The sequence below is a fragment of the Juglans regia genome, chromosome 11 (assembly GCF_001411555.2).
Source record: "Juglans regia cultivar Chandler chromosome 11, Walnut 2.0, whole genome shotgun sequence".
NCBI classification, from domain to species: Eukaryota; Viridiplantae; Streptophyta; class Magnoliopsida; order Fagales; family Juglandaceae; genus Juglans; species Juglans regia.
The window spans coordinates 8,804,523-8,876,611 of record NC_049911.1 but is presented as its reverse complement, the minus strand read 5'-3'; the positions used below and the strand labels follow the sequence as shown (position 1 = coordinate 8,876,611).

The 72,089-nt window shown below is 33.5% G+C and overlaps 3 protein-coding genes and 2 pseudogenes across 9 annotated transcripts; 4 read left to right on the top strand and 1 right to left on the bottom strand.

Annotated features, from left to right (window-relative positions):
* Positions 1 to 20,618: 20,618 nt before the first annotated feature.
* Positions 20,619 to 27,592, bottom strand: LOC108992051 (UPF0183 protein At3g51130). 2 transcript variants are annotated; one of them, XM_018966501.2, is made up of 15 exons: positions 27,349 to 27,592; positions 26,733 to 26,815; positions 26,428 to 26,502; positions 25,020 to 25,087; positions 24,843 to 24,948; positions 24,684 to 24,744; positions 24,413 to 24,579; positions 24,080 to 24,142; positions 23,469 to 23,516; positions 22,635 to 22,748; positions 22,440 to 22,539; positions 22,284 to 22,357; positions 21,485 to 21,589; positions 21,222 to 21,281; positions 20,619 to 20,877 (listed from the first exon to the last, which is right to left on the bottom strand). In XM_018966501.2, the coding sequence occupies exons 1-14, from the start codon at positions 27,443 to 27,445 to the stop codon at positions 21,234 to 21,236; spliced, it is 1,209 nt and encodes a 402-aa protein (XP_018822046.1). In that variant the 5' UTR covers positions 27,446 to 27,592; the 3' UTR covers positions 20,619 to 20,877; positions 21,222 to 21,233. The 2 variants fall into 2 exon arrangements, with proteins under 2 accessions (XP_018822046.1, XP_018822045.1); XM_018966500.2 differs by having other exon boundaries at positions 21,222 to 21,284; positions 27,349 to 27,568.
* Positions 27,593 to 36,571: 8,979 nt separating this feature from the next.
* Positions 36,572 to 37,485, top strand: LOC108992017 (annotated as a pseudogene).
* An 862-nt stretch (positions 37,486 to 38,347) lies between these two features.
* LOC108992019 (transmembrane and coiled-coil domain-containing protein 4) lies at positions 38,348 to 47,154 on the top strand. 2 transcript variants are annotated; one of them, XM_018966451.2, is made up of 15 exons: positions 38,348 to 38,763; positions 39,686 to 39,767; positions 40,113 to 40,604; positions 41,033 to 41,204; positions 41,308 to 41,460; positions 43,500 to 43,597; positions 43,801 to 43,892; positions 44,860 to 44,930; positions 45,025 to 45,160; positions 45,351 to 45,410; positions 45,495 to 45,577; positions 45,656 to 45,732; positions 45,827 to 45,897; positions 46,443 to 46,500; positions 46,621 to 47,154. In XM_018966451.2, exons 1-15 carry the CDS (start codon positions 38,534 to 38,536, stop codon positions 46,741 to 46,743), a joined length of 1,998 nt encoding a protein of 665 aa, XP_018821996.1. In that variant the 5' UTR covers positions 38,348 to 38,533; the 3' UTR covers positions 46,744 to 47,154. The 2 variants fall into 2 exon arrangements, with proteins under 2 accessions (XP_018821996.1, XP_035538767.1); XM_035682874.1 differs by lacking the exon at positions 38,348 to 38,763 and adding an exon at positions 39,521 to 39,584.
* A 722-nt stretch (positions 47,155 to 47,876) lies between these two features.
* Positions 47,877 to 52,845, top strand: LOC108992007 (annotated as a pseudogene).
* Positions 52,846 to 61,808: 8,963 nt separating this feature from the next.
* On the top strand, positions 61,809 to 69,816 carry LOC108992020 (protein FMP32, mitochondrial-like). 5 transcript variants are annotated; one of them, XM_035682820.1, is made up of 11 exons: positions 61,809 to 62,122; positions 63,573 to 63,797; positions 64,043 to 64,214; positions 64,392 to 64,505; positions 64,717 to 65,006; positions 65,551 to 65,682; positions 65,856 to 65,915; positions 67,061 to 67,137; positions 69,300 to 69,356; positions 69,462 to 69,528; positions 69,627 to 69,816. In XM_035682820.1, the coding sequence occupies exons 5-11, from the start codon at positions 64,800 to 64,802 to the stop codon at positions 69,744 to 69,746; spliced, it is 720 nt and encodes a 239-aa protein (XP_035538713.1). In that variant the 5' UTR covers positions 61,809 to 62,122; positions 63,573 to 63,797; positions 64,043 to 64,214; positions 64,392 to 64,505; positions 64,717 to 64,799; the 3' UTR covers positions 69,747 to 69,816. The 5 variants fall into 5 exon arrangements, with proteins under 5 accessions (XP_035538713.1, XP_018821998.1, XP_018821999.1 ...); XM_018966453.2 differs by having other exon boundaries at positions 64,040 to 64,214; XM_018966454.2 differs by lacking the exon at positions 63,573 to 63,797.
* The last annotated feature ends 2,273 nt before the right edge of the window (positions 69,817 to 72,089 follow it).

Here is a 72,089-nt window from a genome sequence, read left to right as displayed (position 1 = left end):
TTTTACATTTTATTAAATTTGTACTTTTGTTGTTCTTTCATATTTATCTTTGGAATATTAATAGCTTTACTATCTTATTACTATCTATTTAATATTTTTTTTTATATTTGATTTTTTTTATCTTTGAGTAATGCTACACAACCTCCACACACCATATTTTTTTAAAATTTAAAATTTTTTAATATTTTTTTTGAGTTTATTCTTGTTAAACTAATTTAATTTTTCTCCAAGATCTCCACACACTATATTTTTTTAAATTTTAAAATTTTTTAATATTTTTTTTTGAGTTTATTCTTGTTAAACTAATTTAATTTTTCTATTCATTATTCATATATTAAATATTTGATAAAAGAAAAAAAAATTAAAATTAAAAAATATGTGATGTGTGGAGATTATGTAAATAGTAGAAGGTTATGTAGATTTCTCTTTGAGAAATTATACTCTTAGGCCGGTTCCCTTTACCAACACCACACTACATTTTATTGAATTTGTACTTTTGTTGTTCTTTCATATTTATCTTTGGAATATTGATAGCGTTACTATCTTACTATTACTTATTTACTATTTTTTTTATATTTGATTTTTTTTAATCTTTGAGTAATACTACACAATCTCTCAACCTCCACATATCATATTTTTTAAAAATTTAAAATTTTTTAATTTTTTTTTAGTTTATTCTTTTTAAACTAATTTAATTTTTCTATTAATTATTCATATATTAAATATTTGATAAAAGAAAAAAATAATAAAAATTAAAAAATATGTAGTATGTAGAGATTATATAAATAGTAAGAGGTTGTGTAGATTTTTCTTTTATCTTTCTACTGCAGGAGTAAAAGAATAACACTAGAAACCGACAAACCAATTGGTTCAATCCAATGACCGGTTTAGTCAATTTTGGTTCTCTGGATCAAAATTTAAGAAAATCAGTTGAGTCCAAATTTTTATATTTTGGGGACTGAATTGGAGCAATTTGAATCAAATCACATATGCACATATATTAATTTTTTTATATGTAATATATTATGCATATTATAAAATTAATAATTATAATATGAAACCATAATCATATTATTATGCTTCGTTGATATAAACTTACTCTTATATATGAATGTTAATATTAAGTTATTAACATGTTATTATTTGTTCTTCCATATTAAGTTATATACTTACATATACAATATGATATAAGTATAACATATATATAAGTAAATATTTATACATTTTGAAATGACTTACATATGAAATTAGGTACTAAGTTATATACTAGTTGTAGTGTAAGGTGCAAGGCACGTGTTGATGTCGTGTTTCACGGGCCTGGACAACTTCACACCCTCGTATACGATGTAAATTATTTGAAGCCCCAGCAGTGTTTCAGTACGGTTGTACGGTAGCGGCTCGTATATCTATGGCGATGAATGGAATATAAATACTGTGAAAGTAAAAAAAGATGACACAAGATTTACGTAGTTTGGCAATATGTCTACGTCCACGGGATTTGGGGAGGGAAGTCTCCAATATAATATATATATATGTTTACAATCACTCATAAATCCTCATATATCACTATGTAGAAAAGGTTGGAGCTCTTCTTGTTGAGGACGATATCTTCCTTGAGGGGTTGCTTGAAGAAGAAGATCTGATTAAGGGAGAGCTCGGTCCCTTTTTTAGAGTAGAAGTTGCTCATTAGTCTATTTATTTTCATCTGGCTGTATACTTTATATAAGTACGCATTTGTTGCGTGTGTCAGCTTCCTTCCTTAGCCTACTTTCTTTATGGCTTGCTCTGATGCTCCATGCCATGATATGACTTTATCCCATTAGTGTGTCTGACTTGCTCTCCTTGATCCTTTCCTATCTCCCTCTAACATTCACAGCCCCTATATCCCTATTGTCATCTCTTTTGTCCCTAATGATATCTTGATGGGCTAGGCCCAATTTATAGGCCTATGTATTTTTCCCCAACATAAGCCCGCTAATTTTTAGCACCATTTTGGAGCTAGAAATTATAAAGAAAATTTATTGTGTTCCTATTTCCTCAGCTTCTTTTTTCGGTCTTATTTCCTTAGCTTTTCGCTCCTATTTCCTCAATATATTTTCGCTCCTATATCCTCAATATCTTTTTTTCCACTCCTATTTCCTCAGCTTCATATTGCTCCTATTTCCTCAGCTTTTTGCTCATATTTCCTCAATATCTTTTTGCTCCTATATCCTCAATATCTTTTTTTCCATTCCTATTTCCTCAGCTTCATATCGCTCCTATTTCCTCAGCTTTTCTCTCATATTTCCTCAATATATTTTTGCTCCTATATCCTCAATATCTTTTTTTCCGCTCCTATTTCCTCAGCTTCATATCGCTCATATTTCTTTAGCTTTCGCACCTATTTCCTCAATATCTTTTTTTCGCTCTTATTTCCTCAGATTCATATCGCTCCTATTTCCTCAGCTTTTTTTTTCCTGCTCCTATTTCCTCAATTTTTTTTTATATGAGTATGCGTATGTTGTGAGCGCCCGAATGGTGCGAAAGATGGACTCGACCGCGTAATAGCGCAAGCGCGGAGCTCGAATGGTGCGGAAGTGTACTTGACCACGTAATAGCGCAAGCACAGAGCTCGAATGGTGTGGGAGTGTACTCGACCACGTAATAGCGCGAGCACGGAGCTGAAATGGTGCGGAAGTGAGTCGACCGCGTAATAGCGTGAGCGATGAGCTCGAATGGTGCGGGAGTGTACTCGACCACGTAATTGTGCGAGTGCGGAGCTCGCGAGAGTCTAATGACTCATTTTTCTTATGATGGAGATTCTATTTGATGGAGATTCTGTTTGATGGAGATTTTTGCACAAAACTCGGCAAGTCATTTAGACTGCGTTGAGAATAGTTGTTAGCAGGTCAGAGCTCATAGCTTGGTTCCTGTACTCTATACTTTGTGGATTGGCCCTTATATGTTGGCAGAGCCCGAGGGCCCTACTCCCTCACCAACGCGTTCCGTTTTCTTTTTGCACGAAACTTGGTGAGTCATTTAGACTACATTAAAAATAGTTGTTAGCAGGTCAGAGCTCATGACTCGGTTCATGTGCTTTATACTTCTATGGATTGGCACTTATAGGTTGGTAGAGCCCGAGGGCCATGCTTCCTCACCAACGCGTTCCGTTTTCTATTTACACGAAGCTCGGCGAGTCATTTAGACTGCGTTGAGAATAGCTATTAGCAGGTCAGAGCTCATGGCTTGGTTCATGTGCTTTATACTTCGTGGATTAGCACTTATAGGTTGGCAGAGCCCGAGGGCCCTTCTCCCTCACCAACGCGTTCCTTTTTCTTTTTGCACAAAGCTCTGCGAGTCATTTAGACTACGTTGAGAATAAATGTTAGCAGGTTAGAACTCATGGCTAGGTTCCTGTGCTTTATACTTTGTGGCGATCTAGAGACCGGGCTTGTTTCTAGTAGGTCGGGCGGTTCTTGACCTTTCGCTCCCGGCAGTTTGTTTCAATGATAGAGATAACTTTGTTAGTATAAACATAATGAATTTCTTGAGTAACGAACCTGGAATTGTTGATTAGTCAAGGAGTATCTATACTTGCCTGCGCAGCAGTGCAGAGCAGAATAGCACAGCAGAGTAGAGCAGAACAATCGAGCCGAGTAGGAAAACCAAACAGGAAATCAGAACCGAGCAGGAAAATCGAGCCGAGCCAGAAAATCGAGCCGAGCAGGAAACCAAGCTGAGAAGAAAGGCCGAGTCGAGAAGAAATGCCAATTCGAGCAGAACAATAAAGTCTCATTCAAATTTGTGCAATATTATCAATTTTGTTTGCGTGACTGGTTTGGTCTACCATGGGCTTCTTGTGCATGGTAGATGTTGCCGTGTTGATGGTTTTCGAGTATGTGCTCCATGTGCAATGGTTTCCGAGCTGAGGAGATCCGAGTAGGTGTTTTACGTACAAGTGAGTTTCCGAGTTAAAGGATCCGTGCATTGAAGTTTATGCTCCCATGCAGTGATCTCCAAACAATAGTTTTCCATGAGGGTGACTTCCGAGCATGAATAGGCTAGATCTTTCTTTCTAGAGTTGGTGGTTTCCGTTTGTTTAACGCTTCTGTGATGGTAGTTTCAGAGCTGTAGTTTTTTGAGCTTGTGCTTCCCGTACATTGCGAACATCATGCATGTTTTTATGTGCAAGTGAAGCCTTATCCCTTGAAGTAGCTTCCCGTGTAGTGGCTTCTTAACTAAGGGACTCTGTGCAGAGATTTACCGAGCTGAGGAGTCCGTGTATGTAGTTTACCGAGTAGTGTTTTCCTATGCTGAGTTTCATGGGAGTTTCATTGCCTCCATGCATGTATTTTACCAAGCTGAAGGACCCCGTGTAGGTGGCTTTCCGAGCGGGGGGAAGCTCGTGCAGGTGCTTCACCGAGTTGAAGGATCCGTGCATATAGTCACCAATGTATGTAGTTTACCGAGCACAGAGGTTTTCCGTGCGTGTTGTTGCCTTTGTGCATGTATATTACCTAGCTGAAGGACTCGTGCTTTGTTGTTGCCATGAGCTATGGGAGTGGTAGAGGTCGGGCCTCGTGCTCGCGCACAGTGCACAGTGCACAGGGACCATGCATGCGGACGTGCATGCTCATGCACTGTGCACTTAAGTGCACAGTGCTTTATCCGAATATTGTGCAGCTAAGTATTTGGGTGCTACTGTGCACTTAAGTGCACAGTATTCACTTGTAATGTCCGAGCAGGTGATTTCTACGCATTCGGTATTTACTGGGCATTTTAATCTTTGCACAGTTCATTCTATGCAATGGAGCTCGAATCTCCGACTGGGCGTGTAAAGATGTACTTGCCCCTTTTTATAAATGTAAAAATTCAAAAAAGCTGAGAATACTTATCAGGAGGAAGCTTCATTCTTTATTCGAAATTTATTCAGTGCATTGGAAAATCATTCTTCTTCCACCTTTATTGTGTCATTCTTCTGTGTTATCATAGGTTGTTCGTCAGCTCTTCCTTCCATCGTTTCAGTTTGTTCTTCTTCACATCGCGAACTCTGAGAGTGTGTCGTTGCCGGCCTACGAAGGACATGCGGATTATGGGACAACAGAGATCCCACAGATGGCGCCACTGTTGATGTCGTATTTCGCGGGCATGGGCAACTTCACACCCCCGGTATACGATGTGAATTATTTGGAGCCCCCAACAGTGTTCCAGTGCGGCTGTACCGTGGCAGCTCGTACAACCATGACGGTGAATGGAAAATAAGTATTGTGAAAGTAAAAAAAGATGACACAAGATTTACGTGGTTCGGCAATATGCCTACGTCACGGGATTTGGGGAGGGAAGTCTCCAATATAATATATATATATATATGTTTACAATCACTCATAGATCCTCATATCTCACTGTGTAGAGAAGGTTGGAGCTCTTCCTGTTGAGGGCGATATCTTCCTTGAGAGGTTGCTTGAATAAGAAGATCTGATTAAGGGAGAACTCGGTCCCTTTTTTAGAGTAGAAGTCGCTCATTAGTCTATTTATTTTCATATGGCTATATACTTTATATAAGTACGCATTTGTTGCGTGTGTCAGCTTCCTTCCTTGGCTTACTTTCTTTATAGCCTACTCTAATGCTCCCTGCTATGATATGACTTTATCCCATTAGCATGTTTGACTTGCTCTCCTTGATCATTTCTTACGTCCCTATGACAGTCACAGCCCCTATATCCCTCTTGTCCCCTCTTTTGTCCCTAGTGATATCTTGATGGGCTGGGCTCAATTTATGGGTCTGTGTATTTTTCCCCCCAACAGCACGTTTTCCTAGTTGGAGAAAAAATATTGTGGAAATAATATATTTAAGCAATAAGCAAAATGTGATTGGAAATAGGCTAATGTAGAGGAGGATAAAAACTTGACATATACAAGTATCTAATGGAGTGATTAATATGATGCATAAAGAGATTGTAATGATAGGGTAAAGATCCAAAATAATTACATTCTATTTGGGAAGTACTAAGCAAAAGACATAGGTCAAAACAGATCATGTTGGTATTTTTTTTAATAAATAGAGTTTTTTGTAACGTTTTTTTTTTTTTTTAGTGCTATTACAGTAGCATTAGAAATTGAGAAGGGTCATTAACGTGGTTTTATTCCTAATCCGTTAATAGCTTTAATGGTTCAAGGGTTAATGTATGTTACAGAGTTAGCTATGGTTTTTAAAGAAAAAATTGTGTTTGACCATTGCGGGGTTGAAACGTTTTTTATCATTAGTTTTGTCGCTTTATTTCTTATCCGTTCTGTCCCTCTGGGCTCATGCTTTAATTGCTAAGCTGTTTTATTTATATTAATTTGGGTGTCTTTATTCTTATGATTGCCCAGTTTCAAATCTTTTGTTTAACATCTACCTTCCTTTTTAAATTGAATAGAGGTTGGCGTACATGGTGTGGTGTTGGATGCAGAGTGATATTGTTATTTTTCTCTATCAGACCAAATATTGTGTTTTCTTTGAATATAAAAAAGAAAAGACGAAGTATGTATATATTTTTTTGAGAGATTTTTCAGATAATAGAAATGTCTTCTTTGAGAGGAGTTGTGAACTCAACCACTTGTGTAGAGTTGGTTCGGGTTATACGACGATCAATTGGGCTATTGTATCATGGAAAAATCAAGTCAAGAAGATTTTTGCTGCACAGGTTAATTTAAGACTTTGTACACCAAAGAGAGCTTGAATCTCCTTAAAGAGAGCGAGATTTTCGTGCCTCAGTCCAAATTGGTTTCGTTTGAATATTAATTTCATTGTAATTTTTATTATATTATTGTGTATTTCACCAACAGATCATAGTTGGACATAAGTCTAGTAAAAAAAGCAACACATAGGATTTGAAATTATAATTTTTATCCTAAAAACAGCACATAACAAGTAAATATTTTATAGGACCATCAAAGTGACTGTTACTTAGTTTGGGGGATGCATGCATTCAAGTATTATGTTGTGTTTCATCTACACTATGAATGGAAAAGATGCTGAATTTTTTGTGGCGTTGTTGCCTCTATTAATCTATGTATACAATAAATTGAATGATCCATTCTTTTTTGGAAGTTTGGGCTATCATATCTTGCAAATAGGGCAGATGCTCCTATATGGAATGAATTTGGAGTCTTTGCATCATCAATATAAAAAAAAAATAAGATTAGTACAAAAAATAGGAAGCATGCTAAATAAATATAAATGGTGCAATTTGGCGGTTGCTCTTAGTTTCATTTAGATGCAAATATAGGTTGATTACACTTAAATACAGCTTTCTTATGTTTGGTTGGAAAATTTATGCAATTGAAATGTATAAAAGTAAACTGTAATCATAGTAATTGATTATCTAGGAAAGAACTTAATGAGACTTTATAATATTTTTCTTTAATTACATTTGTAATTACGGTAGATTGTTATTGTTTCATCAGTACCGGTTTTTTAGGGGAATCAAAAAAGACAAAAGAAGTTATGATTTGAAGAATACTTATAATGCAAGAAATTAGATTGAGAATGCAAGATGTGTTGAATTTCAAGAGAAAAGCTTGTAACTGCTTGACTTATTTATTCAGATGTGTTAACAAGTTCTTTTTCACTAAAAAATCAATTGGAAATGCTTATTGCATTTTCTACAAAATTTAAAGTTATATTGTAGTAGAAAAATAGGGAAAGCCTAGAAGATTTCTCTTATCCCCAAAGAGATCAAGGAGATAAATGATAAAGATTTGAATAAAATAATGGAGGAAAGCTATAAGGTTGGTTCTAATTAATTTACATTTAATGGGGTTGATTATAAGAACAAAAGATCAGTTTGAATGAATTCTTTCATAACTTGTATTAACAAAATTACAATGCAAAATTGTAAATGCTCTAAAGGGAATGAATGAGTTTAAGAAAGAAAAAAAATATGTAAGCATCCGTTTAGATCATTTAGTTATTTTTATTGTTTAATTGTTATTTGAAATTGTGAAATAATTTCTCTAATTGAATTTTAGTTTTTATAAGCATTCTTGAAAAATGTAAAAAAATTAAAACCATCCTCATAGCATTCATCCATTATTATATCAAAATCTTCCTTATTTATCTGCTCTTTTTTGGAGAGAATATGAACATTCTAGGCATTTTTTGTTTTGCTATTACAATATATCTTTTTTTTGTAGATAATGTAATAAAATTTTCAAATCATAGAACTTTTAACTTTTTTTTAGAGAATTTATCTGAGCAATCAAATAAAATAAGAAATAGTAACAAGTAGTTGCATGAATGAAATCCACCATATGGTAGCTTTCCATTCTGTCTTGCCAAGAAATGCTTATGTATGGGATTTATTGGAGGCTTTTTAAGTATTGTGAAAGAACTTCTTAATGGCCTAAAAGAATAACTTTCTTAAGAACTCATATTTAAGAAACTTTTTTTTTAGGTGTTCCTTATTATTTGATTTTGTTTTGAATTTGTTGAATAATTTGTTGATGAATGAATGTTCAGTCCCGACAACAAACATAACGGGGAATTAAAAAAAGGGAAAAGAAGTTATGATTTGAAAAATACTTATAATGCAAGAAACTACATTGAGAAAGCTAGATGGGTTGAAATACTTTAAGAGAAAATTTTGCAACTGCTCGACTTTTTTATTCCGATGTGTTGACAGGTTCTTTTTCATTAAATAGAAGTTTTACAATTTGAAATGCTTATTGCATTCTTTGCAAAAATTCAAAGTTATATATTTGTAACAAAACAGAGAAAGCCTAGAAGATTCATTTGTCTCCAAAGATAAGGAGATAAATGAGAAATATTTGAATAAAATAATGGACGAACGTTATAAGGATGTTTCTGATTTATTTACAATTATTAGGGTTGATTATAAGAATAAAATATCGTCTTCGAATAAGTTATTTCATAATCTATATTAATAAAATTACAATGCACAATTTTAAATTCTCTAAAGGGAAAGAATGAGTTTAAGAAAGAAAAAAATTTGCAAGCATCTGTTTAATTATGATTGTTTAATTGTTAGTCGAAGGTGTGAAAGAATTTTTCTCAAGTTTTTGTTCCTATAAGCACTTTTTATAAATGTAAAAAAAACTAAAACCATCATCATAGCGTTCTTCTATTATTTTATCTAAACTTTTCTCATTTATCTGCTCTTCTTTTGGGACAAGAGAAACATCCTGCGCATTTTTTGTTTTACTATTGCAATATATTCTTTTTTTGTAGATAACGCAGTAAATTTTTCAAATCATAGAACCTTTAATTTTTTATGAGAAAGAATTTACCTGAGTTATCAAATAAAATAAAAAAATATGGACAAGTAGTTGTATAAATGAAATCCACCATTTGGTAGCTTTCCATTGTATATTGCCAAGAAATGCTTATATATGAGATTTATTGGTGGCTTTTTAAGCATTATGAAAGAACTACCTTATATCCTAAAAGAATAACTTTTCTTAAGAATTCATATTTAAAAAAAAAAAAAATTAGTATTCCTTATTATCATTTTTTTTTTTTTTGAATTTGTTGAGGTATGAATGTTAAGTCTTGACAACAAATACAATCACATCATTAAAAACAAGAAATGTTGATACCATAGAATTCGACCATTATGAAAATTTTGTTGGAGCTATTGGTTAAAACTCATTTATTTTCGTTGTTTGTGTTTTCTTAACATCACATATGTGCATATTCAATTTTTAATAATCAGTATCATAGATTCTAGATTTTTTTTTTTTTTTGTACGAAAAGTCAAATATATTTATAATAGGACGAATTTGTTTATTTGGATGTTAAATCATTCAAAATGAAATTTTTGTTGGCACAGTATGATGAACTTATATGTAATAATTTTGATAAGTAATACACTGTATCATTTAAAAATGAGTGGCACAAGGGTTGGGAAGAGGGAAAACATTTTGTTATTGATAATTTGAGGTATGTTTCATGAATGTGAAATTTTCGTTAAGCCTATTAACCTGAATTGTTTTACATAGCAAGAGTCAATAGAAGTTATAAAATAGTTTTCATCATCCAAGCAATCTATTGAAACTAAAGACAAACTAATGGTTTTTATCAAGGCCTTGAGAATAAAATATAAAAGATTTGGTTAGAATTGATTAATATTATAAATGTAGACCAAACTCTTTTTCTACATAGAAGAACAATCAAAATTTTTTCTTAATTACTGCATATGATTTGCACATAATACTTATCATCACTTATGATATACACATACATTTGATATTTTTTTATACGAAATAAAGTTTGGATTAATTACACTTTGGCCCTTCAAACTTTCACTCAATTCATAATTTATCTCCAAAACTACTAATTGCATCAAAGTGGTCCCTCGAACTTTCAAAATTTCTCAATCCCCCTTCCGTCTACCAACAACTTTAAATATAATAAAAATTCACTGCATGTGCTGCTCATGTGCATAACATTCATTGTAAAGATGTAATTTCATATAATTTATTATCATTGACCATATAAAATATAAAATAATATATGCTATCAATTAATAATAAATCATAAATTATTAAATAATTTTTTATTAATTTATATATGCTTAATGAATATCGAATAATTTCATTGTGTACATAGATTATTCATACTTACTTGCAATTTAGGTATAAAATAATTTTGTATATGGTAAATAATTAATAATTTATTATTAATTGATAACATATATTATTTTATATTTTATATGGTCAATGATAGTAAATTAGATGAAAATTATATCTTTATAGTGAACTTTCGTTAGATTTAACGTTGCTGGTAGACGGAAGGGAGATTGGAAAGTTTCAAAAGTTCGATGGTCCACTTTGATGTAATTAGTAGTTTCAGAGGCACATAATGAATTGCGTGAAAGTTCGATGGAGTAAAGTGTAATTAACCCATAAAGTTCCTATTTTGAGATTGGTTTGTTGATCAGCTAATGCTTTTCTTGAAAAGAACAGTAAAAATGATGTTTATGACCGTTTGTAAATTATAACAAATTTATGCCTAGATATTGAGACTTTTTTTATTTTGTATGTCAAGAGAGTTATGTAAAAGTAAATTAACATTTTTATCAAGTTTAGTGATAGGATTGTACAAGTCAAAATGGTTTTATGAGCCATCCCAAAAGTTTTTGTTAGATGAGATAATTACCTCGTCAATATGGTCCATAAAGTCGATTGCTATGAAGTCTAAAGCTTCATCTGTAATCGAGCCAAACATAACTGCCGCTAGCTATCCTGTACCATCAACTACGTCCATATGTGCTCAACAACTATAAGCAATGAAAGTAGAGTTATGAATTGAAATAAACATAAAGCATATATTAAGTTTTGATTTGAGTGACCTTAGTTTAAAATCTAAACATAGGACACATACCGCGGTTGTAAATTGCTCATCTGCTTACAATGAAAACAAATGAATGCTTCGTTGTGTTCATATCCTATTCTTTTGTTGCATCCAGTGTAAAACATGTAATAGAAGATTTGGTGCAAGTCAATTATAATTATTTTTACTTTTATCCAGAATTTTGGTTTCTATGTCATATTTAGCACATATATTTGTGTAAAGTAGTTATAAATATTTGAAAATTAGAAATAATTTTGATTTAGTTATAACAAATTGTATGAATTATGTTTTAATGTTTGTACATAGAGAGTGAGAATTTATTCCCAAAAATTATAATCATGTAGAAAAATTATAGAGATTAAAATACTGAAGTTTATGTTGAAAAGTACAATAAATCATGATTGAGATAGTAAATACATGTTAATATATTTGAATAGACCATTGAATGTACAAATTATATATTGAAAATTACTAAAAATAAATATGAATTATCACTTTTCCAATGGTGTTGCACCAGGAATCAAATGATTGATCGTAAATATGCTTATTGGACGAGATGAAAGAGACAGTCCTATGTTGATATAATATGTGAAAAAGATTAAAAAGATATAATATAAAACAAATGATAACGTTTTTATTTGGTAAAAATACCATTGTAAGAACCAATTTTGAGACGTGTTTAAAAAATGAATGGTTTTGCTCTAATAATTTCAGAATTTTTTACTCATTCAACATGCATGAACTGACCTCATATTGTTAGACATATGAGTTTGAGGCTACAAGATTTAAATAAGAGCATGCAGAGGTTTAATGTGTAAATAATATGAGAAATAGTTAAATTTGAAGGTACATAATGATATAAAAAACGTTTAAAAAGTTTCTTTTACATCTAGTCAATATCATATATTTCCTGAATTGTTGTTGGTCTATAAACTAAGTTTATGTCTCGAGGTGGCTTGATGTGAATTGCAACTGCTAAGAGGTTTAATCAATTGTATTTAAGTATTTATTTTTTGTAGTAAATAAAAATATGAAAACAAGCTAAAAATATTGAAGAGTAATTACCTATCTCCACAATTGTGTCTTTATGAGCGTCAAGTTCACTAAAGGGGATAACATTATATTCTTGCGGCTTTAATGGTTCTTCTCCATATTGGAGTAATATCCTTAATCGATGCATAGATAGTAAGCATCTTGGAGGCTAGTCATGTATAAGGAATCCAAACATATTTGTACATACAGTTTATTTTCTATGAAATTTGTTCAATAAATGAAATAATAGTATTAAAAATATATATAACAAAAAAATGAAACAACATTATATTTTTTTTTTATCATGATTAATGGAATAGAGAATTATAAGTCATACAATGAAATTATATTTCCTATTTAAGTTAATGATGAATATGCTAATGTTTACAATTAGTTATAGACAATATTTTTTGTTTAACATTCTTCAGATTCGTCATTTGATATTGGATTGATTAGAATTTTTATTGAAGCATCAATCTTTGCTCATGACAATGTTACATATAAATTGTTCATGACAAAATACAAGCTGAGTCAAATAGATACTAACAAAATCTAATGCTTGTGCTTATGATTTATTTATTTTCGTTGCGAAACTTAGTTTTACAATGAATTGCATTCGCTTGAATGAGAAAACATTGTTTTCATCAATACTTGGTAAGAATTAATTATTGGTATAAAAACTTTCTCACTGTGATTTCCAACTGCAATTTCTGCATTGATGACGTTGCGATCAAAGTTGCGACAAATAAGACGTGTTTCATTGCACAAGCCTTTTGAAAGATTGATGTTCCTAACTAACATGATGTGATAATTTTTTTTAAATAACAATTCATGGGTGGAAGCCTATTTGGTATCAAAGTGTTTAAGAAATCTTTCATAGTATCTTGTTCAGATTGATTTATTGTTTTATTAAAACTATAATATTGTGTAACTTCACCAGGAAATCTCTGAATAAGTATAGCATTTATTTCATCGAATAATTGTTCTTTGGTGTTAATATAGCTCGATTCATTATTTATGACAAGTTTTCTGAATAGTTGTGAATATCTTCAAGGACGACATCCATCAAATTATTGGAATAAACATCTCGTTAGGAAATTTTATCTTTTCTTCAACTATGATTGGCGCATTTCCATTGCTTAGTTTGAGCAAATAATTTGAAAAAATTGAATCTAATCTTACTCACATATTTTCAGTTAACTAAATATTATTTAGTGTGATCCATAGGTATGAGAAAACTAAACTAGCATCAATTTGTTCTTGTCTTGAACTTTTACAAACCACAGGCAGAACTTGATGGAAATCTCCGCCAAACACAATAACTTTGTCACCGAATATTAATTCTGAATTGTTTGATATCTCGCAATATTTTATCCAATGCTTATATAATTCTTTCCTTGACATAGGTACTTCTTCTCATATGATTAATCTTGCAAGACATCAAACTCGCAAGACCACCTTCTTTACTAACACTCATGCAACATTTTTATCGAGATCCAACGGAATATTAAAAAGTGAATGTGTTGTCCGACCTCCAGGCAAAATAGGTGCAGCAACACCAGATGATACAGTTGCAAACTCAATTAATTATTTTGATCACACTGTAACAATGAATGTTTTATATAAGTATGTTTTTCCTGTACCACCCGAGCCATCAATAAAAAATGCAGTAAGTTAATTTGAGAATACATTTTTCAAATTTGAATCGTATGCATTTTGTTGTTGATGATTAAAGTTGGTAAGGCCAAGAGATCTTCGTCAGGAATAATGGTTGCTAATTTATCATTGATTTTCTTAAATTCAATTTAGTCATCATCAAGAGAAACATCATTATCTATCAAATGAAATGTGTTTATATATTTCCCCACAGATTCAAATGTGAAAGAAATACTTCGTAAAACTTTTGTTCTGATATATGTTAAGTTTATATAATCTCGTTGAAAATCCATCAACATATCTTGCTCAAATTGGTCCCAAAGTTTCATTGGATTTGTTGGGTTACAATAAACAATGATTGTTGCAAATAACTGCCTCAAACTGTGTGGCATTTGGTACACGGATGTTTCTTCTAAGCAATCTTTCAAACTACTATCACTTTCTAACAGATCATGCAAGGTAGCTGTCTCACGAAATGTTGGTGTTATTACACCAGTAATTGTTTTGAAATGATCAAATAATAAACGTCCTCTTATATGATTTAATAGTGTCCGCAGATAATATATTTCTCCTTCAAATAAGCCTGCTGCAACAATTCAAGTTATGACTCTTTTTTGTATAACAAGTTTCGTGCGCTTTCATTTGTTTCGTTTGTTGAACAGAATTATGTTAACATCGATTTTATAGACAAATAAGAAGTTACAACATTGGTCAGATCTATATGTGGATGAAAAGCTACCAAATGTTAATCTTCAAGATGTAGATGCAGACTATACACAGATGGATACATTTCATTCAAAATAAAATCATATATTCTTCATATGGCTTCAGGTGAAGCAATTCATTGAGCCGATTGGAACTGTTAGATTTCATCTACCACTTGAATAGTTTATTTAAAAATTAAATTAAAAACAACACAATCATGACCTTTGTAGATGTACTTATAAAGATATTTGATAGCTTTGATAATAGAACAAATCTCTACATTGATGTGAGAATCAAATTTTTACAATAAGATATGGATTATATGGAACAACCCAACAATTATTCAAGTCTTTGCCCCTGACTTTTGTAATAATTTCATCATCACGGCATCTATGCTATGGAAAACAATCAGCTCCAACAATTGTATTAGATGTAAAGTTTTTTTATACTAGTTTTTACAACAACCATTTTTTCATACATACATTGATTAGATTTAATATTCCACATAGATCGTGCATTATATGTTTCACAACTACTCTGTATAATTGAGAGTTTTCATTTTTATCAACAATTTATGCAGACACAATCTCATCAAAAGTTTTGGGAGCATAAACTTTTCAGTCTCTTTGTAATATAATCAAGAAATGAACATGTGGTAATCTTATTTTTTTATGCTCAATTACATAAACATAGGCTGATACTTTATCAAAGATTTATCGCTTAAGTAATTAATCTTTCAGTTCTTTTAATTTTGCTCTAAAAATACGTGCAATTAAATTAGGCTGATTTTGTGCTTCTTCTTGTGACCTCAATTTATCTAAGATTTCTTTCCAACTTGAATTACATGTCAAGAAGATATCAGATTTTTCAAAATGTCAAACTAAAGTCATTGCTTCCATATATTTTTTTTCATCTCTCTTGGGCTCCAATAAAAGATAACGGTAAAATAATATGCTTGCCAATTTTGAAACCATCAGTTTGTCCAACTGAAATATTATCAATTATTCATTTATATATATTAGATCAATTATCTTGTTGTTTATTATAAAAGTAATCCAATCTAGAAGTTTCAATCTTGACATATATATCAACAATAAATTGTTGTAACAAACAGTCAGATAGTAGTAGAATAGACTTGTCATTTTTTCTAATTTGTAACTTGTAACAGTAATATTCACAGTATGAAACAATTAGTTCCTTTTTTTTTTAAACTGTAAAAAGTTAAAGACAATAAATTAAGAAGCTGCAAATTCAAAAGTTGAACAATCCAGGATCAGAACATGAATACTTATTATAACCTTGTTGCTCTCTCCTAAGTAACTCATATGCTGATATTGATTGTTGCGGGTTAATTGATGGTTTTGTTCCAGTTTGTGATAATGTTGTTCCCTTTTTTACTCTTTGTATGCCTTGATGCCACAACGAAACACACAACGAACAAAAGCAACTGGCACAACTACGAACGGAAACTCCTCTTCAGTACCTCACCTCCAAAATCCCTCTGACAGATGGCCAAGAATAAAAAACCAACAACTCTGAGCTCGAACCCTCCCATCAACCGAAAAATATATCTCCTTATCCTAACAACACATCACACCAGCACACTACAGAAATCAAAAGAAAGCATGAAATAATCCATTACAAACGAACAAAAAAAAATAAAAACTGAACTCATACTCGATCAGAAACCAACTAAATCGAAAAGACCAAAAAATATACAACAGCCAGCCAAATAGGGGCAAAAACATAAACATGTGAATAAAACAAAGCCAATCATAAGGACAAAATGGGAAAATGAAAAATACAGAGGGACAAAATTGGAAACCAAAATTTGGAGAAAAAATATTGTTCATCAACGAATAGGCTTTTTTATAATAGAATAGATATATATATATATATATATGTATATATGTATGTAACACCCTGAAAGAAATTTAATGGAAAGAATCTCTTTGGACTCTAGGTGTGCCATGAAAACTTAGGAGGATTTCATCAATCGAACAATCGGTTTGGTTTTAATTTGTTAGTACAGTCGAATTATGATCTGTTAAGGGGACGGATTGCCTTTTGTATTTTTTTGAAGCACTTAGGACCATAATTAGATGAAATAGATTGCACCACTAAACTCGTATGAATTTTTAAGAATTTATGGTATAATAAAAAATTTTGAAATTTTCGAGTGACAGATGGGCCAATCAAAGAGTACCACATGGCACCTAGCGCACCATATCACCAAACAACTATCACATCGTCATGTAGGATGTCCAAATCAATCTAGGATCATTAGGAAATCTCATTGGACACATGGCACCATCACCACCCTCCATATGGAACTCATTTAACCCATGTCAAGTGAAGTACACTTGTGTAAGGAGGTTAAGTGAAAGTCAAGCTAGCTGCATGCTCTCTTACAAGGCCATGCCTCTCTTACACTCACCATACTTTTTCAACCACCCATGCACTCTCTTGGTTAGCTTTCAAAAGAGGGTTTGAGACCCCAAACCCAATAAGAAAACCGAAACCCCAAATGTCAAGACTCTAGCCCACTCGATTGTAACCATTTTGCTCTCTCTTGACTTTAAGCTAGTCCTACAAGCAACCATAGCACTCCAAGTACTTATCTTATACCCACATCCACTCTCTTACATTATGGTACCTTCTATTGACTAACTCCAATTGATTTGTAGCTCGAAACCCTAACTAAGCCCCAACAAAACCCTAAATGAGTGTAATCAGGTGTTAGAGTTTTTACTTCAATTGAATGGCCTCCCGCACTTGGCTCCTTTTACAAGCAAGACACTCTTGATTGACCACCCTAATGACCAATCTTGTACCCTTATTTCAGCCCAAATAGTATACTTAAGCTCAAGCTACATCCCTTATTTCCACCACTACAAACAATTGGCTAACACTTGGCCCAATCCAACTAGGTTTTGTCCAAGCTTGCAAGCAAGCTCTCCCATCAAGCATGACCTTCCATAACCTCCTCAAGTCATCCTTTTCTCTTATCCTATAGTCCCTCATGCCACTTCTCTTCACTTACACACATAGGGCTTTCTTACTTTAGCATTTTGGAGAGCAACCCGAGTGAGAAAATTGAGGGAGAATGTGCTAGGTTTCTCTTAAATACTTAAAGCTTGTAAGTCTGATTTTTAACTCCATAACTTCTATTTTATGATACCTTAAGTCTTGATCTTGTTAGTGGTGTGTTAGTTTATTTTTCCTCATAGTTTTGATGGTTGAATATTGATGGCATGGAAGTGATGTTCTCAGTTAGCATGCCTTGGAAATTTTATATAAAGGATCTGTTGATCTTAGGTATTTCGGTTCTATAATGTCGGTATTTTGTTGGAAATTCAAATCTTTTAGTTGACTAATAGTACAAGAGGTTTTATTAGAAAAGTTTGCATGCTCCATTAGGGTGATGAAACCGAAACGTTTAAGCATGAAATCCTTTGTTTAAGTTTATTCTTTGAACTCTAGAATCTTTGATTAGATTCTATGAACCCTTGCTAATGAAAGTTGAATCTATGATTTGAGTTAAATTTTGAGCCTTGTAATTAGGATTTTTTTAACTCTAGAATCTTGGATCAATGATTAGATCCTATGAACCCTTGCTAATGAAAGTTGAATCTATGATTTGAGTTAAATTTTGAGCCTTGTAATTAGGGTTTTAGGTTGAGTTTTGATGAACATGCAAGGATTTATGGTTTGATGCAAGTTTTGAAGATTTATGCTTTAATGTTGAAATATGTTATGATATGTTATGATATGTTGTAAAATGGTGCTAAGACCTAACTAGGAAATGTATATGAAGTGTGTGAATGATTTAGTTCTTGAAAACTTGCTACCAAAGGATCTAATCAATATAGCCGAAAACAAAGCATGAAAGAATCGGTTTAGGGTATAGGGCATAAAAATTATGATATTTCTTTCTTATGACAAGTATATGACCATGATGATTGTATGAATGGTGTCTTAATGTATTACTAAATTATGATTTTAATGTTGGTCATATGTCAAATTCAGATAATAGCATAAATATGAGGGCCAAAAATCAAATCAAGTGTAAAATTAGGATTAGAAGTTTCGGCCATGGTAGGGTTCTCATATTAGAGTATATATGATCAAATGTGTAAAACTGTATTTATAAAAAGAATATATATATATTAATTTATTATACCAAAAATGCATTTATCCTTTATATGTGTGTGTGTATCAAAGTAAATTTATATTAATAACTTAATATTAATGTTTCTGTTTAAAATTAAAATTTTATGTTATATTAATTTCTATTATAAGATTAAAATTTATATGTTCTATCCAATGCTATAAGATTAATTTTATGTTATAAGATTAATAGACTTGAATAATAAAATTATAATTTCATATTATATTAATTAGCAATTTAGCATGTAATATATATAATATAATATAAAAAATTATAAATATATACCGGTTCGGTTCGGTTTAAACCGATTTTTAAAATATGAAAACCAATATTGCACCGGTTTAGAACCGGTTTTGGTTCTTAAGAACTTGTACCACACCGGACCGAACCCAGTCCAATTCAGTTCAACCGGTTTTCTGGTTTCTTTTACATTCCTAAGCACAAGAATAAGAATGAATGAAATATATTTATGAAAGCAAGCATGTCATGAACTATGAAAAGCTCTATTGTTATTAAGTTATATTTTTGCATGAGCAAGTCCGTATCTGTCATGCATACATGTCATATTAATTAGCGTGCATGCTTGATATACTATTAGTAGCCTAGAGTCAACTTGTTGAGATTGAAAAATCTCACCGTGATAACCTCAACTACCATTCCTTCAGAATGATAGAAGTCGTGTCATGAAACAATGGAGCATATCACCATAGATTTGATAAGGTAGAGTAGATCGAGGACGAGTATAGAAGAGCTACTGGAGATGATTCTCCAATTCTTTAATGGTATCTTGACACTAATAGCCACGATGTGTGAGCAATTTGGCTTATAGTTTAGATTTCCTTATGTTTGTAATGAATAAGCTATTACTCTTTTACAATGTTTAATTTTGTCTTGAAAACTTGTTGGACAAATGATGATTTTTTATGTGTATGAATGAAACGAAAAGTTGTTTTGAGATTTAGCATTATAGTACAATGTATGTTATAAAAAGAAAAAAAATATGTTGTGTTTACTATATATTGTTAACTGTTATGAACAATGATATATAACTTTATGTTACATGTCCCAATACTTCAATCTCCGTCAAATCCCAAGCGAAGTTTGAAGGCATCACATATATACACATATTGTAGTGATTTGGTACATACGACATAATATTTATCAAACCTAACATATGTAGTAAATAGTACATATATAATAAGTGGTAAAGTAGTTGCAAAATAGTTGTAAGGCTATCATTTTCTTATTATATAACTCTTATTATTTATAATTATAACTTATATGCATGTTTTAGGCTTTTAACCCTTAGGAATTTTGTTATGTGCATTTTTTAATAGGTGTTTTTATGCATTATTATATACATATTTTAATTAGACTAATTAGTGTATTTTGACTAATTATTTTTTAGAAATTATTTAATTATATGCCTGGACTTTTGAGCTAAAAATAATATTTAGGGCCTAAAATCCATATTTGGGTTAAAGAAAATTAATCAATTTCTCAATTTATCTCATCTCATCTAATTATTGCAGCTTTCTCAAATCCTCACATAAAATAAAATAAACAATTCAACTTTTTCAAATTTCAAAATAAAAATAATATTAAAAAAATATATTCTAACAATATTTTATTTAATTTTTTAACTTTCATCTCAACTTAAACGAGACAATCACCCCTATAAAACCAAATCCTACCGAAAAACATCAAGAATACCGAATGTAACATTCTCCAAAACAAGAACTAGCAACTAGAATGACATGACATGATTTTGGAGAAACAAAATGCATGCATCTTTTAATAATTACAAAGACATACAAGTCAATCGTCATCGTAATATCAAACAATGATGATAAACAGGTTTCTATTATCTGTACATATTTATACATGACTGTACAATTTTCAGTGTCCGTGACGTGGTGACGTTTACAAAGAGAATCACTTACTCCCTGTGATAGTGCCAGCATCCAGTTCGGACAACCTAAAAATATAAAATCAAATATGAAACAGGGGTCAGAAAGTGCAATAACCAACAGTCTTTCTGCGAAGGTTTATGTTAAAGCAAGATAAGTGTCACAATGCAGACACGTGTACTCCACATCATGATAAAAGCGGTGAAATATTTCAGGAAAATGGTCCTCTAGAAATGGTTCCAATGGGAGGAATATGATGGTGATTAAATGAAGAACCAAACTTCCCATATGAATTTTTGTTGATGAAATCTCATTGATGACAATCTCGAAAATTATATAGAAAGTTTGCAGGGGCTGAATGTGCGCAAAGATAAACAACATCAATGAGGAAGAGGAGGAAGGATCAACCCACCATATTTTATAATTATGACTGGAAAAGAGTTACAGTCGCAATATAGCCATTCTTCATCACCTGCTAGTATCAAGGAACTACTTATTATTAGCGGTCCCTTTAACCACCATAGGGTGGCTTAAACTACACAATAATAATGGCAGATGCACCAGAAGTCTAACTTTTCTTTATTTTTATTCTAATTTTTATTTTTATTTTTGAGAGCAGGGAGGGTGTTCAAAGATTGGAAGCAAAATGGAGGGATAAAATCGTGGTTAACTCACCTCAAAGGCAACATTTTGATAACCATATACCAATGTAGATCCGAAAGGATTGCTTGTAGAGCCTTGTGTTTGGATGGCAGCTCGCCCACAGTCGCCAAGGATTTCCTAGAAGTGAGAATCTTTGGTTACTACCTCAACACCAATTATAAAGGAGATGGACAATAAAAGCCAACAGTAACTAGGATACAACAGGGTGCCTATTCTCTTTCTTTATTAATTTCTTGGGCCACGCAGGAACCATTAACCTGAAAAACTTATAATTTGCCCCTCCCGCAAACTAATCCATGTAGCTGAGAAATGAAAAATCTAGAAAATGCATACAAATTGCAATGTATGAATCTGATAAAGAGCAGTCTAAAACAAGGAATGAAATTCCAACCACCCCCCCCCCCCCCCAAAAAAAAAAAAAAAAAAACCATGACCAATAGTGGCATATTCTGATTGGATTTTTATTCAAACACCTAATATCTCTGAAACATTAACCATGGAAAAGTAATAAAAGGAAGAAAATGGAAAAAATAACAAGAAAATTAAAAGATGAAAACTAAGAAACATCGTGGAAAGATATTTTCAGATCTAATCCTCCTTTTCATTATGATGAGAAGAAAAAGAAAAACATTATAAATTTAGCGAAAGTAAAACTGTGAATATAAATGTCAATCAATATAATAAGCAACGCGATTCCAAATGCACATCTATTATAATCTATTAGAACTACATAAACACCAATTATTTAAATTCATCAAAGATAAAATTGTTCCAGATAATAAATATATTAAAGTGGGAGAAAACAGATTACCTTCACTTGCTCCCACTTGGTGCTTGGTGTAATCCTGTGTCCACCGCTATTAACTTCCTCAAAAGACCCCTCAACTGCAGGAAACAAGGTGAAATTGGTTTCTGTTTCTCTTTCGAAGGTGATAATTGCAAACGTCAGAAACAGAAAAGATCTTACGGTCTGAACCGAGGATAACAAAATTGCACTTTATATATGAATTGAAATCTGCATGACCAGGATAGTTTGTATGCAAAACAAACTTCTTGATCTTATGAGTCTGCAAATACAACATTATGATATTAGCATTTCTGAGTGCAAAGTTCGTAGCATCATGATTATTCAAATATCAGTAGGACCAAAGAAAGTTAATACCTGTCCATCGAATAAGATGTCCAGACCACGGGTAAAATAGTTGTAGAAATAATCACCACAAAGTGTAGTCCGCGGACGAGGGTCTGATGCAGAGTGAATAACCATTTGGTCAACCTGTATGACTAACAGAATCAATATTCACTACCAATGAAAAACAAAATAAAATTAATAAACAAAATTATAGTGCTTAGACACCAGATCACCAAACAAAAATAAAAAAGCCCACACAGTGTGTGATCATAACCTTTGTGGTCAAAGACACTGAAAGACATTAATGGGTTATGAATAATGGTACGTGTAGATCTAAAAGAAAGCATAATGACAAATAAATATTCCTGTCTGCATGGCAAAATAATTGGGACAAGGCCAAGTCAAGTGAAATTAAGTTGGATACTTCTTCATAGACTTATGCTAAACAAATTAGTAAACCAAAACAAAAAAAATTGAAAATTTATTTTGAAACATGTGGCACACAGTAGCCTACAAAATGCTATGATTTAGGGTCAAAGACATGAGATGTTATGATTTACATTGCATGTACGATTATAACTCAAACAATGGGAAGTCCTGGTTGCATAAAAAAGAAGTACTGGTTGCATTGCCTACTGCTCAGGATAAGGCATTGTTCGATGATCAAGCTGAAATTGAGTAAAATACTTGGTAGTAAGCTTAGGCTAAACATCCTTAATTATATGAATCCTTGTCCTCCCATCAGCATACATGTAACCAATTTCTACACATTCTCTAAAATACAAATACACCTCCAAAATATTTAAAGAGATTCCGAAAATTTGTACGGCACTCTAAGTAGAAGACTGGGAAACTAAGCAATACCTGCTTTTGATGAATTCCACAAGGACGACCTAATTCAGTCCAGACGTCCTGCAGGAAACAGGAACTACGAAATTAGTGGTCACAACATTGTGCCAATATTGCTCATTATAACACCACACCAAAAACTAGTTATAGAATGACAAAGAAGTAAATGATACACAAAGTAAAAATAATAGACTACTAGAAACTTAATAAAATATCAGCTCATTTATGGAACCAATAAAAATAAGAGATTAAAAAATGCATAAAAAAACTAATTTAATTTACAAAACTACTAGCATTAAGAAATACCAAATTATGTGTCAAGTTGATATGGGTGTGCGGGGTGAGTGGGTGGTGCGTGGCTGTAGGGGTGCCTGTGTGTGTGTATGTGTGCGCGCGCGCGCGCATTTGTGTTACGGATAGAAAGATAGACCACTATAATTATACTCCATCATGAAGCATCACATCTAAGCTTCCACATAACATTAAATGATGTGTACCAAGACAGAAGCAATGTGTCAAAACATTTTACAAGTAATAAATGAGCAAGAAAGCATTCACCAGAAAAATCAGGAAAAGAAACACCAAAAAGGAAACTGATGCTTAACGAAATGAGACATAAAACTTACTTGTGGAGATGCACCAAAAGGAATATGCTGGCCACCAACGGTGAAGTATAATTCTTCTCCAAGCTGAACAAATACCAACTGAATTAAATTAGATGCAAGAATCACACTGACAAGGGTCAGAAAGGTTACTTCCAAATATAAGCATGGGAAGTAACACAATGGGCCAGTACTAAAACAATCAGACGCAAAAGCCAGCAAAAGCGAAGTGTTACTTCCATTGTTTTAGTTCTCCACATAGTTTTCTCAGAAAACTCAACAGTAATAAAACAAGACCCAAGGATAATGACAATTCGATCAAAACATAATGCGGCAAAATAAAGGATAAAATCAAACCTTAACATGCACCTCCTCCATGTAAAGGCTGCCAACAGGTAATGAAGGAGCAGAAGCCTTGTCCATTAAGGATCCTACACCAACTTTCTTCTCCGTAGAACCATCATATATGGAGACACGACATGTCACCGGTGTGGTACCATCCGGAAACTCTAATGGCAATTCCGCTTCCATGACAAAAAGGAGTCAAATTAAGCTATCTGAACTTCAAAATTCTCTAAAAATGATATCTAAGTTGGAAACTACTGGTTGAAAAACACTGAAACAATACCTTCCCTATCATGGCAGCAATCTGTATACTGGCTAGGGATTGGAAAAGCAAAGGATAGGCCCTGCAAAATACACACATTAGAAACCCAAGCACGCAAGTCAAAGATATATTTTGAAAAGAACAAAATTTATGACAAAATTATGTATTTTGTATACATACTGGGTAAAATAGAGTGTAAACACCTCTTTCTTTATCATAAATTCCAGGAAAGGTTGGCCCAAAAAGTGCATATACAGCTACAAAAGTAGCTAGTGTGGATGGCCCCCTAAGACAAAAAAATGCATCAGTCATAAATTAACAACAAAAAACTCATAAAACTGAAGCTTGATAACTCACCCAATCAAAGAAGTTGCATAGCGCATTTGAAGCCGTTTTACATCAAAAATCTCAATAAGTCGTAATCTCTGACAGAGAATTCAATGTTACAGTAATCAAAATGGCTGATGATGTAATCATACACATATAGTCTATAACGATAAACAACAAATAACAGCCATCCATGGGAGTATACACCTATTAGAATATATTAGACACACAAGATACAGCACATAAATGCATATAGTATCACACAGTGAGAAAAGAAAATGGACATCGACCTATAGATTTCAGAGAACAAGGCACTATGAAAAAAGAAAACGGAAATCCACCAACAAATTTTGGAGAATACAACACTGGGCCTCGTTTGCATTCAAAACCCACCTCAACTCATTTCATCTCGTCATTACAACTTTTCCAAATTCTCACAAAAAATATAATAAACAATTCAACTTTTTCAAATCTTAAAATAGCTTTCCCAAATTTCCACACAAAATATAATAAATAATTCAACTTTTATTCTACTATTCACAAACCATCTCAACCCATCTCAACTCATCTCTGAATCCAAACCACTCCCAAATGTATCCACAAAAACTCAAATGAGAATGGGCCTCATAATTCATAACATAAAGTAACTGCACTAGCTGATCCAATGAGGCAAAAAAAGAAAAAAAAAATCCTCACCCCCTGCAATAACTAGAAATACAAAATGACATTATTACAATAATTGATTTACTCAATCTGTGAATTGGAGAACCTATGCCAAAGAATATAGCTGTTTTATGAAATGGTTACAGGGCCAGAAGATGCTTTGCCAAGGATTTAATTTTATATACTCATATCAATAAAGTATCATAAAAGAAAAAATAAAACCTCCAATTTCAAAAACAAAATCTCCATTAAGGTCACCAGTTCACAATTTTAACATATTGGAGTGTGTAATTGGGCTATGCCTATTCTTATTAATACAATTGTTTATTTATTAAAAAAAAAACATATTGGAGTGATTTGCATGTTCTGTCCCGCATATAATTTCTTCAGTTGGTGCAACAAACATGAATATCATGTCCTATGTAGTTCTTCAAATTAAATTGGCAGTTAAAAAGCACAAGGTATCTAGAGGAGTACAAGGAGGAACCTCTAGTTTGAAAAGTCAAAAAGGTGAACCTTAGTTCCATGATTTAGCCATAAAACTCAACCTGTGCATCACACAAGCTCTTGCCACATTTGTATAAAGAACATTGATCTTTCGAAGCATGAGTGACTAAAACTACTAAAATAATCATTTCAGTAGGTACAACATGTAATTTTTAAAGCTTTATCATCCCATCGAGTAACTGGTAAGAAAGGAACCCTCCAGATACATATTCAAAATGCAGCCCGAGCAGGAAAGCTAACAAGATATGAAAATATACGAAAGTAATACCTGGGACCAAGGATCAAAACGAAGATGAAAACCATGATCTGGAAAGCTGATAACAATATCCAATTTCAATGGCTCCTGCATAAACAGATTCAATAAGAGGTTCTTACAATGAACCAAGTACATGAGACACCTCTAGGTGACAAATTAATGGGATAAATAACGTCCATAATTGTCAATTTCATATTTCAGTAAATCCACCCAGAGCCAAAGATGGCATCCATTTAATTCCCAACAAATTTTCAAAGCAGCTCATATGCGTTTGTGTGTGTAGATGACACATGATATGAATAATCTACAATCCAAACCTCATCGAAGTACTTCACATGGACAACATCATAAATCGTAGGCTGCTGCTCTATCTGAGCAAACGCTTCGCATATCGGCATTCCTGCAAAAACATGACGAGATCTTCAGCGGCAAACACAGGGGCAGTTGCTAACGATTAAAATGCCGAAAGTTTTCATAACATCCGAGTGTTTGACAACCAAAAACCAATCCAACAAACACATAAACATAGAGCTCACGAATGAAGGGTTAATAAGACCAACAACTAATCGTCTCGCAACTAATGACAAAAGCATCGTTATCATAACCGAATCCCTCAGTTCGGTAGCTCAGAAAACTGACAAAATGGAACGTAATTTGAACGCCCTACGTTTTGAGCTCCAATAAATGTATGACATTTTTCCAGGCCAACTTCATTAAATTGCAGGATTCTTCATATTCTTGCGTTGTCTTGGGAATCAAACAGGTGAATTATTAAAAATAAATAAACCTAATTACGATGAAGTCCAATCCAAATATTCATCTGATTATTATTAATTTGCCGAGAGTGATCGAAACAACTATATCACAAGAATCAAATTGTCGCTCAATTTGATCGCTTAAAAGATGAAAACTCAGAAACCGATCGAGAATTACCGAGAGTGAAGGGTCCGATACCGAAACCGGGTCGGAGATCGAGAACGATGGCACCCATGGCCGTGCCCTCGCACCGTCGTCCTGGTCTCTGCAACATAATTTTTTTTTTTTTCCTATGTTGTTTGGGGAAACCTCCTTTGCTTTCGTGAAAAGGAAACACGCAGGTGTACCGTGTAGATTGTTAAATACAAACACCGTGTGTTTGATACGTCTCCCCTTCCATTATCTCCATTGCACGAAATATGTCAACATTCTGATCCAGGACCCCAGGTGGTTGTGTCCACCTAATGGGCCTCGTCCTATTGGCCATTGGGCCCCGTAAAAAGCCCGAATTTCTAAGCTTAGCGGATAATCTCTCTTTTTCTGCATAATTAATTGTTCCGAAGTACCAATATTTTTTACTTTTATATCAACAATGTATTTTTTTTTAAGCTATCAACAATGTATTTAGTATGTAAATAAATAAGCATGCAATTAAATTTTTTCTTTCAATATAAGATTAATATTAAAAGAATTCAAAGCTTTTTTAAGAATATCGTTTCACTCTATGTTTTAGGTCCTATTTAGATAGTGAGATAAGATTAAATGATTTTCGTTGAAAATTAAATAAAATATTGTTAGAATATTATTTTTTAATATTATTATTATTTTGGGATTTGAAAAAATTAAATTTTTTTATTAATTTTGTGTGAAAATCTAAAAAAATTGTAATGATGAGATGAGATAAAACCATTTATATATCCAAACGAGGCCTTAGAATTTATCATTTTGTTTCCTAGGTTTGAATATGTTTCCAATCAATAAAGAAAAATGATTTGTACAATTCTAAAATATACAAGTTTTACCCGCTTCCTAAATAAAAATGGATAAATTTGAGACTCATATGAAAAAATCTAATTTTCAATAATGAGTTCCACTTCTTTTTAAAGAGAATGCACATACTAAGACTATATCTAATATTACTCTCATTTTAATTGTTTCAATTTACTTTCAGTTAATAGGGTTAACAATCGATTTGCATTTTGCCTCAAATTAAAGGTGCAAATAGGTCAATCTAGTCCGGCGATGGACCAAACATTTTTTTTTCGAATTAGACCGAACACCCTTAAGGACCGGACCGGTAGCTATCGATTTGGTCCAGTCGGTTCATTCGGTCTATTCGGTCCAGCCTAATTGTTTTTCTTTTTTTAAATCAATTAATAAAAAATTTTTTATTTAAAATACTAAATTAAACTAAGTAACTTATTAATATGGATTATGTAATAAACTCAATAAAAAAATATTTTATATGGTTAATGATAATAAATTAGATAAAAATTACATTATTAATTTATATAATTACTATATAATTAACTAATTGATATTATATATTAGTTAATTGATAGAATATTAACAAGTATTAATAATATATTTAAAATTTTATATTGTTAATAGTGATATGTTAGATGAAGATATATATAAAATATTGTTAATTTATAGAATATTAAGAAGTATTAATAACATATTTAAAATTTTATATTGTTAATTATATAATTATTATATAAATAATATACATAAATTATTTTTTATTTTTTATTTTTTCATTTAGTTCGGTTTGATCCGATTCGAGATAGAAAAAGCCTGGACTATGAATCGGACTAAAACCTTTCGGTCTTCTAAAACATGGACCAAGACTGACCTCAATCTCGATCCGATCCGGACCGATCGTCTATCACCCCTAGCCACGACATTCAAAGTCTCATTACGTCGAGTTTAATGCACACCTTGCGCTACCATCTACCGGCGATATAACTTTTAAATAAGAGTTTTTCTTTTTTAAATTCATATTAAAAAGATAATAGTTTTCATTAATTTTGTTGATTTCAATTTTTCCATTACATTAATTGACATGACACTTTTTAATAATTTTATAAACTAATTATTTAAATAAAAAATTACTTAAAATACGAGGTATTAGCTATGTGACTAACTATAATAAAATTTAAAATAAATATATTTTTCTTTAAAAAAAACAACACAATTTTCACCCTGTAAGAAGGGTGATCTTGAGCAGATTTACTAAAACTCCATTTAAATATTAAGAGTATTTCAAATCATCTATAAATAATAATAAAATAGTTTATAAATAATAGTTAATAGCTTATAAATTACAATTAAATAATTTAAAAATATCTGAGAATAATTATATTCGCAAACACGATCGAGAGAGGTCACCAGCGTCACCAAGCCATTAGATGGTCAGACAAACCATATAACGATGGGGTAGCTTTTAAAGCACCCCTACCCAGGATGGTGGCGTGGATAACAAACTTATACCCCTTATATGGGTGACCTAAACCGCCCCCACCTGATTATAAATTTCATCAAAATTGAAGGGTAAATTGTGAAAATTATAAGTTCATTGAGATATTATAATTAAAACCTAAAAACGAATTGATTTTATATTTTGCATTATTATCATATTCAATGAGTATTTTAAGATAATTTGCATGTCTTAGAGTGTATTTGCTAATTTGTAAAATGATAATGTGTCAATATGTGATTGAAGAGTGTAAAATTCTGAAATTATATCAAATCTTTATTGATTTTTTTTTTTTCTCGTATCAGTATAAACAATGATAGAAATAATAAAATAGAATGTTCATGTCATCTCCATAGAAACCAAACTCACCACCATCACGTCTTTGCAGATCTCATGGCAGTGATGGCACTATTACCACCAACATTTAATAAATGGCTTATTTGAGAAATGAGATCATCGCATTTCATCTAATTGATCTCAAATTTTTTTAATATTTTTCATCTCAAACATCACTAAAATATAAACATTTTTTAATTTTTAAATTTTTCATCTAATCATTACGTAGTCATTACAACTTTAACAATCAAAACAAAACACAAAAAATGATATTTATTTTTCAAATTTTAAAACAAAATTATATTAAAAAATTATATTATAACAATATTATAATTTTATAATATTTTTATTCAAATTTTTTTTTTATAATTTCTCAAAACCGAATAAAATATCTTATCACGTATCATTACCAAACATGCCCTTATTGCCAACATTACCTATGCCACAATAAGATCAATATTGTGTTATTGATTTACAATTTTAAATTATAAAGTTATTTTGATTATAAAGTAGATCTAACAGATAAGATGAATCTATGTCAGTTTGTGAGATAGTTTTTATATAATTCTTTTGTAGATGTAGCAGTACTCAAGATTAAAGATAATTCACTAATAAAAGATTTGTTTGAAAATAATAATAATAAAATATCTTTCAATTTTATCTCCACTACTCAACTTATTATATTCATAAAGAATTCAACTCAACTGAGCTAAACTCAACATCTAAATACAGCCTAACAGAAGACAAGCCTCAAAATTTTAAAACAGCTTATAAAGATAAAAGTGAAATTTCAATCAAACAACTAAGTTTTGATTGAGAGATGAGATGAGATAAATTGAGATAGTTTGTGAATAATAGTGAAATTTGTGAGTTAAAATTTTTAAATAATAGTGAGATAAGTTTAAATGATTTCAACAAACATCTCAATTCAAACTAGCTAGAGACCCAATCCACCTTGACCTTACTCAAATTGCTATTAAGCCGTTGATAAAATAAGACTTGAATATTAATATACTGCCACATGTTTAAGAGAGAAAAGACATTACGATTTTAATGATTATTTTTTTATGAAGACCCAATTTATTTTAATTATTATCCAGATTATTCATTATCTAAATCCCAGCATTCTCCATGCTTTAATTCTTAATACTAATGCAAGAACCACAATTGTTGACTTTTGAATACAGAAATTATTGTGTTAATGAAAGCTACCTTGGAACCCCAAACACTAATACCATATAGGAAAATGCTTAAGCCACCCATGTTCCAAAAGTTTTCTACCGATTTGATTTTTTTTACTTAATGGTGAATGAAATATTTTTTAATGAGTTTGTGAATATTTTTTAAATATTAAAGTGATTTAAAAATATTTACATAAAATAAAAAAAATACATTTTATACTTATTAGTCGGAACTCTCGGGACCACCTCTCGTGACCCTAGCAGTTCCCTACATGCTTGTGTTGAAGAATGTATGGCCCGATTTAGATACACAAAACTATATCATATCATTTTATAATTACAATTTTTTTAAACTCCCACACAAAATATAATAAATAATTTAATTTTTAAAATTTTAAAATAAAAATTATATTAAAAATTTATATTCTAACAATATTTTATTCAACTTTTAATAAAACATCTCATATCATTTTATCTTAACTACATAACCAAACGAAGCCTACATCTCCTGTAATGTTCTTTACGTGGATGAATTTATACCCAAAACAGATGTTAAACTACACCATTAACCCAATTAATTAATAATGGATAAAACAAGATAATAATGAATTAATAGTTCATGGAGAGTATCCTCCTTGAGGACTCTTTTGGATACTTAAGTATTTTAAAACTTTATAAATAGTAATGAAATTATTTGAGTTTGAATGTTTTATTAAAGTTTGAAAAAATAGATAGAAAAAAGTTAAATAAAAATATTATAAAGTGAAAAAAAATTATTTGAATATTATTTTTGTTTTGAAGTTTATAAAAGTTGTATTGATTTTTGTGTTTTATTTTGAAGTTTATAAAAGTTGCATTGGTTTTTGTGTTTGGATAATGATTAGATAATAATTTGATGAAAATTTTGAAATTAAAAATGGTTTGTGTTTAAATGATATTTGAGAATGAAATTATGAGAATTATGTATTTGATCTCTATGTCTAAACGTCCCCTGAGTATCTATATATATATACTAGTAAAAGGCAATGTGCGCTGCACGTTTGCCTTGTTGGCCAATTTTGTTATGTTCCAAATTTTTAACTATAAACGGACAAAATTATGTCTATATTTTTTTTAAAAAAATTCTTATTTACGACACATATTATACACACTATCTGCATAATATTTATAACTATAATACGACTTACAAGAATAAAGTTACAACTATGTACAGATATTTTTAAAATATATATTACAAAAGCGATAAGTATTTTGATGGTCCCAAACACAGGGACCATAAAACCATAATTCATTGTCTTTTCTTTTATTCTTATTCTCATGCTCTCTTTTTTCTCTCTTCTCTTTTTCTTCTTCTTCTTCTTTTTTTTTTCCCCCATCAAAAGGGCTAAGGCTTCACTCGCTTTTCCAAGGTCCGATCATTATTTCGATTGTTGAGCCGTTTGAATTTCTTAATAAACCGGAGTATCTCGGTGATTGCTTTATCAATACTTTCAAGGTGCTCTAAGATGGGGAGCTCGGGCAAGCTCATAACCATCTTAGGTGCGATTCTCTCCAGATGATGTGTCATACTCTTCTGCTTGGTCAATAGGGTTCTCGTCTAAGCCTATAACAACTTCTACTATTCCAAGTGGATAATGGTAATGGAAACTATCACAATGAGATTTCAAGAAATCTCATCAACTAAGCAGTCAACATACAATAAATTATCATAGACATATACAAGTAAACCACAAATAATAGCAATCTATAGATAAATGAATGCATGAACATGAACTTGACATGAAAATTTTGAGATGTATGCGACTGACTTTTATAATCGTCGAGCATCTCAACCTGGGTATCAAAGCAGCCGAATGGGTTTCGCCATCTTTATTCACACCAAAGTTCAGTAGGTTGGCTGAATGAATAGCTATGTAGTCACATCATACACTTCGAAATACATTTGACGTCTAAAATTAACAAAGAGATTATTATTTATTAGTATTCACATTTAGTATGTTCTAAATTTTGCCAAAAATGTGGCTACATAGCTATTCATTCAGCCAACCTGCTGAACTCTGGTGTGAATAAGGATGGCGAGAACCAAGAGCAAAACTCATTTGGCTGCTTTGATACCCAGGTTGGGATGCTCGATGATTATAAAAGTCGGTCGCATTCATCATAGGGAGCTCCGATGTGAACGTATTCATTGGTCTTGTGTGGTTCAATTCATTCACTTGAAACATGCTGAATGCACTCTGTGTTAATGTTGTTCCTAAGACAGTAAGTTGAATGTTTCAAATTTGAAAATTAACAAACATATAATGTCAACAATTTATTTTAGCTACAAGTGCTAAAATAAATTGTTTCGGGAACTGCACTAGCAGGAAAATTTTGGTGCCTCGCCTCCTAAAGCTTGGAAACAAGCAGGACATAAATGTCAACTCGTCGATATTTTCTGCCGCCGGTGAAGGTGGTCCTCGATCAAAAAGATGTTCCTTGCCACCGAGCTTCGCCGTAGCAACACATTATGGACACTACGCACCTTGCGAGCACTGGGAGTAGATTACGGAGCACCCCGATGGAAACAACTCGACCAACACCCAGCCCGCTATCGTCTTCTATTGCAAGCATGGTTGTTCCCAACAATGGTGACACCCCTCACCGTCAGCTCTCACCACCATCACTGAAGCTTGCTATAGCAGCTGTTCGACGCCAACACCACAATGTGCTCGTCAGCCCAACCCAATTGTGAGCTAGTGGAGTTGCCCACAGCCACGCCATGAACCTCTCGCCTTCTCCATAGCCTTCATAGTGTTCCTCGTTGCCAAGAACGGTTCTGTACGAACTCCCTTGGCGACTGTGAGTAGAAAAGGTCAACGTGAGTTGTCATCTAACTTGCCGTGGTCTTTTGTTGCTGTGAACGTTTGCTCGCCACGAAGTTGCTGCCAGTCATATGTTCCCTTGCCACAATGAGTTTCCTTCCGAACAATTCTTGTCACCATAATTCCACTTTAGCTCTCGCCAGTTGTTCTCACCACTATGAGTTGCTGCCTGTTATGTGTTTCCTTGCCACAAGGGTGCTGCTCGCTAGTCACCAGCTGCGGCTCGCTAATTGCTCAATGCACAAAGTGTTTCTCACCAGTTGCTCTCTCACAAGGTGATGCTCGCCAATTGCTCACCACATGAGGCATCTTGCTAGACCATAGCTCGCCGCTTTCGCCACTACGAATTGCTACTAGTTACATGTTTCCTTACCACTGTGGGTTTACTCGCCACAGGGACTTCAGTTGTCGGTGCATGGATTGCTCATCGAGAAGTGTAGCTCACCAATTACTTAACCACAGATACTCCTTGCCAGTTATGCAAAGCACAAAGTGTTCTTCGCCAGTTGCTCTCCTACATGGTGCTGCTTGCTAATTGCTCACCACATGAGGTATTCCTTGCTAGTTGCACATCATACAAAGGGCCCTTCACCATACACATTATTTTCCATGCCATTTGCATGAATTTTACTCAGCGATAGTCCCAAAAAAGTAGAAAAAAAAGGGAGCTAATTGACTTGAAAGTGAACTCGCCAAAGACAAAGAATTTTCATTACTATAAAAGTGCTCAAGGATGAACAATTTGTCCATGCAAAAATCATTCAGCAGCGAATGATCTCAATCAAGACAAATTACTCTGGTTTGGCTCCTTCAAGTTTGTTATTTTATTTTTACTAATAAAATTGATTTTTTGAAAGACTTTTCCCACATAGCTCTTCAAGGTTCCACGAGAAACTTGGCTACTACATGTTGTTGGAACATATTTCATTGGAAATGAATCACATGGCGCAAAGCACAACAATGAAACAAATCTTGGGCTCCACTTGTGCATCTCAATTTATCTTCAATAAAATAGGTCATTCGGTATCGCGGGCTCCATTTATTCAAATTTCATTCTTATTTATTTTGCCTCTCGGTTGATCTTTATTTTCCTATAGATCTCAATACATATTCACATATTATATTTGTTATTATCTCAAATTTAAAATCTGAGATGTTATTGTTTGAGATGTTAATATTGTTTGTTTGTCAAATATGCAGATTTATTTCTGCATTTTTGTTATTGTCTAAAATCTAAAATCTGAGATGTTATTATCCAAGATATTAATAAGTCGAAGTGCAAAATATTTGGCAACCTTGTTTAGATGATTTTTTTTTGGGTAGCCGCAATTTTTAGTTTTTACGTTATTATTTGTAGTTGTAACTTTTTCCTTTTGTCACGTATATGCCTATTATGTTATGAATTTATGTTATAATTTTTTAGATTGTAAGTATTGGGCTTGAAATTATTAAGCTAAATTTTTTTGAAAATTCTGTTCATGGACAATTTTTTTTAGTTTGCAATTTAAATTTTTGTAACATGCATGTAAATGTACTATTTCATGAAAGCATATAAAAGTTCATATTTAACTGAGCACAAAAGCAAACAGAAGCGTATCGAGTTGATTCCAAAATCCACAAATGAAGAAGTAAATTTCACAAATAACTCAGAACCTAGAAGCGAAGAAATAAATTTGGAAAAATTAGAACAACGAGAGGATCAAGTTTTATCAGATAGCAAACAGTAGAAAATAAAGAAGATGACAGTCACTTTTATATTAAGCCACAAGCGGTGAAAGCAGTGGAAAAAAGATAAAAATAGAATCAGATAAGAGCTGCAGAAGCAGTGAGAAAAAAATAACAACTGGAGAAAAAAATTGGTAGAACTCAAGAGAAAACTAGAACGTAGTAGAAGTTAAGGACAGAGCAGGAAATGAATAGAAAGTGGAGGGCAAAATCGAGAAAAATATTTAATTTAAACCAGTTGGTGCAATCGGTGCAAATGGTAATAAAGAAGATAAGAACTAGAGAACAAAATTAGCAGAATCCGAGAAAAAATCATAACATAGTAGAAGTCAAAGACAGAGTAGGAAAATGAATAGAAAGTGGAGGGTAAAATGGGAATAAATTGTTATAGGACACGACACGATAAAAAAGAAAAAGAAGGGTAAAATTGTAAAAATGCATACTGAAGATAAGAAAAATTAGGGACAGAAAAGAAAAGTAAATATAAAAGTAGGGGCAAAATCGATTTCAATGTTAGAACTAAAACATAAAGGGAAAATAAATATAAAAGTAGAGATAAAAATAAAAAAATGGATGGACGAAGAGTTACATGTTTATTGACGTTTATTATATATAAGATAATATATATATCTCTATATATATAAAGTGGTTATCTAACAGAAATTCTTGGTTTAATAGATTTTTTGTTGTTTTTCCGTTAAAGTTAACATCCGTCCGTGTGTATGGAAGTTATTATGATCATGTGTTTGGCTGGCAGATGCTGCATGTACTTCAATTCATTATTAAGGACATCGATATCTGCGTGCATTGATTCGTTCGTTCATGAACTGGCAAAGAACTCAAGCGGTATGGAAATTGCATTATTGCGACAGATATTCAATGGTGTCTTTTTAAAAGTAAACAAGGCAACGATGAATATGCTGCACAGAGTTGAGCCTTATGTGACCTACGGGTATCCGAATTTGAAGTGTCAAAGAATTGATTTACAAAAGGGGATATGGAAAACTCAACAAGCAGAGAATTGCTTTGACTGATAATTCCATTGTCGAACAGGCTTTGGGTAAGCAAGGAATCATTTGCACGGAAGATCTTATCCCTGAGATTATGACGGTTGGACCCCACTTCAAGGAGGCAAATAATTTCTTATGGCCATTCAAGCTTAAGGCACCCCTGGGTGGTTTGAAGAAGAAGAGAAATCACCATGTTGAAGGAGGTGAAGCCGGAAATCTTGAAGATTACATCAATGAGCTCATCTGCAGGATGAATTAGATCCATGCAGCAAGATATTATCCTCCCAAAATCTGGATGATGGAAGAGAGGACATGCGAAAATTTTCTGGTGATGCGCAGGAGGTGGCGTTGCTGTTGCACGGTGGATGTTCAGAGGTAGTAGGCTGCATCGTAGTGGCTGGGCAGTGGCTCGGAGTATGGAAAAACTTTCGGTGCTCTGTTTTGTAGCAGAAAAACAGAGGAAGAGTTGGCCGTAGTGGTGTAGGTTGCGTACATGGTTTACGGCGATGCTGCGTCTGAAGAAGGAAATAGGTATGCCCCACTTCCACAAGGTGCTCTTCTCACTCTTCTGTACATGTCTATTAAGCTTCAGGTTGAATTAAACTAAAGCTGCCAACTGCTACTTCATCTTCTGTAAAAAGAATTCTTAGTTTTTGTAAATTATGTTCCTTAGAAAGTGGTTGTGTACATAAGCTGTTTTTGTTATAAAAATCCAGTAGGAACTGGTTTGACAAATAGAAGGTACATAAATGATCACGGTTTATGAATTTTATTCGGTCCAACACAATAAAATACAGACTAAAATGTCAAGTTTCTGGGCTACCTAGCACCATTTCATTGGATTAATAATGAATCACTTGTATCGGTGATGCTACAAGAAGAATTTGTTAGTAAGAATTCTGATGTCGCTGAGTTGATAAAAAGTTTGTAATTAATGGAGGTAAAATCTTATTGTTACTAACAAATTAAAATATTTATACAATCACTTCATCTAAAAATGTGTTTATAATATAATATAGGAAACAAAATTTTGGATAAAGATAAAAATAATGGTGGTTGACTTGCGCCAGTTATATTTTTACATATCATGAATTGGTTGTAAAAAAAGAACTGGTTATGATTACAATAATAGCTTCCTTTGTTATCATTGCAAAAACCAAAGCATTTTTCAACTACGGTATGCATTTTTGACACAAAATGATGAATCATAGTACAAACATCAAACGACATATATTTTGAACTACTGTTTTTGTTAGACTTTTATTAAACTTATCGCAAGAAGTTTTGCTAAAATTATGGATGTTATAAACATGTATTAGATTGTATAATATTTTGAACTAATATTTTTATTTTCTTCACTATGCCTTAAATTATTAAGTAAAATCAATCATTTTTATAAAATATATACTATTTTTTACAAATAATCATTTCATAAATTTAGGCAAAGTGCTCTCGCCTAGTATAATCAAAATAAGTCTTATTTTTTGCGAATTATTAAAATTAGTCAAAATGTTGGATATATGTATTATATTTCTCTCTCTAAACTAGATAATAAATAATTTAAAAAAAAAGGTCTCCGTATTTGCTTAGCCTGGCTGTTTACCGAACTTCCAAGCAAAAGAACGTTTCTGGCTTCAGCTTAAGAATCTCGTCGCCGAAACAACAAATATAAAATTTACGGACCGAAAAATCCAAAAGAATTATTGCATCAATATCTATCTCTATATATATAACCGGGTAATTACTTCTTGGAATTCTGAGTGAGTCATGGCTACGACATCATTTTTGATGCCGACGCAGAGGTACGCGGCGGGGGCTTTGTTCGGACTCGCTCTTCACCAGGCCCAGATCCATCGGACTCACCCTCTGGGTTTTTCGACGGCCGACGAGCATTCAGATTCTGAGCGAACCAGTAGTGGTAGCAGTAGCGACTCCGTCTCCGAGGACCCCGAGCTTTGGGTCCACCAAAACTCCGGCCTACTCCGACCCGTATTCACGTGAGTTTCCTTATTTTGATCCTTATATATTCACCTACGTTTTGGCCTTTCACTTTGATCCTGTTCATGCTTGCCGGTCCGTTTTGTCATTTACCAATGAAAGGCAAAACTAATTCTACGGAGAATTGGAATGGAAGTGGTACTTTTTTGTTTTTGTTTCTTTATCATCTCGGTTGATTTGGTATTTTAAAAGAAAGGGGGGTGCACTAACCAATTTCACAGAGGCTTGTAATCCAACAGTCACAATGCTTGGTGTACTCACATTTGTCAGCTTCACTCATTTCTCAAGCTGCCAAAGTTAGGGTGAATTTAGCTGAAATGGGCCCTTTTTTAAAACAAATTTAATTTGTTATTTTGTACTCATGGTGATTTATAGAGTTCTATTCGTTTGCTTTGTTTGGCTGTTGAGAATTGGATCAAGAGAGTCATGTAAGATGTTAAACCGGGAATTTTCATCAGTATTGATTCAAAAAATAAAGAATTATTCCTTCTCTTAAAAAATAGAATAATTCTACTTATCAAAAGAAAGGAAAGAATAATTGTACTCGCCTGTGCCTAATACCGCCATTTGGGTTGTTTAGATGTGATGTGTTATTGACTTTATATGTAACTGGGGCAACGAAAAAACAAAACTTTCTTGTGATTTTTTCCATTATGTCACTCGCTTATTGTTTTAAGGGGCAAAGTACACCTGTAGTTTTGGGTTGCCTTTTGGTTTGGTTCAAATGGAAGAGAGAGAGAGAGAGAGAGAGAGAGAGAGAGAGAGAGAACTAATCTTTAACTGTTGTCTTTAACCTCTTCAGCGAGTGATCAATGATTAGGTACTAGATTTTGACTAGGCTTTTCTTTTGACAGTGATCATTGAAATTAAGTCTTGATCACGTTATGAACAGAAATTAAGTCTTGATCACGTTATGAACAGGTTTTTGGAGATTAATCCTATTGCCTGGTCTGGACTAGAGGAAACTGCTGGGTCTTCTCCAGCTAAACATCATATTGGAGCGGTATGTTGTTTGATTTCCTGTATCCCTCTTCCCTCTCACTGGCTTGGCTGCATTCATACATACATGAACATACAGAACTTGCTTGAGGATTTGCTGTATGAAATTTGATGTTGAAAAAGTGGATTAAAAAAAATCAGGGGCCTAGAATATGTCATCTTGCTCTTCCCTACCAAAATGTTTAATTTTGGGTGTGAATTTTGGACCATTATTTATTGTTTCATTCTGGATTTTCACTCACAGTATTTTTGTCATTGTAGAGCTTTTGTATTATTTGACTGAGATTCATATTATTATTTTAGTGGTCATCTCCATATGATTTATGCTTAAGATTTCATCTTGTCACAGTTCTTGAGGTTACTCTCAGAAGAAAGTGGTGATACTTCTTCTGAAACGGCAGACCAAGAATTTGCTTTGTCTAAGGCTGTTGATGTTACTGTACTTAGTATGGAAAAAGATTCTGAATCTTCCAAGTCTAAGAGGCAAAAGCACCTTGAATATGAACATGAATGTCGTGAGAGATATTCCACTGCTGAAGTGCAATCAGACTTTGAAGCTGCTGATGTGCACTTGGTTCAGGAGACGGATAGTACTACGTTTGATGCTAAAGATGCACATCATGGTTTAATGAGTAAAGCGGATGTGAAACCAATTGAAGAGGTAACAATGATCAGTTATCCAAGGAAGGTGACAGTTCTCTATGTGCTTCTTTCAGCTTGTCTGGCAGATGCAAGTGATGACGACAATAAATGTATCCGACGAAGAAAGGGCTATGATGCTCGACATCGTGTAGCTTTGCGGTTGCTGGCAACTTGGCTTGATATCAACTGGACAAAAATGGTTTGTGTACACAACCTCTAGGTACTCTATTGGGTGTTGTATATATGGATTAGAAAATTTTTCTTTTTGTTAGGTTCTATGATGGATTCAGAGAGGATTTTTCAACTTCTGATAATGTGTAAATGATATAGACCAGATATTATCTTACTCTCAGCGCAATTCACTATTGAGTTGCAATTCCTTCTTTTTCCTCTGTTATATAATCATAACTTTTCCTGTGTACTTGGACTATGCCTAATTACGTGGTTTTTAATAAATTTCTTACTTATAAAAAAAATAGTCACTTCTAACTGTACTTTGTATATGTATGTTTTAGCAATTTTTTTATAATACTGGATTGAAATTTCTTTCTTTCTTTTTTCTTTTAAGTTAAAAAGATCATGCTTTTGTATATTTTTCACCTGGTTAGTGAAATTCTTGTTTCACAGGAAGTTATTGAGATTATGGTTGCTTCCTCTGCAATGGCTTTGGCAAAAGATAAAGAATCAGGGGGAGGAGGAGAAAAACAACCTTCAGAAAAGAAATGGGCTAAATGGAAGCGTGGTGGTATCATTGGTGCAGCTGCAGTAACTGGAGGAGCCTTGCTGGCAATAACTGGTGGTGTGTAGCCCTTTAAATTTGTTGTCAGAAAAATTCTCACTTAAATTCTTTTCTTATGGTTGTCCTCTCTCTCTCTCTCTCCCCCATTTTGAATATTCAACAGGATTGGCTGCCCCAGCTATTGCTGCAGGACTTGGTGCTCTAGCCCCAACATTAGGCACTCTCATCCCTGTGATTGGAGCTAGTGGGTTTGCTGCAGCTGCAAGTGCGGCAGGAACTGTTGCTGGTTCAGTTGCGGTTGCTGCATCATTTGGAGGTGAATGCTTGATCTCATTCGTTGGTTTGAAAATCTTCTCAAACTATCTTATCATAATTTTTTCCATTTGCAAGGACAAAACAGACGTCTTTGGCATGTCCAGTGTGTCCGGGGATGCTGTTCCTGGACACCTGGTGCCAATAAAAAAAAATTGTGATGCCCCCATCCCAATAATGTCACTTAACTACGTTCTGTAGCGTTCTATAGTTAGGATAAATGTAACAAATCTGACATTTGTAATCTTAAGCAAAGACCATAATGTCATACAAAACCTATAAGCCTTGGTGGTAAACACATTCAATCCTTCACTAGTCAATGTCTGCTCTACTTACTGTGCCTATAGACTCGTCCTTCTCATTACATGGGACCTTTTAAAAGTTAAAAGCAAGAATAAGTTTAATATCAGTAAGTAGCACATCATATAGAAAAAATGTCGTTAAATAGGTTTTCCTTTAAAACGTCTTTGAAAGCACCCTTAACATATATGTACAATGTTAATAAAAAAACATTTATCACTAATCTCTTATAATGGCCAACACAAATTTGCTCTTTTGTCCTAGGTTGTGCAGTGGTTCCACTTCCTGGGGCCAAAAGGGGAACTGTCTCTCATATCAGATGTAAAACATCTGGTGGACCACAACTTTGTGGCTTGCACATCCACCCCCTTGCTTTGGTATCATTGCATCCTCAATTGCTAAATATAAAAAATTTTCACATTCATTCATCATACTTTCTTTCTTTAGTTTTTCTTTTCCATTCTTTCCTTGCTCATCTCTTCTTTTTGTAACATTTCAAAGTCATGAGCATTTGCGTGGCTTTCATAACATGAACATATATGTAACACATGCATCACGCTAAACCATGTCCAAATAATATACCTGGAAATTATGATAGAAGATATAACATTTTAACTTCAACATCAAGGGCATGATCACACTACTTACCTCACCTCCTTTAGTTGTAAAATGTCAGCACTTCTTTTTATACTAAAATAATTTTTATTAATATAACAGGAAATAAGCATAGCCCAAGTACACATGAAAAATGTCAACACTTCCTTAGCAACCTAGTGTTCTAAGCCATGTCCTAAGGGAAGGACAAAGTGGCGGAATCTGTCCACTTGAATTCTGAGCTTATAGATCAAGTTTCCACTCCTTTTTGTGGTTGCTTTAGGTTTCCCTAGTCATAGAAATGTTAAGGAAGAAATGTTAGGTTCCCTATCTCTATTAATATAATATCGATTACTTATAAAAAAAAAAAAAAAAAAAGGAAGAATCAAAATTATTAGTAAAGGAATAAATTTTGAATCTTGATGAAATTTTGGCAGCAAACTCACCTTTGCTTGGTTTAGAAGTTGCACAACAACTTGCATCGTCCAGGGATCTCTTCTAGGGTTTGATGTCGGAGGTTTGGTGTGTTTAGCGAGTAGAAACATAGATCAAATCAATCTAGAACTTGCTTATCAAAAAAATCATTCTAGAACTTAGGATTTCGAGGGTGAAATAGAAGAGTGTGAGGTTTGATTTTCTAATTGGATGCTTTTGAAAAATGGAAACCCTAAAATTTCGAGTGTGACATATAAGAGTTTTAGGTTCGAATTGGATATGGCTGCTTTTCAGAAATATCCTTATTCCTTAAGTGAGATATTCAAAGAATGGCTGATACCTTTTGATTGAGTTGTGGGGGTGATCGTGGCTGCTTTTCAGAAATATTCTTATTCCTTAAGTGACATATTTAAAGAATGGCTGATACCTTTTGTTGAGTTGTGGATCCTATTACATTTTCCTTGATGCATGATGCAAAAAATTTCTTGCACTGAATGGCCACATCAAATGGTTTTGAGTTCAGATTTCATAGAGAAGTCACAATGACACTGGCGTTTGGGCTGCTTTAGCAAGCTCTTACACGATTTTTTAGTTATTTAAGGTTCAATAGCTCCACTAATATAACAGCTATATATTTTCCCAGAAAATTATTTAAGCATTAGTGATGCTTTGCTTATACGATGGAGGACTAATTTATATGTATGCTCAACCCAGCTGCTGGAGCTGGACTTACGGGGAGCAAAATGGCTAGAAGAGTTGGAAGTGTTGATGAATTTGAATTCAAAGCTATAGGAGAAAACCATCGTCAAGGAGTGAGTGTTGTAGCTTCCATTTTATTTTATGGGAACATTTCATTGTTCCCTTAGGAATACCAATCTGAAGACTATCTTTATGTTCTTTTGTGTTTTATGGTCTTCCTCTGTTTCTCTCCTCTCACTTTCTCTTCTTGACAAACCATACTCGATAAAATTTCTGGAGTTAAAACCTTAAATTCTAATTTAACTTTTTGTATCAGAGGCTAGCAGTTGGGATCTTGGTCTCCGGATTTGTTTTCAACGAGGAAGATTTTGTAAGGCCTTGGGAAGGGCTAAATGATAACTTGGAGAGGTAAATATATCGTTCCATCTTCCAATAGCTGATATTACATTGTGTTGGGTTTATTAAAAGTTAAAAATAATGTTTTGATTCTCTTACTTTCTGCTGTCTGGCTAATAAAGGAGGGTTAAAGAAAAAAAGAAAGAAATTAAAGCAACTCCATTCATGGCTCACTCGAATTTTAATCCTTTGTTTATTTTTCCTCTTTTCTTCCTTTCTTTGTTTATTGAATGGAACATAGGAGACAATCTAACTTTCTCTTCGCTTTCCTTTTCTCTTCTTGAATTTCACTTCTGAGGAAAAATACAACAAGAATGTAAATGCTTGTTTTCATCTCAATTCTACCGGAAATAGGGTGATTCTATTGCTTTTAAAGTATTTGGTGTGTTTCGTTAGAGTGCCACATTCTCTTGGTACTGTTTTCACTGTATTTAATATTCTACCCATCTGAGACCTGTTATTTTCTTCTCTAGCTCATTTGAAGGTTTCATGAGAAGTGGATGTACTAAACTAGACAATCATCTCATTTATTTTTGTAAGTAAATGATTTTATTAATGATAGGCATAGCCCAAGTACACAAGGTGGCATACAAGAGATAAGACCTATCTAGGTTGTAGTGCTAGCAATGACAATCATTTCATTTTTGATCAGTATAACGTAAATTTGTGCCCACTGTTCTGAAAGAGAATCTTTTTCCTATCTCTATGCATGTTGCCTTTAGTTGCTTTGGCTGTTATGAGCTATGCCATCATTTTGCTTATGGTGTGATGGAACTTGACTTTTGTTTGGAAGATATGATATTAATGCAACATGGATTTAATGAAACTGCTATACTACTTTGCATTTTCCTTCTGTTTTTTATAGTTCTTATGCTGATGAGTTTTTTGTTGTAAAATAGTAACTTAGATGCTCAAGGTTGTGTAGGGCAGAGCAGAATTTACATTGTTGATATCTCTTATGACCTTGACAAATCTTTAGGTATGCGCTGCAGTGGGAGTCTAAGAATCTAATTGCAGTGAGCACTGCTATTCAGGATTGGCTTACTTCAAGTAATTGAATCTGAGCTCTAGCTGCTAGTCATTTATTACTTGTTACGATCATAAGAATTATGTATGAAGTTGACGTTGTTGCTACTTGCTATAGGACTTGCCCTGGAGTTGATGAAGCAAGGTGCAATGATGACTGTTTTAAGCACTCTTTTAACGGCATTGGCTTGGCCGGCAGCGTTACTTGCAGCTACTGACTTTATCGATAGCAAATGGACCATTGCTGTGGACAGGTCAAGTTTTCACCCATGTTAGAAATTCCTATAGTAATGTCTCAAAAAATAGCATCTTAATGGCAAAGGTCAAAATAACATTGTTCAAACTTTTAAGAGTACTAGTACAATTTGCTGGATGGTTCATTAATTGATCATGTAATTTCATATATACATTTCTATCTATGCTTTTATGTTTTGACATTTACAGATCGGACAAAGCTGGGAAGCTGCTTGCTGAAGTATTATTAAATGGATTGCAAGGCAACAGGTACTTGTTACTATTGTTTCCCTTAAAAAGTTCAGCCAAAGCAATCTATTTAATTTCTATTGTTGGCTTTTATGGATATTTCAGGCCAGTGACACTTGTAGGTTACTCACTTGGTGCACGGGCGATATTCAAGTGTCTCCAGTTTTTGGCCGAGACTGAACATGATGGTAAGTAATGCTAATCATTTTGTGAATGGCTTGGATTTGCTAGAGTGATTTTAATCCTCGTTTTCTAAATACTCGCAGCTGAACTTATAGAAAGGGTTGTTCTTCTTGGAGCACCCATATCAATTAATGATGAGAACTGGGAAGCTGTTAGAAAGGTGATTGGAGTTCATTTCCTTTCCTCAAAGCAGATTTTTCTGTACTACAAATCTCATTTGAGGAAACACTCTATTACCTCATGCTGTATTGCAGATGGTGGCAGGAAGATTTGTGAATGCATACTCCAAAAATGATTGGATGCTTGGAGTTGCTTTCCGTGCTAGGTATGAAAATTGCAAATTTGGGATAAACTTTCACATTGCATCATTGGATTAACTTCTACCACAGTGCGTTGATGTACATGAGGTTGCTTATCGACCACCACTGATTAGACTATAGTCAGACACACACCTTGTTCCGGTGATCTTGTCAGTCAAGTTAGTGGACTTGGCCCAACTTTATTTTGTTTGTATATGCTTTTGAAGTTAATATACATATGACACCTTACCTTAAAATGTTCTACATCTCCAATGTTACCACCCATGTCAGCCAGATTTGACCAAAATCTGTATGAGTACCTCAAACTGAAGGTGCAGGTTCAGGTGGAGACCTGAACGTTTAACTTGCTTGAGTTGCAGCCCTGCATTTAGACAAATTCCATTGTAGTGCTTGCTATTTCGATCTACATTGTAAAATAAATTTTCACCACACGTCATTGCATGGATTAGCCCTTCAAATAGAGCTGCTGTTAGCTAGGGGCTTCAGCTCAGTAAATAAGTTGCTATTGAGATCTTGCTTCTTTACAAAATTAACAATTACTTTTGAACAGCCTACTTACTCAAGGATTAGCTGGAATTCAACCCATCAATGTTCCTGGGATTGAGAATGTAAGGCATTCCGTGTATCGTTTTGCCGTTGCACTTCTTTGTTGGAATTATCAGCATTTATTGACAATGCTGCCTCCTTGTTCACCCTAAATGAAAATGGCTGGTCTTCCGCTTTTGCAGGTTGACATAACAGATCTTATTGAAGGTCACTCTTCCTATTTATGGGCTACACAGCTAGTCCTTGACCAGCTTGAACTGGATACATATTATCCTGTTTTCGGGACAATTCTTTGCAAACAATAGAGGGTTTTCCCGCTAGTTTTGCCCTTGGAGCTGGTATTGTGATCGTTCTATCATAACTGTTATTGTTGATGGAAGTGTTACAATTGCAGTATTTGGATGGATTGCCTCATCAAGCATGTTGATGCATGCCGCTTTGTTTGGAGCTTCTTGGTTGCTATTTTGCCTATTCATTTCTTTTGTACATAGACCAAGAAAGTGTAAATAAATGTTCAATGGAAAACTGGTAAAAATTGTGGATTATATACATGGTACCAGCTTGGAGACTGGAAATATAGGAGCAATATAGTTCCCCATTAAAGTTTATTGAAGAAGTTGGAGAAATTGAATGTTTTCTTCATAAATCAAACAAGCATATAAACCTCAGCTGTAGTTTCTCCTTGACAATGGAAAGAATTTCTTTTCATAGGACAATTTGAGATGCTTATATTTTCATAACGAACTGCCTTAGTAGGAAGAAAAACTTTATTATTATATAATATGGTGTAATAATTGAAGCTTTGGCTTCATATAAGTAATGCTTTGTGCTTTGAAAAATATATGATAGTGTGTAATACAATTTCTTGTAGAGATTGTTATTTTATTATTTTTTAAATATACATATCTAATGTATATGATATTGTTATTTTATTTTTTACTTTTTATTTTTTAAAATGTAAGTATATTATTTATCTTCAATTTATTAAACGCTGAAAAAATTAATTTACAAATCTATTTATTGATGCAGTCAATGACTCAATGTATCGATAAAGTGAGAGACTAATATCAGGTTAGCATAGAAAATATTGATATTTTGTTTTTTATATTCTGCTTTTTATCTCAAATTAATAGATAATTGCAGAATTTAACTATTAAAATTATGAAAACTGTATCGAACAAGTTAATTTTTATTCATCTTACAATTAAAACTGGGCAATTGTGCTATTTGTGGGATTTTGTCATTCATGATTGATTCATGCTATTTTTAAACTGGCGTGGCATATTACGCGCGATTGAAACGATTCGTTTAATACTCCGACACTATCTATGGACGAAAATTCGATTCTGTTGAGAGTAAAGAGCGACCAAGAAATGAGCAATGGAAATTAGGGAGAGGAAAAAGAGCAGAGAGAGAGAGAGAGGGGGGGATAGAGGCCATGGATGGGAGTGAAAACGAGGGAGGAGACGGGCACCAGAAGCAAAGCCGAGTGAAAGGTTCGAATCTAAAGGGAAAGTCTTGCAAGGGCTCTCTTTACTACCACTCCGCTCTCAAATCCAAAGCTCGCAATCCCTGTAACATCCTGTATTTTAGTATATTTTTAATTGAAAGATTATTTGTTATTAATTTAAAAATTAATTTTTTTATTTTAAATTTTCATATTTTAGTGGGTTTATTTTATAATTTTTAATTTGTGAAAATTAAATTTGACATATTTCCTTGATATTAATAATTGTTATACATTTAAATTTCTTTTTATTTTAAATTAATTTATTGTTAGGTTTAATTATTTTATTTTTATTTAATCACTACGTTTGAATTATTTTATTTAACATGCTGTTTTGAAATCGTTTCCGTTGGATTATTTTTGTGACCTAAGATATGAAGATTGAACCTCATTTCTTTCCCTTCATTTTTCTTTTTTTTTTTGCCTCTTTTTTTTTTCTTCCTATTTTTCTTTTTCCCTCCATTTCTTTTTCTCATCTCTCTCTCCTCTCATGCGCGCTGCACCCCCTCTCCCCGTGCGATTTATTCTCCTCCCCAGCCCGCCGACGTGCACCACCGTCTGACGACACCGCCCAACCCACGACCTTCCCCACCCACCGGCGACTCCCCCTCCGGTTTTCAGCTCCTCACTCGCCGACGTTCTCCTCCACTCACAGCTTGAAGCCGCGGGGTTCCTTGTGCTCGTGCGTCGTCGCACCACCTCCGGCCACCATTTCTTTACCACTTCATCCTCGACCTCCTAGCAACCCAATCCACCTAACCCTAGCTCCGATCCGCCACTGGTGAAGCCCTACCAACTCTATTTCTGATTTGGGCATTTTTGCATTTCAACCACCCTTTACGCCACCACCCACGGCTAACCACCACCACCATTAGTTTCACCGACATCACTAAGCCCTACCCTAGCAATCTCGGGTCTTGGTTTGTCCCCGTTCAAAAGTGGATTTTTGAGACCCACGGCCACAGTGCATTTGGCATTGTTTTGTTGCTACTTGCCGCTTCTAGCACCTCCGTGATATTTCAAAAATTATATTATAACATTGTAAGTATTTTCCTAAAGAACTTTTGAGATTTAAATATATTTTCGCGCTAACTCATATTTACTGTGAATTGGTTGGTTGTGCTAGATTGAATCCGAGGAGTAAGGGGGTCAGTTGGATTGGATGATTGAGTTGTTGGTGTGATTGGTTTATGCTATGAGATTTGTTGGCTGTTTCGGATTTAAATATTGATGTTTTGTGTTTAACGTGCGTTATGGTGGATATTGGTGATTTTAAGAAATGATTATATATTTTGGGATTATGAAGGTTTTAAGTTTTGAGGAATTAAAATAGGTTATTTAAGAATGTTAGGCTTAAATATCAAAATCCGTGATTGATTGAAAACTTATGGAAATTATGTGATTATTTTATAGGTGACGATTTATAGTCGACTTGACATTTTTGAGCAAAATTCTGAAAAGTTAAGTCATCTAGGTAAGCGGGATTCCTATACTAGATTTGCATAAAAATAAAATGGGCTGAGGTTGATTTTTTAAAATATGCATGTTTTGTTATGAAAAGAAATTTGAACTACCTCAGTTATTTGTTCTACATTACGCATGAGATTCTGTTTAAGAATAAAGTATTTTCTGGCATGACTGGTGTAGACATGAGTTATTTTACATTTTGCTTCTGAACTGTGCAAAAGAGAACAAATATGAAAGTTTGTGCATAAAATTATGTTTTGTGATTTCTGAAAACTCTGTTCTGTTCTGAAGGTGTTCTGTACTCTGATATGATGTGATTTCTGAAAACTCTGTTCTGTTTTGAAGATGTTCTGTACTCTAATATGATGTAATTTCTGAAAACTTTTGGCATGACATTCTGAATCGGGATGTGGTTTGTGGATGGTGACTTATTTGACCTACCACTGGTGCTAATAGTGGCTTCTGTTTGGGTTGGTACCAACTTTTCTGTTTCTGGTGCACCCACTTTGGAAACAAAGTGATTTTCTGCGTGGTCTTTCCTATGTGCACACTCGAGGCTCCGAGAATAATAAGGGAAAGATTCACATTCTGTTTCTGCTCGGGTTGGCTGCCGGGGTTTGCACAACCCTACCACGGAGGTTAAACATGGAATTCTGTTTTGATATGATGTTTCAGTTATGCTATGCCAAGGGAAATTTTAATAAAAAATTTTGTGAACATTCGCTCTGATATTTTTGATAACATGTTCTGACTCTGCATTCTGAAAATAAAAAGTGTTTTATTCTGCATTATGAAATCTGTAAATGCTCATGTTTGTATACTAGTATATGTTCTCTGCTTATTGAGTTGTTGATAACTCACCCCCCTCTTATCTCTAATATTTTTAGATGATTTTTGGATATTTCAGCTGAGGTTGAAGACTATGAAGAATTATGTGAGATGACTTAAGAATAGTGGATTAAGAATAGAAAGTTTTCGATGAGTATTGATGATTTTTGATAATTATATTGTTGAAATGTGAGTTTAAGTGACATGTAGAGAAGTTGGTAATTTTTGTGGTTACTGTATTGAGGATTTTATATACAAGTATGTGTGATTAATTAGATTTAAAGTGTTTACGTTTGATTTGAAACTTTTGGAAGAATATTAGCAATGTTGGAGTTGATTATAAAGTAATATGAGTTAACTCTCCGGACCCTCGGGGACAGGGCGTTACAACTCTCGCTGCATCGGCATCTCTCGCACCCTCCAAGATGGTTACTCTCTTTCATTTTTCTCTTAATGCTTTCCTTTCCTTTTTTTTTTTGTTTTGTTTTGTTTTGTTTAAATCCAAATCTAATCCTCGATGGAACTTGGCTCCTCATTTCTCACCAAGGCCTCAAGTTGACATCAATTTCATAATTTTCCCTCCATATTGGTTTTTCTTTGTATGGCTAGTCCGTCGCAGCTTTTTTAGATCGTCTATTAAATGAATCGTCGAAACTTTCACATCCATATGTGCCTATAAGTATGCAAGTTGATGCTTTTCAGATCCACATCAATTTTTGATAATATTTGCGGCTTGTATGGATTAATTGAAGATATGCTAAATGGTAATGATTTCATAATACATGCTAACATAGAGTCTGGTGATCAGTATCTGGATACATCGGTGAACAAACAGAGATAGAAGCTTCTAAAGAGTCCTAATGATTTCAGTTATGCTTGTGTTGGTTACTCCGTCTATTTGGATAGAATTGGACAAGACCTGGCGATTAATAAGCAAGCGGCAAAGATAGAATTGCCAATATGTGTAAGCCTTGAGGTGTTTGTCCGTTCTCTCCTTTTCTATGCGTGTGTGTTGTGTGTGTGTGCCCCCATTTCAGTTTGTAGTCATTTGAAATGTTACGAGTTTGACGCAGTTGATTGCCTTATTTCCTTGGTTATGTGTGACTAGTGGATCTAGTTACTTATAATCCTGAATTTGGAATTTAATTCTAAAAGATATGAGTTACTGCAGGTTTACGTGGACATAAGAGTTTCTAACAATGAGCCTGCTTCTGCTCCTGCTCCTGCTCATATCCATAATAGAGAAGGTAAGGAAAATTTTGTTTTATGCTTCTTTTATTTGGTCTTGATGAAGAAGAATTTTGTAATATATCAATGATAGTATGGCAAATTGTGGGCGATTGGGTGGGTGGGTGTGTGAGAGCCGTAGTCTATTTTTGAAACACTAGTATCTTGAACATTAGTACGTTCATATCTCCTAAAGATGATGTTTTGTATGTTTTTTATTATCTTGTGTGAAAAGAGTGGCTAGTGAAGACCACCTTTTTAATTCCTGTGTGTGTGTGTGTTTTGGCGGGGTTAATTAAATGTTGTCTCTTTTGCAACAAAAGTTGTACAACTTTAGGTTTTATAGTTTCATCAGCCATGACAGGGCCAATCAGAGTGATGAAAAGTGGAACAACCAAGCAAGACATTTGGATGACCGTGTTGTGTCCATATGGCTACATTGCTATGCATATGGAATAAGTCACCCATTTTCTTTGTATTTATTTGTTATGCCACACTGTTAACAAACTAAATGTGGAGCTAAATTATAATATGTATTGTTTAGTCAAACAGTGGCAGGGTAGTCACAACTGCTGATACAGCCTTATTTACTTTTTGAGGCTCGCTCTCTTTGTTTCCGATATGATTCATTAACTAGCAGGAAACATGGAACATATCATTTTATGTGGAAGTTTACTATCTGTTTGTAATAAGTAGCAGCAATAACAATAACAAAAACTCTCTTTACTGTTACAGAATGTCTATGAACTATTGTTTTAGGTCCACTTTCTTGCGCTGGAAATTTTCATGCACAAAGATTTGCATCGTTTTGGGAAATTCATCAGTGTTTGTATAATTCAACATGTTTACATTCTAGTTTATTATTAATCATTTTGATCCTTAGGGTTCTTTTTCTGAATTACCCCAGCCTCGACGACACAAACCACCACTTTCCGTTGGGGATGATTTCCTTAGCTGACAAACATTTAATTCAACTTTTGAGTAGTATCAATATGAACTGGGGCCCATTTATCTTCTTAAACATGTTTAGATGGTTGGTGAATATGGCTTATCTACTTTTAACTCTAAACTGCAGGTTTACAAGGAATGCAAATTTGGTTGCTTCCGGGGTGGCCAGGAACATTCAAAGAGTGGGGAACTCCATAAAAGAGACTGTTGACGACATTGTATACCCCTACCGAAAGCCACCAAAGTAAGATGGCTGACTCATCAAATATGAATAGAGAACCAAAAATAGCAAACTATCTGGAATTAGCTTTATCCCAGAGTTGTCCTACGCACTTTGCAGTGCAGCATTCTTTCCTTCCATCATCCTTGCATTCCAACACGAAAAAGGTGACTGCTTGGAAGGGGTCTGAATTATTCTACCAGAAGTGCCCAGTCCCCAAGCCCTTGTGAAGTTATCTTTTGTATTTATGCTGTTGCGCCTGGTTGGGGAGGAGGGCGTGAGTGTTTTATCTATGCTACAAATAAGTTAACTCGTTGTGAGTTGTGAGATACTGATAATGTTGCAGATCATTTTACTTCCTCATGTGAAGCTATGGAATGGTATCGCTTTAGTGCTAAAGAACGAGGAAAGGATTGTGGGGTGGGTTGAAACGCACTCGGCTGGACCTGTTTTCTTTTTATTACTTTTTTGCCCTTGAATTCGTCTTCCATAGACGGAGGAAACCAACGACTGATATTGATGAACTATTATTAGCAGTGTAAGCCAAGTTCTAGACCGCAAAGCCAGAGTCAGAGATCCGTCGTGATTTTTGTTTTCAATTTTGTTAAATTCAATTTAATCAATGCATAAAGATAATAAAAGTTTTACATATCTAGGGAAAAAAGCTTCAAAGACCATCTAAATGATTAATGATCATGGCTTTTTGAGTTTTGTTTTGGAATGATGTAATTGGAGAAGAACACTGAAAGGGACACGAGAGTACCGCACAGGACAATGCAGTTTTCTGCATTGATCAAAGCATGAAGAAATATTCTTCGAATGAATTATAAAATTATTTTTCGGATGAATTATAAACTCATTATAATTTTTTAATTAGAAAATAGGCCTAATTGTAACTTCAAGTAACGGTAGGGTTGGCAGAAATGGTATTGGTAAATAACGGCTATTCCATTTGTTATTCTTTAGTAAAACCGGTTGAACCGGATTGGACCGGATCAAACCAGTTTGTTAGCGGTCCGGTGTAGTACCGGCTCTTAAGAACCAAAAACAATCCTAAACCGGTGCAGCACCGGTTTAGCATATTTTGAAAATCGGTTTAAACCGAACCGGACCGGTATATATATTTATAATTTTTTATATTAAATGTTAAATTGCTAATTAATATAACATCAAATTCTAATCTTATTATTTAAGTCTATTAATCTTATAACATAAAATTAATATAACATTTGATATAACATAAATTTTAATCTTATAATATAAAATTAATATAACATAAAATTTTAATTTTAAACATAAACATTAATATTAAGTTATTAATATAAACTTACTTTTGATATATATATATATATATATATCAAGGATAAATACATTTTTAGCATAAAATTATAATATATATTTCTTTTGTAAAAATATTTTTACACATTCGATCTTATATACTTGTATAAAAAGTATAGAACTTGTATATATTATAGTTAAATTCAATATTATACTAGTATGTATTAATTATTATAAAATAATGTATTCATACTATAATATAAATAAACTAATAATTTAGTATATGAGAACATCATATTATTACTAATATAAATAATCTGTAAAACTGGAAAAATCGGACCAAACTTGACCGAAACTGAAAAAATAAAAAGTTCAGGTTTCAGTAGTGAATCGGTCCGGTATCGGTTTTTAAATTTTCAAAACCGATATATATCGGTTCGATTCTAAAAAATATATAAAACCGAATCGAACCAAACCGATTATACCCTTGTTCTTTAGTTTGGTTACGATTTTACCTATTAAAAAAAAAAGTTTGGTTACGATTTTAAGAAAAGAAATTTTATGGGAATAATTATTCTCCAATGTGAATAACTATTCCTTCTAAACATAGAGAGGAGTATTAATGTAAAATTTTCACACATTAAATTTTTTCAAAAAGTTTGAGTAGCCACTCTACCCACCACAACCCCATTCGGGGTGTGGTACGGCAACCCTCATGGGCACGAGCATGCACATTAGGGCTTTTGCTTTTCCAAAAAGAGAGGAGAATATAAATGAAAAAAATAGAAGGGATACAATTAACAAAAAAAAAAGTGGACCATGGTGGCCACATGTGGCATGGGACCAGAATTAGAACCTCAAGTTTGAAGTAGAACCAGAATTTTTTGTTGGCCCAACGGACATAAATATAAAAGTATGCAAGTTCTTGCAGTCTTATTCTTTATGAGTATATGTGTATTAATAAAGGACTTGAAATAAAAAAACAATATTGTAATTGCTCAAAATCGATTAAATAATGAAAAAGTTAACATTGTTCTATAAATCCATAATAAATCACAAATAAAGAATAAAAATTAAGAAAATAAAAAATGAACTTTGTTGTTGAATACTGTTGTAAAACTTCTATTATATAGATAGGAATAATTATGAGATATATGTTGCATTCACTACTAATTATTAACTCAATTGTGAACACTAGCATACCTCTCGCTCTCTCCATTTTCTCTCTAGAGCAGTCCCCCTAAAAAAATCCAGACCAGAGGAGGGGGTTGAAGCTTCGCCTCCTCCCTCCCTCACCCCTCATCCCTCCTCCCTCTTCTCTCTAGTTGTTTCATTTTTTTTTTTTTTTGATTTTGTGTATTTTCTTTCAAAGTAAGGCAAAATGCATATATGTTGTTCTCTGGAGTCTGGTGACTACCACGCACCCCACTGCAAGATTCCCAAGGCACTGATTCTTTAGACGGGCGAAGAATCTCATCCAACGGAACAGCTCGTGAGCCACACACGCAATCTAAAGTTTGTGTGACATCCACTGTAAGGGGAGCTCTACCGCCACCACGCGCGGCATTTCTGAGACCAGGGCCATCGGTTTCTTTAGACTCAACTGTCCACTGTACTTGTAGGGTGGCGCGTGTCCCTCACAAACCTCCACAATCCTTGTGTTTGTTTGTTTTTTTTTTTTTATTTCCTCTAAGGTTGAAAATACGGATCTACATCTTTTTAAGCTATATTTCGCTATTTTTCCATGTTTCATTTACATTTTCTGTTATTTCCTTTGTTTTAGGTTAATAATAAAAAAGAAATAGCCTCTTAGACAATTTGTCCATAGAGTGAAAGTCATCTCCTCCTCTGGAGGGTGGGGTTTAAAATCTTTGCTTTGGGTAGAGTGTGGTCACTCAGACAGTTTATCTGTAGAGAGTTCTAGAAGTTAAGATCATACTAGTCACAAAGAAATTTATGTACTAGTGGAACCCTAACCATGAGTAGTTAGCTTGTAATCTGGATTTTTCTCTGTATTTATCAGTCATAGTTGTATCTTCGCTTTCATGAATGAATGCAGTCTATTTTCCATAAAAAAAAAAACCAATTGAAGCATAGTTGTTAACAAAACCAACAAAAATAAACTAGCTAGTAGAAGACTTGAACAAAAAAGTGTCAACAGATAGAAAAAATGAAGTTCTAAATATACCTAATAACTTATAAAAAAAGACCGATAAATTTTCTTGACTATTACGAGATGTGAAAAATAACAAAATAATTAGTGTAAGAATGTTAGATTTTATTAATAATTAGTGTATGAAAAATTATTGAGAAAATAAAAGGAATTTGGAAAACTAAGTGATAAGTAAGATTTTTGAAAATTTTGGAGGATCAGATTGTCTTCATACGGCTGACATCTTAAAAAACCTATGTATTAAAGATGGCTTTGAAAAATTTCCCCTGAACATAGTTTAGCCCCTAACCTAAACGTGGCTTAAGCCACACCATGGTGTCATCAAGGGTTTGGCACAGCCAATTCATGGCCAAGGGGATGGTTCGGCCACCATGTATTTTTTTTTTTAATTTTAAAATTAAAAAGAAAAATAATAATTCTTTTGAAAAAATTCTACTAAGACATTCATGTTGTGTAAAAAAAAAAAAAAAATAAGAAAAATGATATTTGCACTCAGATAGTGCGCAAGCGATGCACAATATGTTTGTAAAAAGTAGATAAATATGAGACCTATATGAAAATTTTAATTTTTTAATAGTGGATCCAATTCTTTTTCAATGATTCTACAATCTATAACTGTATATAGTGTTACTCAAAATTATATATAAAAAAGATAAATGGCATTACTCTTTTATATATATATATATATATATATATATATATACACACACACACACACACACCTAGAAAAGGAGCAACGTGCTTGCCTAGTTGGGTGAAATGATTGTTTTTTAAAAATAATATATTTTTTATAAAAAATTAATCAATCAATAATTTAATGCATAGGAAAAAAAAGGTAAATTCTAGCAAATATTTTTGGATAATAATAGTTAAGTGGAGTATAATACTTACATGTTTACATAGATTAGAAAACAAAAATATTAGTTCAAAATACACCATAGTTTAATACAAGTTTAACATATTGATAGTTTTAGTAAACTTGTTTAGGACAAGTTTAATACAAGTCTAATAATTTAGAAGACATTGAAGTTTTTGTGCTAAGTCGATCAGGGTCTGCAATAAGTTGAATCATCCATTCTTTTTGTGAAACTTATACTGCAACATTCTTTATATATGGTAAATGCTCCTAAATAATAAAAATTTAATAGCTTTGCATGATTAATAAAAGGGTAAAGAATCTATATGTAGAAAAATTAAAAGAATTTTTCTTATAATTTGCTTTTAACAGATTTTGTTATTTTTGTAATAAAAAACAAACCACCAAATCAGATTAATTAAATCAAAAAATAAAATAGAGAATAAAACAATGACATGCAAACCAAAAAAATAAAACCCATAAATTTGTTTAACCGAAGACATACAAAATGCAAATTATCATGAACTTCAAACCCAAAACTCTAAAAAAACTTGGGAGAGAAACACAGAAACACACTGTTAACACACAAAAAAGAAAAAGAGAAACACAAAGATTAAAGTAAATTGACTTGTACAAATTTTGTTTGGAAACCATATATAAATAAATGAACATAAGTAAATTTCTTAATCCCATAATTTCATCACTTTTATACAATTTATTTTTAAAAGTACTATACAGAATTGTCGATTACAAGAACCCTTCAATTTTTGGTATAATATGATCTCAACCTAAACATGTCAAACCTCATATAAGAGCATTGGCATTGATTTCGGTAAAATGAAAGAATCTCTAAAATTTTATGAATTAGGGGTTTAAAACGTTGGTATTGGATTCGGTAAAGATGAAAACTCAAATTTTGAGTTACAGGAAATTTATTTTCATCTTCATATTTGAAAACTCACTATTCATTGTCTATCTCGATTATTTTATTACAAAATCACTTCTTCCAATTGCTCTTTCCATTTTCGCTCATAATTCCGTTTATTCCCTTTTTTTCTTCCATTTCTTCCTCTCACATCTCTTTCTCCCATTTCTTTCACCCATGAATCCAAAAAGAAGTTTCATTTCTCCCTTCTAAATTTTCCTCTCCATGTTCTCTCTTCCCTTTCTCTTTCTCTCTTCCCTCTACAGCTCGACACTCCCTCTCTCCCCTTCTCTCCATTTAAACCCAACCTCATAAACTCACCATTCCCCATCTAAATCGCGCTTGAGGAGCACGAGGAAATCTTAGTGATGTCATTTGAGTAAATTGCTCTTGAGGGGTAGAGGAAATCACTGCCCAATCCAGGAAATCACTGCTTGAGGGTGTTTTCTTGCATTTTTCTGAACACCCAAACTGGGAGCATTTTTCTTGCAATAGAATGAGTTGAATTTGTTGGTGTCTTTAAATATGTTCATTTCAGGATATCTCTTTTCCTTCAATTTTTCACACTAGAAATTGGTCACTGTCTAGGTCAATCCCCATATGCATCAGCTGAAACTTTGTGATTTTGGGAGTGCAAAAGTGTTGGTTAGTTTTTCATTTCACTCTTGCTATTGATGTTTGTGTCTTTTTTATTTTCTTTGAGGGTAGCCCCTTTTGCATTTTATTAGGTGAAAGGAGAACCCAACATTTCTTACATCTGTTCAAGATATTATCATGCTCCTGAGCTCATCTTTGGTGCGATTGAGTACACAACCAATAGACCATATAACTGCAATAGATATATGGTCTACTGGTTGTGTGATGGCTGAATTAATTTTTGGACAGGTTGATTCATACTTGAGTTTAACTTATTAAAAAAAAAAAAAGATTTATACTTAAGTTTATACGGATACTTGGCCATGTTTTACAGTTGCCTTGAATATTATACTGTTAATGTTTTGAATCCAATTTCTTTTTCAGCCTTTGTTTCCTGGTGAAAGTGGAGTTGATCAACTAGTTGAGATCATTAAGGTGAGCTTATTCAATACTTGACACATGTCCATGCTGAGTTTTACATAGAACAATTTGAAATTCATATTTTGGCTACAAGTGAAAAAAAAAAGTATGAAGTTTCCAAATTTGTCAAACAAGTATAGAAGGATTTGGTTTCTATATATTACTTTAGACTTTATATCTTGGTTGAATATTGTCATTCTGAGAATGAATTAACTCTGCAAGTTTAAAGTTTTCTGTTGATATTTTTAGTTTAAACAAAAATTACAGATCACGAGTTTTCACTTTTTTTTTTTGCAAATGGAAATATGAAACAAGGAGTCCAGTGCTTTCCAAATAAATTTATAGAATACACACTTTAGTTGTTAAATAAATGTTCCAAATTACTTGTGTTCCGAATCTTCCAATCCATCGTATATTGTTTATCTCTATAAAAAAACTTTATTTTCTTACCCGTGGGTAGCCTAAGTGGTAAGGGAGAACTTGTGTGCATGAGCCACATGCCACAAAAAATGTCTATCCTTTGTAGTTTTGATAGGCTTAAAGTGATTCTACTAGTTTTCTTTGGGTCATTTCTTTGTTTCTTTCCCTCCTCCTTAAGTACTTGCTTGTTTATGATTATGGCATGTTTCTACATGCTATTATGATTTCTCATCCTTCAGGTACATTCTTGTTGTATCAGTATAGAATTGATATTAGTAGGACCATTTAAATCTATACTTTTTTAGTATAAATTATTAACCATAATGATGAATTTTAATTAATGTGAGATATAACTCTTATGAATTTACTGTCCATATTTGACTGACATTTTAATGGTTAAATATTTGACATTTTCTCTGTATTGTACCTCAGCTAGATGTTTAGTATCTTTATCCTGATGCAACAATTGATTCTTCTAGTATTGGACTTAGCCCAACTCCCCTTTTGGAGCTTTCAGTTGCAATTGGTAGCAAGGATTTCAATTAGCTTGGGCCAAAGTTGGATTTGATACATTTTTATATATGTTGTTTGCTTCATTTTCGAAACTGGTTTGATTTGTTGTGGTGGGTAAAGCATGTTGTTGAAATGGGGTTTGCTCTGTGGTCTGCAGAATGTATGCTCAAGAATAAGTTGGTCTGTATTAAGATCTGAAATGAAGTTTGCTTGGTTTGTATGCTATGTGGTCTACTATGTGTATTTCATACTTTAATTTTGACAGTCAACTAAACATTAAGCATTCTAGATAATTCATGTAGGCACAAAAGTGTAGTGATTGGCATTCATGGAACCAAATAATCATAGAGTCAGTCTAAATTATTAATTAACATATAATTAGTGTAGTTGTAAAAAATGAAAAAAAAATATATTATATTATTATTTTGATGAATCAAATCGCTAATCCAATGTGGGATTATGGATAAAGAGATTTTATATTTATGAAAAATATGTACTTTTCATTAAATTTTGAATATGACTTTGATGAAGCCAATGCTAATGCTCTAAACAGACATAAAAGACGAAAGTAGAGGGATAAAAAAATAACCACACAACATATATGGAACTTACATGGATGGACAATATTTCACTGTTCATTACTGTAAAAGCGCGATAGGCGTTTATTATAATACTAGCAGTGGCTAAACGTGCTTTGCACGTTTACCACATCTGCCTAATTGAAGAAAAAAAATAGTCTAATGCATAAAAGTGAAATTCTTGTTTATTCATGTTCATAATTTATTATGGAATTTAAATTGTATTAAAAATTCAAATTAATTATATAGTTTTATTCTCTTAAAAATGTTCAGTAAAATTTTATAATTTTATTTAATGATTAAAAACTTAGTATTTTATAAATTAAAATTGATTTTAAGTGTATGATATAATATTTATATTTTAATTATCTATTTTATGTTAGTTTAAATCAATATTTAAACTTTTTCCGTTAAATTAAATCTGAAGATTCAAGATGAAGGGTTGAGATTTAAAACTCTAAACCTAGCTTTTTTTTCTCACTTTTCCTCTCTCTCTCTCTCTCTCTCTCTCTCTCTCTCTCTCTCTCTCTCTCTCTCTCTCTCTCCCCACACACGTCTTCCCTCTCTCTCACTTGATCTCCTCCCTCAAGCAGCCCAACGCCGCCGTGCGCCGCCCTGTGGCGTAACTGACCATCTCACAGGCTTCCCCTCATGCTGGTGAGCAAACCCCTCTGTCGAAGCCCCTTGGCAGCTCGTCCTTCAGCAGCACTCGAGCAACTCGACATGGGTCTCGACGCACGGGTTCTCCACCATTGCGCCATCACGGCTAAGCCCCAACTCCACCAAGCACCAGCACCGAGTTCCCCTCATGCTGTGGAGTACTTCCATGGAACCCATGACCTGTAGCTCCTCCCTAACCCCAAACACGCAGCCCCTCTACACGCACATGTTTCTCCCCGTAGCGGCGCCATTAGCCACCCTACGACACCACACTACCAGCAGTAGCCTTGTCCTTTGCCGATAATCTCTCAACTTTCTCCTTTCCTCCAGCCGACGACCCCTAATTTGTGATTTGTTTGATAATTTTGTGATTTATGCTGTGATTTGTGTGGTGATTTTATAGTATTTTGCTGTAATTTTATTGTGCTTTTGCTGTGAAGATGTAGAAATGGATGATGACGTAGAGAGGGACGATGACGTAGAGAGGGACATAAGGAGAAGAAGAAAAGCGTAAAATAAGTTTACTATTGCTTACTGTTCATTCTTGTTCATCCGTTTATAACCGTTTTAAAGTATAATGGGATAATATATATATATATATATATATATATATATATATATTTGAATGCAACTATATAATTGGCTTAGAAAAAAAAAATCTTTAAAAAAAAATATAATTGACGTGAGGAGGCGTACATTGCTTGCCTTTTTCCTCTCCTATTGGGCATTGGCCGCGTCAAACAAGCTTCTTCGAAAAGCAATTCCCTGGAAATAAGCGACAACGCTAATCTCTTTCCCCACTCAACTTCTATGTTTACAAGAAACATCAACAATGGCTGTTAAATTGTTAATGCTATTACCACACTACAACAAATAGTAATTTTTGGGACAGAATTTTTTCCCGAGACTTTTATTTGGTAGCAAATAATACGACGTCTCTCTCTCTCGCCAGCTCCTCTTCGATCTCTCACTCTCCCTTTGCGCCGCCCCAGTCCTTAGCTATCGCCGGTAGCAGTTTCGTCATTCAGGTAGGTCTCCATCTATCCTTCTTATCCATCTCTCTTTTCTCTCTATTCATACGCATCTCTGACTTTCTCAATTTGCCAGCCCGTCTCTCTGTTTGGATCCAAGAGATCAAAGAGAAACAGGGTTTTCTGCCTTTCCTGTAATGGGAAATGATTTAATGATGTGCCTGTTTTCTCAAATTTTCTGGTATTTTTCTTTTTGAGTGGCTGATAAGAGATATTAACGTTTCTTCAAAGCTTTCTCTTATGAAGGGTGCTTTTTTTTTTTTTTTTTTTTTCATTTATCGAAACAGACTTGATACTCACCTCCTTGGTTTCATTTCTTTTCCGTTCCAGTACAGAATTTTAGGGGTTTATATAAGCGCAGGGTTGATCTGGTTTTTAGGGGTTTAAATGGCTGGAAGGTGTTTGAGAAAAGACTCAAGTGAGCCACATGTACTGCATATTGGAATGATGGAATGATTATATATAATAAAAATGACTATATATAAAGTAGGTAGGTAGGTTTCATTCCCTTTATCATATGTCATGATGTTTTGCATATTATATAAGAAATTGTGGATTACTAAATTATTTGATTTTCCATCAAATTAATGTGGTTCATACACTTTTAATCATTAAGGTTTCTCTTATCGTCATGTTCTACATGTAATGACTTCTTGATCAATCTGATGCATTAAATTATAATGCTCATAAATTGTAAAGTCCTACAATAAATAATAGCATGAACTTATTATTTTTCTTTTAAATTCGAAGCAAAAAGACATGTGAAATGTCAAAAATTAAAGTTAGCCTGTGTCACCTTGTACCCTAATTTAGTATAAAGGTCACAATATAGAAATATGAGGTGACAATTTAACAACTAATTATGTTGTTTTCTTTAGAAATAATCAGCTCTATCGACTGCTTGTCTTCCCATTTAAGCTTGTATGTATATTATATTTTTATGGTGGTCATAATATAATTCAAGAATTAATCATGTAGAATATAATTATTGTTCCTTAATTATCTTGACATGATGGGGACACAACATCACAAATAAGAGAGGACACATAATTCAATTATTATTTTTTTAATCAAGCTATAAATGATTGCATATTGAAAACACATGGAGTAGTACTGCTACATCGACCGGAGTTGCATCCAAATTAATGGAGTACCAAAAATCATAGCACATGAAACTTTCTTACTGGAGGCTATCACAAATACCCAGAAATCCAACAAGTTCTGAAAATTACCATGATTTTCCATTATTTTGCCCATCGAAAAACTCCGATGATCCCTTGAACACCGATTTGAGCAAAATAGCCTGCTGCCACCTGATTGAACTCCCTAAAAACATGCATGCACCCATGATAGATATAATTGTTTGCAATATTGTCTTTGATGATTATGAAATGAGTAATATTTTAGTCACGAAGGTTTGAGATTTCCTGTACTGCTCGTCGTGTAGTGACTGGCTTGCATTATCCAAATGCATGGCTTCTTGAGAAAGAGAGGTCCTTATAAAACCTTTTATAAGATAAGTGGAGATAATTATGCGTACGATTCCTGAAGCTAGGATGGTCGTCGATCCTGTTTCTGTGCAATAGAACTTGAAACAGGATTTGGAAGATAATGGCTTCAGATGCTGAGTTTTAACTTTTCTTCTGTGTTATTGGTATGTCTATTACTAAAGGTATGTTATCTTGTTTTTTAATTGTGGAAACTGTGTTTGCTTCTATAAAGTTTCTGAAGTTGGCTTCCCATGAAAGAATTTGGGAGCTCAACAGGATTATTTATAAATGAAATATGTTTAAAGTTTACAGCAAATGATGCTATCTAATCTTATCATCATCTATTACCTCTTATCGTCACCTGTTACATTTTAATTTACATTTGAAACTTGTGATGAATCATTTTGAGTTGATCTATTCGCAGCAGCATTTGTGGAAGATGTGTTGTTGGAGTTATCTGCAGAAGAGTCCTGAAGGCTTGTGATTTGTGGAAGACGTGTTTATGATTTTGCTGCTGAAGACTTGGTCTTAGTACTTGAGTTGGACTTTGTCTCAATAGCTTCAAACTCTGAGTTGGCATATAGAATCTCTTGCATTAGGTCATTCCACTTAATATTGTATTGCTTTTCCTTTATTTCTTTATTGTTTATAGCAATATATTTTCGTATGTTTCTTTATTTTCCTACTTCTCAATAATCAATTTAATATATTGTGCTTTCCTTCTCCTGCCAATTAAACTTTTCGTCTACAATTAAACTTATCCTTCTCCTGGCTAGGATAAGATTGGTCGTCAACCTCCAGACTGAGGACGAGTCTATCCCCCCCCACCCCCCGGTACAAAATCTCTTTCTGGCAGACAGACTCTCTCTCAATCTTGGATAGGAGTAGAGGTATTTCCTTTCAAAATTCAAATTTATAGTCCCCTATGTAAGCATACATTTGTTTCTCCACGTCTTTCATACTTATTCTCCGCTTGGTTTCCAAGAAAAGTTGTTAAATGAAGAATAAAAACTGTTTTTTAGAATCTTACATGTTTGCTCTTTGTTTTTCATGTAACTTTCCTGCAAATCTCATTCTTATAGTCTGCCCCTTTTTTTGAAGATTTCCGTTGCCAAGGTGGAATTGGTAGGCTTTTTAGGGTTTGAGTTGTTTTCGATTGATTTGGTGATTTGTTGCGGGATCGAATGGCCGTTGCTGCGGCTTGTAGGCGGTGGGGGCAATCGGGAACGCATTTGCGGATAAGCGGATTTAGTGGGTTTGGGGTTTCAACGTCAGTGTATGATCCGTTTTCAGCTTCTTTGGCTTCGGTTAGGCAATTGGATTGTAGGCGTATTTCTGAGCTCGTGAAATCGAATGGAAAGCGGTTGTTTCTCGTTGACACATTAGCCCTTGTAATTACATTGCTCTCTCTCTCTCTCTTCTTTTTGGTGCTATTAAAGTCTCTTCGGTTTCCGAAGTTGCAAGAAAAGAAAATGATATTAAGGCCTCGTTTGTTTTAGGAAAACTTTTCATCTCATCTCATCTCATCTCATCTAATCATTACAACTTTCCCAACTTCCAATACAAAATAAAATAAACAATTCAACTTTTTCAAATCCCAAAACAAAAATAATATTAAAAAATATACTCTAACAATATTTTATTCAACTTTTTAACTTTAATCTCATCTCATCTCATCTCATCTCCGAAAACAAACGAGGCCTAAGTTAAGTGGTTTTTGTTGCTTTGCATTCCCGGAATATGTGAAAAAAAAATCACTTCTGCCTTGCAAAATTGTTGAACTGCGCATAATTGATTCTATTTCCCATCTTGCATTTTTCTTGGAAATAAAATAGTTACGATATTGAAAATAATGGAAATGGTATTGGATGACAGTTCATTCATTTCTTGCCATAATGTTTGATTGTTAGAAAATATGCCACATACTTATTATAGGTTAGGAGATTAGAGGGACAAGGCGTGCCGTCGAAGCAGGCTGAGGCTATAACAGCAGCCATAACTGAAGTTTTGAACGACAGCTTGGAAAATGTATCTCATTCATTTGTTTCAAAAGCAGAGATGCAGAAGGTACTTTATCTATGTTGGTTAACTCATCTGAATGTTTTTGCATTCGTCAATTTAGTTAATTTCAGATGACTTGAAATGACGTATTTAAATTTAAAGATTATGTGCTATCACTATTCCGATATTTTCTTCTATTACATTGAAACTTCCTACATCGTGTTTGTTTGTTTCTGTAGATTGAAATGATTCAGGAATCCAATTTGTCCAAATTCAAGTCCGAAGTCCAGAGCTCACAGGTATTGACTTGTTTTGAATAGTTAGATAGGAATTTAAGCTTGTAACCTTCAATGGGAGAGCTTGGCCTTGTCTTTTCTTCGCCTCTTTTCTGGGACAAGTTAAATGTTGGTCATGAGCTGCTGAAGATTTTGGATGTCGCTAATCAGAGATTTTACACCGACCATAAGTTCTCTGCATATAAACACTAATTGTTGGAGACGTCAAAATAAGCTTTAAAAAGTTCTGTAACTTTGTTCTTGAGATTTTTGTGCGTCTATTGTATGCATCATGCTGTATCACCCATAATTATGTCAATCCACATTTCATTTAGGCTTTCCGAGGGATGATGGTTTCTCGTAAGCATATGTTATGTCTCTTGGCTCCTTGTCAGAAGGTAACATCATGAGTCTAGTGGTTCTCCTGCCGGATTTTGGAATCACAACACTGATGTGGGTCAAATAGAGAGGATTAGATACTTGTAAAAAAAATACACAGAGGATTAGGTTTATGTTGTAGATTCAAATAACATTTGATTGCTACTTATCAAAAAGAAACATTTGATTGCTTTAACTGGGAAAACAACTTAGCGAAACCCTCTCCTTTGTTTGTCGGGTTTTAGCTCAACACTGAAGATTACAGTCGAGCTGTTGATTGGGTTGAAGTCCATGTCCTCTAAAATAGAAATAATTTTCTATAGCGCTTAAAAGTCCATGAATGTGACTTTTCTTTTTCTTTTTAGACGTGGTTGAAACACTGAGAATGTTATGCTGTAGATTCGCCTATTTTATAGGCTTTAGTATCTACTAACTCACTGAAAGCTCCACTTTTGTGATATGAGATGAACATGATATGGTCAGAGATATACATGAAGTGTCCTTGTCACCCCTTTAAACATTCCTTGAGGACATGGTAAAAAGTTTAGTAAATTCTTTTTCCTTTGAGTTGATTTTCTTCTTATATAATAATATTTTCAAATGCTAATTATGAGAAGAAGGATTAGGGTGGTGCAACCACCTTGAGGACATTCCTTGTCGCCCCTTTAAACATTCTATGAGGACATGCCTCCTAATTTTCTGAAGTTTCCTTGCATGATTTACTTACAAAAAAAAAAAAAAATTCCCTGCATGAATTTGTTGGTAATTTCCCTTGGAAACATATAATGCAGGGACACCATTTTTCTCTGTTGCAACATGAGACTGAAAAGCTTCGGAATGACATAGAGAAGATGCGCAGTGAATTGAGGTTTGGTCTATTTTTTATAACTAATAAACAATCATGTGAATACTTGCTTTATGCTACCATGTGGATCTGTGAAACTTTGCACATTGAGGTCTGATCTATGTAGTAAAAAGATATTAAGAAAAAATGCATTTGATAAGTAAGAAGATGTGTAGTGAATTAAGGTCTAGTCTTTTTTTTTTTTTTAACAAGTAAACGATTGTATTAATAAGCTTAGGCATGGCCCAAGTATATAAGATGGTATACAAGAGGTAACACCTATCTAGGAAGAAGAGATGGAAATAAGAAAATCATGAAAATCAAGGTCATTGAAATAACACCTATCTTGTCGTCAAACGTCTGGTTATTACGCTTCTACCATAAGCACAACAACATACACATAGGAATTGTTTTCTACACAACTATGATTTGTGGAATACCACTTAAATTTGTCCAATTGGCCAAAAGCTCAACCCTCAGTAGGCACAACCCAGGTTAGCTCTAAACTTCTGAATACATCTTCCCATAACTCTCTACCAACCTCACAATGCAGTAGAAGATGATCCACAGTCTCACCACTTTTCTTACACATACAGCTCCAATCCACTATAATTACCCTACGTTTCCGTAAGTCCATCGTCAAAATCTTATCTAGAGAAGTTGTCCGAGCAAAAAATGCTACTTTGGGAGGTGCCTTATTTCTCCAAATCTTTCTCCATGGAAAGTGATTGTTCTGTGACTGTGTGAGAGACTTATAGAAAGAGCAAACTGAGAATGTACATTTTCTTGTGGGTACCCACCGCAACATGTCAGATCCTTGAGGGCTTGGTCTCATGGAGTACAAGAGTCTAAAAAAATCTGCAAAGCTGCCAACTTCCCAATCTTGGGCCACCCTAGTGAAACTCACATTCAATTGGACTAGGTCACCAGATATCTCCATGATATTCACTTATGGAAGTCGGTAACTAACTTCAAGGATGGAGGCTGTTTTGTTGGGGGGGGTGGGGGGGGTGGAGGGTGTTGGAGCACTAGGGAGGTACGTGGGGCGTAGGGAGTGGGAGTATGGAAACACATTAGACGAGGGTGGAGGGTTTTTGCTTGTCACACTAGACTTGTGTTGGGAGATGGCTCTAGAATAAAATTCTGGTACAGCTTATGGTGTGGAGATAATGCTCTTAAGGACTTATTCCCCTCAGTTTTCGGGATTGCTTGTGAGAAAGAAGTTTCAGGATTGAGGTCTAGTCTACACAGTTACTATGCTGCTGATTTCTGTCTACCATGTAAAAAAGGCTTCTAATCTCCTCCCTGAATGTTCTCCTTATCTTTGAATGTCCTGTCTTTTCGTTTTTTCGAAATACACCATAGGAGGCATATTGGGACCATCTTCCAAATTGTTGCAATTTGCTGAACAAAATAAAAGACTCCTCCAGTTTGCGAGAAGATCAGCTATCCTTCTCGGCATAACACATGTTTTTCCCACTCTGTTGAAAACGTCATCCCACAAGGCCCTATCAACCTCACAGACTTACAGTGAAGAAGTGAATGATCCACCATTTCACTACTTTTCCTGCACATGCAGCACCAGTCGATTACAATAAGCTGCCTTTTTTGTAGGTTGTCCATGGTCAAGAATCAAGATCTTTCCTCAATGAGAGGTTGTTCATACAAAAAAGGCCGCCTTTAGAGGAGCCTTATTCTTCCAAATGTTAGAGCATATTTGGGCCACATAGCCACACTCCCATCTAGAACGCATGCTACCACTGTTTTAGCCAATCAATCAACCATAGCTCGGCCAATGATTATTTCTTTCACCACTTTTCTGCTCCTTTCCACTATGTGGACACCGCCAGCATTATCCATTGCAAAGTCAAACACTTTTGCATCTAGCAGCAGCTTCCTCAACACACCCATTCTTCATGCCATGAAAGTGAAAATGGACAATAAAAACGTTTTTTGATAAGTAATGGACAATAAAAACTAAAAATGACAGGAATAGAACGAGATTAGTTCTTCTGGCCGGAAATAGATGCAGTTGCTAGTTGACTCTTATTTGGGATTGAGTGAGTGTGTGTGTGAGAGAGAGAGAGAGAGAGAGAGAGAGAGAGAGAGAGAGAGACCATAATCTTTTTATTACCATGTTTATCCTTCCTTATATTAGTTCTGCAATGGGATTGATTGGTATGCAGGTATGAAATCGACAAAGTCACTGCTGGACAGCGGTTGGATTTGAATCTTGAAAGGGGGTAAGGAAAATGACATACCTAAATTTATTTTGTTCTGAGCATACAGAACCTCGTTTTTGTCAAATCTTTGTTACTAGTGCCATATTCCCATCAAATCTGGTGTAGGAGGATTCGGGATGAGCTAGCGAATCAGAATGCTGAAACCACTAACCTTACAAATAAACTTGATCGGGTAAGTGGCTTGTGTTTTTTTGGTAATGGTCGTGCTTTGTTGATTGATATTGTGGAACTTTTGTTTTTAAAAAATATGTACCCTTTGTATAATATCAGGAAATTCATGCTCTTAGGGCCCACTTGGAAGCAGCAAAATATGATGTAATAAAATACTGCATAGGTACTCTTGTTTCCATCTCTGCGGTTGGACTTGCTGTAATTCGTATCTTGATGTGAACTTGTTGTATTGTATTACAAGTCAATTGTTGTTGATCAAAAGAAGAAAACATAGGTTATTCTTTTGAAATTGCCTTTTGTTTGGGAAAGAAGTAAAGAAAATAAACTTAGAAAAATTTGAACTAGTGTCAGTTGGGCTCAAGGAAGCATTCCCTATATAGCTTTATTAATTCCATTCGTTGTCAGATTCTTTGATTTTGCAAGGAATTATTTACTAAACTTTTTATGCAGGAACAAAAACTTTATAAATCTAAATTACGATTTTAGGACTAAATTGGAACTGAGAGTGCAAAAACCTCAACTCGGTTATCTGTGTCCAAAACTTCAAGGGGAAATGTTTATTTGTGTTACTAAATTATGAGGCATTTAGGAGCAGAGATGAGGTAATGCCTCTATAGAATTGTCGTACCAGTCAATGTAATTCATATTCCTCTGATTAAAAAGACAAACGAATACAAAATATTGACGCACTGCCATGTTTACATTGAGGGAAAAAAGAGGGCAAACAGTGGCGTACCATTAGCGCACTCTTTATTACATAAACATGAATAATGATAGTCTTATCACTCTTCTACTATCTTTCTATTTAGAAATGACATTATGTAACATGATTCATTAACTCAACACGAACATGACACGATAATAATGGATTTGCGTTTAGTCTTAACAGATTCGGGTCTAAATAGGTGGCCCGTTAGGACACGGTTGTTTAACGGATTGATAACGGGTCAACCCGTTTTGACCTGTTAAGAAAGTTAAAATTACAATTATAGTCTTATACTTAAAAGTAAAATTTTTGAGATTTTAATTTTGAGATTTTTTTTGTTTGGATTGTAATTTTGGACTTGTAGTTAGTTTTTTATTTTTTTTTTATAAATATTGTGATTTTAACATTTATATAAAATTATGCTAAACTTAATCAGGTCAAACGGATTAATTTCGGATTTGTTCAACCCATTTACATAAGAGGGTTGAAATGAGTTGGGTCGTGTTAACCTATTTTGTAGTATTCACTAACGAGTCAAAATGGGTTGACACGATACGACTCGTTATGTTAATGAGTTGTGTAAGGGTTGACCCATATAGTATAATATATATGTCTTGACACGACACGAATATGACCTATTAACATGTTTGATACCCCTACTTCTACTATTTTTTAATATGACCTATTAACATGTCTTTTACTAGTGAAATTGTATATTTTTTATATTTTTTCTACTAACGGATCAAAACGTATTGACACGACACGACCTGTTATATTAATTATTAATGGGTCGTGTTAGAGTTGACCCATATAATATAATATACATGCATTGACACGATACGAACACGACCCGTTAACACAATTTGATACCCATACTTCTACTATTCTTTTTAATTTTTAAATTTTGTTTTTAATTTTTTTTACTTAATGGTTAATAAAGTGATTATTAATAAAATTGTATATTTTTTAAAATTTTTCTTAATGATTAAAGATATTAAAAAAAATACTTAAAAAAAAAAAAAAAAAACACTAAAGATAGAAAAGTGGTGTTAAAAATGTTGTAAATCTATCATTATCCTTATAACATATCACCGAAAGAAAAATATGCTGGGTTTATATGATTGGTTTAGTGATTGGAAGACCATTTTTTTTTTTTTTTGGTTGAATGTGATGGGCCTAATTAGTTAGTACACCGGCATGGGGCTTTCCCTAGCGGGGGGATATGGCTAGGGACAGATAGGTACCTAAAATGGGTACTCTCATTCCCAGAGACTGACTCGTTGATGAGAGCTAGCTTAAAATTTTTATAAAATTTAGGCGATGTTTAGATAATAAGGTAAGATAAAAAATATGTAAATATTAATAAAATAATTTATAAATAATAATAAAATAGTTTGAATTATAATATTTTATAGGATTTTGAAAAACGAGAAAAAAGTTTGAATAAAATATTATAAAATTAAAATATTATTAGAATATAATTTTTTAATATAATTTTTATCCTAGAATTGGAAAACATTTAAATTATTTTTTATGTGTTGTTTGTAAGTTTAGAAAATTTATAATGATCAGATAAAAAGTTAAAGATTTAAAATTTAAAAATATTTGTACTTGAATGATGTTGGAAAGGAGATGAGACGAAACTATCTTATCTCTCAAACAACTCTTTAAAATAAAAACTCCAAGGAAACTACACTTCCTTTTTTTCTATTTATTTTTCCTTTTAAAGTTAAAACATAAAAAATAGCATGGTGGCAGCCAACAAGATGGAGCAATGAGGTCTTCTGTAAAACTCCGTTCCTTCAGGGTTATATGAATAAAGTTAGTTTTAGAAATCTCAGGGAATTGGCATGCTA

What these genes read in the sequence shown, in the direction of transcription:
- LOC108992051 (XM_018966500.2), bottom strand. Translation starts at nt 27,445, where the DNA reads ATGTTGCAGAGACCAGGACGACGGTGCGAGGGCACGGCCATGGGTGCC. An exon ending in ATGTGAAGTACTTCGATGAG is followed by an intron (nt 26,503 to 26,732) that starts GTTTGGATTGTA and finishes CTGTTTATGCAG; the next exon opens with GAGCCATTGAAATTGGATAT. An exon ending in TATGCAACTTCTTTGATTGG is followed by an intron (nt 24,949 to 25,019) that starts GTGAGTTATCAA and finishes TTTTTGTCTTAG; the next exon opens with GGGGCCATCCACACTAGCTA.
- LOC108992019 (XM_018966451.2), top strand. Translation starts at nt 38,534, where the DNA reads ATGGCTACGACATCATTTTTGATGCCGACGCAGAGGTACGCGGCGGGG. An exon ending in GGTTGCTGCATCATTTGGAG is followed by an intron (nt 41,461 to 43,499) that starts GTGAATGCTTGA and finishes TGCTCAACCCAG; the next exon opens with CTGCTGGAGCTGGACTTACG. An exon ending in GGCCGAGACTGAACATGATG is followed by an intron (nt 45,578 to 45,655) that starts GTAAGTAATGCT and finishes AAATACTCGCAG; the next exon opens with CTGAACTTATAGAAAGGGTT.
- LOC108992020 (XM_018966454.2), top strand. Translation starts at nt 64,800, where the DNA reads ATGGCCGTTGCTGCGGCTTGTAGGCGGTGGGGGCAATCGGGAACGCAT. An exon ending in CAAAAGCAGAGATGCAGAAG is followed by an intron (nt 65,683 to 65,855) that starts GTACTTTATCTA and finishes TTGTTTCTGTAG; the next exon opens with ATTGAAATGATTCAGGAATC. An exon ending in TTACAAATAAACTTGATCGG is followed by an intron (nt 69,529 to 69,626) that starts GTAAGTGGCTTG and finishes GTATAATATCAG; the next exon opens with GAAATTCATGCTCTTAGGGC.